Source organism: Pseudorca crassidens, chromosome 7 (genome assembly GCF_039906515.1).
Source record: "Pseudorca crassidens isolate mPseCra1 chromosome 7, mPseCra1.hap1, whole genome shotgun sequence".
NCBI classification, from domain to species: domain Eukaryota; kingdom Metazoa; phylum Chordata; class Mammalia; order Artiodactyla; family Delphinidae; genus Pseudorca; species Pseudorca crassidens.
In genome coordinates, this window is record NC_090302.1 from 93413952 (window position 1) to 93486040 (window position 72089).

The 72089-nt window shown below is 39.2% G+C and overlaps 1 non-coding gene and 1 pseudogene across 1 annotated transcript; one reads left to right on the top strand and one right to left on the bottom strand.

Annotated features, from left to right (window-relative positions):
- The first annotated feature begins 34624 nt into the window (after positions 1–34624).
- On the top strand, positions 34625–34734 carry LOC137228462 (U6atac minor spliceosomal RNA; annotated as a pseudogene).
- A 5582-nt stretch (positions 34735–40316) lies between these two features.
- LOC137228486 (U6 spliceosomal RNA) lies at positions 40317–40421 on the bottom strand. Its single transcript, XR_010945276.1, has one exon. It is a non-coding gene; the product is annotated as a U6 spliceosomal RNA (small nuclear RNA).
- Between the last annotated feature and the right edge of the window lie 31668 nt (positions 40422–72089).

The window sequence follows — 72089 nt, forward strand, 5'->3', positions numbered from 1 at the left end:
TCTCCCTCTGTGGCCCTGCATGACATGGTATGTCCCCCCCACCGCTTGGGAACTGTAACAAACTATTTTTTCAGCAGCAGTGATCTCCTGATCTGTTGGCCTCACTATATCTCCAGTTTTCTATTAACATATGTTTTTGAAACATGGGTGTAGTGACCATTGTTCTCACACAGATTTTAAGTTTCAGCCTGAGAAGGGCTCACAGTTATAGATCTTGTATTTCACAAACATCAGCTCATTGCTTGAAGCTTCAAGTGGCAGAATTTCTCAACTGAGTAGGAAGCCATCTTTGTTGCTGTTCTTTCCATGTCTCCATAACCCAAAAGATACATATCAGCCCAGAGTTTGGATAAGGAGTTGCTTATCATTCTTGAAAGAATAAGGGGAGAGGAGGCAAAGTTTTTATCAGAGACTTTGGGTGTCTCTGATGCAAGTTATGATAATGATGGAGAGTCGTTATCATAACTCTAACCTCATGAGGAGGCTATCTTGTGAATGGGACAGCTGCCCGCAGTGTCCCATGGATGGACCACTTCAGAAGTGGAAGTGAGGCAGGCAGCCATGCCTACCCAGGAACTCACCAGCATGGATGCTTTTGCCTGCAGGGACAAAACCCTCTGGCCCTACGCAATTCAAAAGTAACTGCCACTCAATCCCCCTGGCACGGCGCTTTTGCTTGACTTGCCCCGGTTTGGAAAGACAAGATTTAAAAGGATAAAGTTCAAATATGAGGCAGCCAGTCCTGTCAACTTTATCTCTGCACATTATTTGAGTCAACAACAATCATGAACTTGTATGAACTGCCAGGAACACAGCCCAAATGAGGTTCCCCTTTCTCGATCACATTTATTTATTTTGTTAGCACCGCCACTACATTTTGCATTTTTATTACCCAGTCTGCAAACGACACCAAAATTCAAACACAGCAAACTTCCAAAATACATTTGAGAAGCTGTTGACTTGGGAGCGACACCCAAAATCAACAAATCAAATGGAGATAAATTGGCCCCAGTTTGCTTGCTTGTGGCTGTGTTATGGACTCAGAGAGACAGGATGGATTTTATGGATCTTGGAAAATAGTCTTGTGTCACTTTAATTAACTGGAGCATGATGGTGAAACGCAAGCATGAAATGGGGAATTTTTCCACTTCTGGCTTTCCTGGAAGCTCTGTTAGGACAGCCACGAGTCAGCTCTATGGGAACAGTGGGTCCTCACTGCCCATCAAAACAACCCCTCTGTTAAAGTTTCAGAGAATTAATGATGATCTGTAAAACTCACCTGAAAACTGCGTGACATACCATGCCCTATTATATTTATCCTTTAAGAAAAGGAATCTAGTTACAAAAGGCATTTGAGGGCAACTTAGAACCTTTGCATGTGACATCTCTCTACTAACACATGTTATGCATACCTCTCCCTGCGTGGTCTCCCAGCAAAGACAAGGTGAGGACAGTTTGCTCTCAAAGTCTTCTTGCCGTTCTTTGTGGATTCACTCTCCTTAGCCTCTCTCCCAGGCCGCCCAATTGCCTCTTGTGAAGAAATGGCTGATTGCCTATCCAGCATCCGTTGTTTCTTTCTGCCTTAGCAGGAGTCTAATTTTTTTCCTGGGTGTTAGTTTCCAAGCTACAAAGTGAGACTTCTAATCCTGATTGCTGCCGGGAGTGGTCAAGCAACCCAATTCTAGACAATGAGATGAATATGGACATAGTGGGTAGGGTTTCAAAGGAAAGTCTTTTAAAGAAATTGATCCTATTGGTGTTTTGTGCCTTCTACTCCCTTCATTTTTTTCCTTTTTGAACCTGGAATGCAGATATATTGGTTGGAGATGCAGCAGTCATTTAGGATGATGAGAAAAACTTGGGGGTGAAGGCCATGTCCCAGGACGAGGGAATCTTGAGGGTGAGTTCTGAAGATGGCAGAGGGTAAAGCCAGCAAGAGAATGGGGCACTGAGACATCATGGAATCATTGTACCAGACCTGGATGGACTTCCTAAGAATTTCAAGTTATTTGGGTGGAATTAAGCCCCTAATAAATAACTTAAGCCACAGTTTGATATTAACTGAGTGCCCTCATAGGCACCTCCCAATCCACCCACACACATACAGACAAAGACACTGGTTCCTAGATGGAACCTATGCTTCAGACTTTTGTTCACTCAATTTTTTCTCCCTTTATTATGAAAAGTGACCCTTTCCCTTGGGTGGCAACTTACTCTTAAGTAAGAAACTGTTTTCAATAGAGTAGTACTTCTTGGTGACTTCTAAATAACACAAGCTTTTGTACCCATCACCTTCCACTTTATCATCTGTTCCCATAGATGTCCCTTCTCACAATGTCTCCTTGACAACACCATGCACATTTTTCAAGACTCAGCATAGACTTATCCTCTTCTGAAAAGCTCCCTGACCTCCCCAGGCAGCACCTGGGACTCCTTTTCTGTGCTTTCAAAGTGCCTCCAGCAAAGTGTGGCACTGGGGTAATTGGCTGTTACCTGTTTTCCACATGTGAATTCAGAAAGGTCAGGAATGGTGTCCACCCAACCAGCCTCTACCCAGTTCCTGGCTCTCTAACAAATGTTTGTTGAATGAATGACTGATTGTAGAATGCATTTCAAATTTAGCTGGATGGATAACTGAATCACTTGGCTGTACACCTGAAACTAACACAATATTGTAAATCAATTATACTTCAATAATTTTTTTTTTAATGTAGCTGGATGGATATTTTGGGACATTATAGGGTATTTGAAAAGGAAGCCTATCCTGCCCTGGCCCAATGCCTCCTCCTCTTTGAAAGGGGGATCACAGAAAACAGCAACACCATCTCCAGCTGAATGCATGAGTCACCTAGAGTGAGACCAGCAGAAAAACAGTGCAGTCAACCCACAGAACCGTGAGAAATAGCATTATTGTCTTAAGCCTCTAAATTCTGGCATGGTTTGTTACACAGAGCAGATATTTGCTACGAGATTCTTTCTCCCTGATTCCTTATTCCTCTATTAATGAGGCAACCTGAACACTTCCTTGCACCTTAAGAGAGCACAGAGACTAAAGACCTGAATGGGACATCAGTATTGGCCTCAAAACAGTATTTGCAGAATGATTTTGGGGCACGGGCTCAGCCTTCCTCTGCAGGCGGGTAGAATGACCAGCTTCTGTGGCCTCAGTCTCCTCTACTCACAAGCAGCCTGAGTTGGCACAGTGAGTTTTCGAAGTGCACTTTTAGGAACAGTGGGGTTTCCAACAAAGTGCCTTGCGGGCAAGGCCAAGAGCATCCCTGTAACTGGGTCTGGGAGACCCTCCCCTTCTATCAGAGAAGCTATTCTTGCATGGGTTTCATATATTAGGTTTTGCATAAAAACTTATCTGAAGAAAGCATTCAGTTGCTTTAAGCATGTGAAAAATCACTGAACTAGATTTTTTCAGGGCCTGTGGGGACCTAATCTTGAGTAAGCAGGAAATCCGCAGCTCTAGGAGGAGGCTGCTCTCATTTGGTGTCTTTCCGCAAACTTCCAGAAGCTCGTGTCCAAAGCCTCCACATGTTCACATGGAACTGGAGAACATGTAGGCATGAGATGGGTACTCAGCGCGAAAACATAACTGGCCTGGAGGCTTTGCACAGAGCCACCAGCATGACAGTTCACTTAGAGACTGTCATTTACGTTCGTCCTCAGTGCAGGACGAACAGCCTTCATGTTCCCTTCATGCATCCCGGGGTCCATCCTGCCGGGAATGGAATGTCATCTCTGAGCCCCTGCAGTGACCATACTCTGCCTGTGGGAAGGGGCAGCCCGGAGAATTTGCTTTCAAGAAGGAGTTAACCCACACATCCATCAGCGGGGGAGGGCTTGGAGTGAGCATCCGCTGCAGAAAAAAGTGGGGAATTTTAAACAGCTATTTCAAAGGGCTGTGTATTTCTAATAAGGTGGGTTTATCTGGTCTGCATCTCACCCGGCCTCTCAGTGTGCAGATGTCCAACAGATGTGCTCACTCTAGAGGGGGCTGGGAAAACCTTACATATGATTGACAGTAGGGCCCAGACAGACCCTCCCCAGGTGTCCAGCACCAGCCCACCTTCCTCCCTCATGGCCCGCCTCTCACACAGGCCACCTGCTGTCCCTCCTACCTGTGCCCTGGCCCCAGGTGGACAGAGGAGGAAGGTTGGTGCCACTGCCAGCCTCCTTTCTCCCTCGGCCTCCTTCCTCCTTGGCTGTCTCAGAAAAGGGCACGTGGGAGGATGACTGACCTCAGCAGAGGTCTGAGGACCCAGGGAGGCAGCCATGGTCCGTGTTCTGCCAGAGGCCTTATATGCAGTATTGCATAGAATTCAAACCACAGCCCTATGAGATGGAGGCTAATTATCTCCAGGCTACACATGAGACAAGTGCACCTGAAGAGTTTAGTGAAGTAATCCAGACCACACGGCTACACTATGACCACAAGGCTTCCTGTGAGTCCCTGACAGAAGTACAGGCTGTGAGTGGTGCTTCTGGGCCTCAGAGGTGGGTGTTCATCCACCTTGAATTCCGCCAAACATCATACATTTCTACAGCTTCTCCTCAAAAATACTAGAAACCCATCTAGTATACAGCAGTATAAAATGACACTTCTGAGAGCTATCAACTTCCTATTTTATTAAAAAAAGAAATAAAATATCAAGGAAGCAACCCTAAGTCTGCTTTCTGCATCTCTGGTGAAGCAGCTGCCTCTTCAGTGATGAGAACAGGCGGGGATTTTCTGGTGGCTGTCTGCAGCTCCAGCACATGGGCCGGCCACTACAGTGCCCACCTGCTGTCTGTGGGCCACAGCATACCTGTGCCCTGACCTTTCCTATCTAATTTCTCAGAAATGTGGCTTCTGTGAAGCACAAGTGCAGCTTGGGAAGCCAATCTGGCAGGTGGCATTTCAGAGTGACTGTGGACACCAACTTCAGACTGGCAGCCAACGCGAGGGTGGACGCCCACTGCTTCAGCAGGTCAGGAAGGCAGAGCTGTGAGGACACCACAGAGCCCCGGCCGGGGTCCTCCTTTTCCTGGAGCTGCCAGCCTCACCTGTGGTCTCTCATTTTAGCAGAATGTTGTCTTCATCTAAAAGAATCGGTTCAAAGAAAAAACTATTTTTTCTTGCTTTCCTTTTTCTCTCTGCCTTCAGGGAAATTGCTTTTGTTTGCTTGTGGCCACCAAGTTCTCAGTATGGACCAGGCTCTTAAGTTCCTTTGGAGGGTTGCCTGTGGCTGCCTGAGCCATCCCAGGGCAGACTCGTGGCCTGCAGGTCTGTGATCTGCGCCCATGGTGCCTGAGATGGGAGCTGTATGGAGAGCTACAGGAAGTCCCCTGGAACAGTGACTCATGCTGCCAGTGTCATAAAGCACAAAGCAGGGATGTTTAGTATGAAAGACACATTGCTTTTTCTAAGTAAATCACTCCAAAACAATTGCTTTATCCAAGTGAGGCAGAGGATATTCCAAATGGGGTAATAAAGAGAGGGGAAAAGGAAGAGGACAAGGATAAGCCCACACTAAATCCTGCCCAGTCTAGGTCCCAGGATCCACTCTCTGTGGTCCCTTAACCAAGTGGTAGCCTGTCCCCTGGACCATATTTTGAGTCTCTTGGTCTTTTTCTTTTCTTTTCTCGTTCCATTTGTTGGATTTTCTGAATTTGCATTGCTCATTGAATGTTTCCAATTCTTCCTAGGGCCACGTTGCTGCTAACAAGAAATAGAATCCATCTAAGTATATGTTTTACAGTCAGGACTCAGGCAGCACAATTATAAAATGTCATTCTCTTTGTCTCTTTTAAGGCACAGACCTTGAGAAGGTATCCAATGGAGGTATGCCTTCCCCTGGCCCTGGATGAACATTCCAGCAGACCTCATACTTCTTTTAACCTCTTGATGGAAGTGTTCTGATTATTCTCAAGTTTTCAAAAGTCTGAGGGTCACTTTAAGTCTGCTGGCCAGTCTGCAGCCTGAGGTTTCTGTTCTGCTTGACCTCCTCCCCCACTCACTACTGAGGCTTAGTGCCCCCACACTAAGGCTTGGAGGAGAGAAAATGAGAGGAAGCCTACCCAGTGGGCCTGGGAAGCACCTCCATGTGGTTCTCTCAGGGGTGTTCTCCTGGCTTCTCTAGGCTCACTGCTCCCTGGGGCTTCTCTCACCTGCAGCCCTTTCCCCTGTAGTTGGGTTCACTTTCTTCTGTTAGTCGTTTACTCAGGAAGCTGGAGGTCAGCCCAGCTTCTCCTCACTGAACGGAGGGAGCTAAGCTGGTCTTCAGTGCTGGCTGCCTCCTGCATAAGGCCCACATGCAGCATCAGTGGTTCTACCCCTTGCTCTTACACAGGAACAAGACACTTTCCGTGGGCAGGGCACACTCTCCAAGACCTCCTGTGGAGCCCCTCTGTTGACTAGAGGTCAAAGGGGAAATGCCCTCCACCCCTGATAGGGGGCTGGGATTTACATAACTACCCACCCCACCCCCCCAAATTATCCTCCTTACAAATGATCTCTCACACATGAGGTCTAGATGTGTTTGAATGTGTCCTATAGTGGCAAGACCAATTTTTAACTGGTTCCTTTGTATGCTTTGCACCTGCTTGAAATGCAGCCATTAGGGTGTGATGACAGCAATATGGTAGAATAGGACATTACAGTCCATATTGCCTCATAGGAACATTGAGATAAATGACTATCCATACACGAAAATGCCTTCATGAGAGATCTGGATTCCAGGTGAGAGATTACAGCACCTGGTGGAACACAGAAATGAGAAAAGACACACTGAAGAGGGTAGGAAGGACAGCTTCATTCTACCTGAGTTACATCTCCCCCAAGCCTATGCAGTGTAGGGCCAAGAGAGAGGCCCTCCACTCTAGAGCTCTCCCATGAGGGAGAGAGAGTGAGGTGGGCTTCTGACTTCACCATAGACTCAATTGTAAATATTATGCAACTAATGTCAGAGTAGCTAAACATATAAAACAAGTATTAACAGACTGAAGGGAGACACAGACAGCAATACAATTCTAGTAGGGGACTTCAATATTCCATTTTCAACAATGGACAGGTCTTTCAGACAGAAAATCAATAAAGAAACAGTGGACATGAACAACAATATTGAATAAATTGACCTAATGATATATACAAAACATGCCATCCAAGAGCACCAGAAGACACATTCTTCTCAAGCACACATAGCATATTCTCCAGGATTGATCATATGTTCGATCAGAAAACAAGTCTAAGCGAATTATAAAAGATCAAAATCCTGTCAAGTATCTTTTCCTACCACAATGGTATGAAACTAGAAATCAATAACAGGAGGAAAATCAAAAAATTCGAAAACATGTGGAAATTAAACAACACATAATTGAAGAATTAATGGATCAAAGAAGAAATCAAAAGGGAAATGAAAATATATCTTAAGGCAAGTGAAAAATAGAAACACAACATGCCAAAACTTATGGGATACAGCAAAAGCAGTTCTAAGAGGGAAGACTATGGTGATAAAAGCATGCATTAAGAAAAAGAAAGAGCTCAAACAAACACCTCACTACACCTCACCTCACTTTGAATAAACTTGATTCAAAGGTAAGATTTCACCTCCTTCCCCCAGAAGGCCCATATGGGCAGGGTGGGCAATCTGCAGCCTGAGCCTTGTCCTGTGTTTGACCTCCTCTCCCACTCACTACTGAGGTTTAATGTCCCCACAGTAAGGCTTAAAGGAGAGACAATGGGAGGTAACCTGACCGGGGGGCCTGGAAACTGTCTCCATCTGGTTTTCTCAGGGATGTTCTCCTGGCCTCTCTAGGCTCACTCCTCCTTGGAACAAATTAATAAGTGTGATACAACACATGAATAGAAAGAAGGACTAAAATCACATGATCATCTCAATAGATGCAGAAAAAGCATTTTATAAAGTTCAGCATCTCTTCATAATAAAAACTCTCAACAAAATACATATAGAAGCAATATACCTCAATATAATAAAAAAACATCTATCATAAGCCCAGAGCTATACTCAGTGGTGAAAATCTGAAAGCTCTTCCTCTAAGATCAGGAACAAGACAAGAATGCCCACTCTCACCACTTCTTTTCAACATAGAAGTTGAACATAAGTCCTTTTCAGAGCAATTAGGCAAAAAAAGAAATAAAAGGCATCCAAATTGTAAAGAAGGAAGTAAAATTGTCAAGGATGATATGATCTTATAAATAGAAAAACCCTAACAACTCCACTGTAAAACAGTTAGAAAAAATCAACAAGGTCAGGGATGTTACAGGATATAAAATAAAAAATTAACTCATTTAAAGTGATGAAAGAGAAGAACTTACAACCAAGATTACTGTAGCCAGAAAGGATCTCATTCAGATTCAATGGAGAAATTAAAACCTTTACAGACAAGCAAAAGCTAAGAGAATTCAGCACCACAACCAGCTTTACAACAAATGCTAAAGGAAATTCTCTAGGCAGGAAACACAAGAGAAGGAAAAGACCCACAAAAAGAAACACAAAACTATTAAGAAAATGGCAAGAGAAACATACATATCAATAATTACCTTAAATGTAAATGAATTAAATGCTCCAAACAAAAGACATAGACTGCTGAATGGATACAAAAACAAGATCCATATATATGCTGTCTACAAGAGACCCACTTCAGACCTAGGGACACATACAGGCTGAAAGTGAGGGGATGGAAAAAGATATTCCATGCAAATGGAAATCAAAAGGAAACTGGACTAGCAATTCTCATATCAGACAAAATAGACTTTAAAAAAACGACTATTACAAGAGACAAAGAAGGACACTACATAATGATCAAGGGATCAATCAAAGAAGAAGATATAACAATTGTAAATATTTATGTACCCAACATAGGAGCACCTCAATACCTAAGGTGAATGCTAACAGCCATAAAAGGAGAAAAGAGCAGTAAAGCAATAATAGTAGGAGACTTTAACACCCCACTTTCACCAATGCACAGAACATCCAAAATGAAAATAAATAAGGAAACACGAGCTTTAAATGACACATAAAACATGATGGACTTCATTGATATTTATAGGACATTCTATCCAAAAAAAAAACAGAATACACTTTCTTCCCAAGTGCTCATGAACATTCTCCAGAATAGATCATATCTTGGGTCAAGAGTCAAGCCTTGGTAAATTTAAGAAAATTGAAATCATATCACATATCTTTTCCGATGACAGTGCTATGAGACTAGATATCAATTACAGGAAAAAATCTGTAAAAAATACAAACACATAGAGACCAAACAATACACTACTAAATAACCAAGAGATCGCTGAAGAAATCAAAGAGGAAATCAAAAAAACACCTAGAAACAAATAACAATGAAAACACGACAATCCAAAACTTATGGGATGCAGCAAAAGCAGTTCTAAGAGGGAAGTTTACAGCAATACAATCATACCTCAAGAAACAAGAAAAATCTCAAATAAACAACCTAACCTTACACCTAAAGCAATTAGAGAAAGAAGAACAAAAAAACCCCCAAAGTTTGTAGAAGGAAAGAAATCATAAAGATCGGATCAGAAATAAATGAAAAAGAAATGAAGGAAACAATAGCAAAGATCAATAAAACTAAAATGTGGTTCTTTGAGAAGATAAACAAAATTGATAAACCATTTGCCAGACTCACAAAAAAAAAGGGGGGGGAGAAGACTCAAATCAACAGAATTAGAAATGAAAAAGAAGTAACAACTGACACTGCAGAAATAGAAAGACTCATGAGGGGTTACTACAAGTAACTATATGCCAATAAAATGGACAACCTGGAAGAAATGGACAAATTCTTAGAAAAGCACAACCTTCAGAGATTGAACCACGAAGAAAGAGAAAATATAAACAGACCAATCACAAGCACTGAAACTGAGATTAAAAATCCTGCAAAAAAAAAAACCCAGGACCACTTGGCTTCACAGGCGAATTCTATCAAACATTTAGCGAAGAGCTAACACCTATTCTTCTCATACTCATCCAAAATATAGCAGATGGAGGAACACTCCCAAACTCATTCTATGAGGTCACCATCACCCTGATACCCAAACCAGACAAAGATGTCACAAAAAAAGCAAATACAGGCTAATATCACTGATGGACATAGATGCAAAAATCCTCAGCAAAATACTAGCAAACAGAATCCAACAGCACATTAAAAGGATCATACACCATGGTCAAGTGGGGTTTATCCCAGGAATGCAAGGATTCTTCAATATATGCAAATCAATCAATGTTATACACCATATGAACAAATTGAAGGAGAAAAAACATATGATAATCTCAATAGATGCAGAAAAAGCTTTTGACAAAATTCAACACCCATTTATGATTAAAAAAAACTCTCTAGAAAGTAGGCACAGAGGGAATTTACCTCAACATAATAAAGGCTGCATATGACAAACCCACAACCAACATCCTTCTTAATGGTAAAAAATGAAACCATTTCCTCTAAAATCAGGAATAAGACAAGGATGCCCACTCTCACCACTATTATTCAACATAGTTTAGGAAGTTTTAGCCACAGCAATCAGAGATGAAAAAGAAATAACAGGAATCCAAGTCAGAAAGAAGAAGTAAAGCTGTCACCAGTTGCAGATGACATGATACTATACATAATCTGAGGGATGCTACCAGAAAATTACTAGAGCTAATCAAAGAATTTGGTAAAGTAGCAGGATACAAAATTAGTGCACAGAAATCTCTTGCATTCCTATACACTAAGGATGAAAAATCTGAAAGAGAAATTAAGGAAACACTCCCATTTACCACTACAACAAAAATAATAAAATACCTAAGAATAAACCTACCTAAGGAGACAAAAGACCTGTATGCAGAAAACTATGACACTGATGAAAGAAATTAAAGATGATACAAACAGATGGAGAGATATGACATATTCTTGGATTGGAAGAATCAGTACTGTGAAAATGACTATACTACCCAAAGAAATCTACAGATTCAATGCAATATCTATCAAACTACCAATGGCATTTTTCACAGAACTAGAACAAAAAATTTCACAATTTGTATGGAAACACAAAAGACCCTGAATAGTGAAAGCAATCTTAAGAAAGAAAAACAAAACTGGAGGAATCAGGCTCTCTGACTTCAGACTATACTACAAAACTACAGTAATCAAGACAGTATGGTACTGGCACAAAAACTGAAGTATAGATCAATGGAACAGGATAGAAAGCCCAGAGATAAAGTCAGGCACATATGGTCACCTTATTTTTGATAAAGGAGGCAACAATATACAATGGAGAAAAGACAGCCTCTTCAATAAGTGGTGCTGGGAAAACTGGACAGCTACATATGAAAGAATGAAATTAGAACACTTCCTAACACCATACACAAAAATAAACTCAAAATGGATTAAAGACCTAAATGTAAGGTCAGACACTATAAAACTCTTAGAGGAAAACATAGGATGAACACTCTTTGACACAAATCACAGCAAGATCCTTTTTGACCCACCTCCTAGAGTAATGGAAATAAAAACAAAAATAAACAAATGGGACCTAATGAGACGTAAAACTTTTGCACAGCAAAGGGAACCATAAACAAGACAAGAAGACAACCCTCAGAATGGGAGAAAATATTTGCAAATGAAGCAAGTGACAAAGATTAATCTCCAAAATATACAAGCAGCTCATGCAGTTCAATATCAAAAAACAAACAACCCAATCCAAAAATGGGCAGAAGATCTAGATAGACATTTCTCCAAAGAAGATATACAGATTGCCAACAAAAACATGAAAGGATGCTCAACATCCCTAATCATTAGAGAAATGTAAGTCAAAATTACAATGAGGTATCCACCCTCACACCGGTCAGAATGGCCATCATCAAAAAATCTACAAACAATAAATGCTGGAGAGGATGTGGAGAACAGGGAACCCTCTTGCACTTTTGGTGGGAATGTAAATTGATACAGCTACTATGGAGAATAGTATGGAGGTTCCTTAAAAACTAAAAATAGAACTACCATATGACCCAGCAACCCCACTACTGGGCATATACCCTGAGAAGACCATAATTCAAAAAGAGTCATATACCACAATGTTTACTACAGCACTGTTTACAATAGCCAGGACATGGAAGCAACCTAGGTGTCCATCAACAGATGAATGGATAAAGAAGATATGGCACATATATACAATGTAATATTACTGAGCCATACAAAGAAATGAAATTGAGTTTTTGTAGTGATGTGGATGGACCTAGAGTGTGTCATACAGAGTGAAGTAGGTCAGAAGGAGAAAAACAAATACCATCTAATACCATATGCTAACAGATATATATGGAATCTAAAAAAAAAAAGGTTCTGATGAACCTAGGGACAGGACAGGAATAAAGACTTAGATGTAGAGAATGGACTTGAGGACACAGGGAGGGGGAAGGATAAGCTTGGATGAAGTGAGAGAGTAGCATTGACATATATACACTACCAAATATAAAATAGATAGCTAGTGGGAAGAAGCTACATAACACAGGGAGATCAACTTGATGCTTTGTGACCACCTAGAGGGGTGGGATACGGAGGGTGGGTGGGAGACACAAGAGGGAGGGGACATGGGGATATATGTATACATATAGCTGATTCACTTCGTTGTACAGCTGAAACTAACACAACATTGTAAAGCAATTATACTCCAATAAAGATGTTAAAAAAATTAAAAACAAATAGAGATTCAGACATAGAGAACAAATGTATGGATACCAAGGGGAAACAGTGGGCAGGGGGTGAGGAATTGGGAGATTGGGATTGACACATATACACTATTGATACTATGTATAAGATAGGCAACTAATGAGAACATACTGTATGGCACAGGGAACTCTACTTAATGCACTGTGGTGACTTTAATGGGAAGGAAATCCATAAAGAGGGAATATATGTATATGTATAGTTGATTCATTTTGCTGTACAGTAGAAACTAACACAACATTGTAAAGCAACTATACTCCAATAAGAATTAATTCAAAATAATTAACTCAAAATGGATTAAAAATAAACATAAGACATGAAACCATAAAACTCCTGGAAGAAAACACAGGGGAAAATCTCCTGGATATTGGTCTTGGTAATGAATTTTTGGATATGACACCAAAAACACAGGCAACAACAGCAGAAATAAATAAGTGGGACTATATCAAAGTAAAGCTTCTGAACATTAAAGGAAACAAGCAACAAAATAAAAAGGCTATGTACAGAACAGTGAGAAAATATTTGCAAACTATATATCTGCTAAGGGGTTAATATCCAAACTATATAAGGGTTCCTACAGCTCAATAGTAATATAACAAATAATCCAATTTAAAAATGGGCAAAGGACCTAAATGGACACTTTTCCAAAGAAGACATACAAATGGCCAAAAAGTACACGAAAAGATGCTCAACATCACTAATCATCAGGGAAATGCAAATCAAAATCACACTGACATAGTACATCATACCTATTAGGATGACTATATTTAAAAAATAAAGTGTTGGTGAAGATGTGGAGAAAAGGGAACACTTGTACACTGTTGGTAGGAATGAAAATGGTGCAACTATACCTCACTAAAGTGGTTTTAAAAGAAAAAGAAATGTAGGCATTAACATCCTTTCTTTTTGGACTGCAGCTTCATGTTAACACTGTGTTACACTTATTTTCCTCTCTCTATATCTGGAAAGGAATTATTTCAATTGAAAGTATTAGATATACAAAGCAATGAGATTTATAATTCTCTTTATCAAAATAAGGAGAGTGTGTAAACCTCTAGAAACATGATCAGAGAGATTTTCCCACTCCAAGTCCAGCCTTGAGCCAAGTGCATCCCCAGGACCCTGATCACGGTCAGAGTGCCCACTTTTCCTCGCTACCTTAGTTGTTCTATTTAAACAGCCTCTGCTCTAGGACATTTTCTGGTGATCTAATAAACACATTCTCATAAAGAAGGCATCAGCTTTTAGATTTAGATGAAAAATATAGAAACCTAATTACATTATAAAGGAATTTGCAAATGTATGGTCCAAAGCCCCCTTCCTGCAAGCTTGGGGAAAGTCTGAACACATCTCTGTAGTTTGTTCCCTGCAAATGTGGTTTTAATCCAGAGCAGTGAATTCTGCACACTCATGTCTCAGGGCTACTCCTAATAATAGACTGTTCCCTCCCCACACCCATGCTGGAAACAGAATGTGTCATATCTCAGAATGCTTCATCATGATGCAATTTGCCTGTCAGGGCTCCATCCCAGCAGCAGCTGCAGCTGATTATGGCTCAGCTCCGGGCTGCGTTTTATTTATGATCCACCTCCTCCCTTTCAAAATCCATCAGTACACACTGATGGAAGTAAAACTAGAGACTCCTGGCAAGGCTGGAGCTTGGGAAATGAACTTTCCTCTCCTTCTTTTCCAGACAGCAATGTTCAGGAAAGCCATGCAGAGGGGCCAATGTGCAGTAAGAAGGCTGGAGAGGCCCCCTGTGTGTGTTTCTGCTTGTAAGCTGATGCTGAGAAACAATATTCTCTTAGACTTTCAGTGCTTTTCTTCCTTAAATTATTTTCCTCTTCTCCTGCTTGCCACCATGCTTGACCCCCAAATCTCAGTAGCATTTCAGGTCTAGCACTTACCTTCAACCATTTCTATTTCTGCTTGGGGGTGCTGGTTGGCAAATAGCATGTCCTTCGGAGTCAGATTGTCACTGCCTCCTTCTTAATATCCATCTCAGTCTCTTCTAACTGGTAAGTGTCATCCTCAGCCATTCATGCCCACCCCTCCCCATTTATTCTCAGGTCTGTCATCTTGGGGGTGTCATCCAAGACCACTCTCCCTCAGTGTGTCTGGACCACAGCTGGCCCGTGTTCAGCCTTTTTGGTTGCTTCTTGGACAAGTCATCACCTTGACTTCTCCACATGACATTTCCCTAAGATAACACTGTGTTCTTGATCTATCTCTTGAAATCCATATTCATTTTCAAGAGCTTTTGGGAAAGACATTATTAGCTCGGGAGTTCTCTGTGGCGGCTGAGAAAGCATTTCCCAGTGAAGGCTCTGTCTCAAGCACTCGGGCTCACATATGTTCGGAAGGCGTGTGCTGGGTGTGCACACATGGGTGGAAGGAGAGCCCAGCAGATCATTACTAAATTAAAGGAATATAGCGAGAGGAAAATTAAGAAGAAATGAGAGCACTCAGATGCCAGAGAGAAAAAGGGAAGAATAATTTGATGATGCTCTCCAGCTGCTGTGGGCTTGAACTTGAGAAGGCTCCAAGCCAGTTGACTAGAACTAAAGATCCTACTTTCTCCTAAACTGCTTATTAGAACCAACTACATAATTTGTGGGCCCAGTGCAAAATGAGGGAGTGGGGCCTCTTGCTCCAAATTAATAAGAATTTCAAGATGGCGACAGCAGAGCATTCAGCCAGGTATGGCCCTTCTGTGTGCGGGGCCTATGCAACCACCGGGTGGCTCACCAGTGAGGTTGCCCTGCTGCTTATCTGCGCTTGGTGCTAAAATGGTCATCACCATTTTAGCCTGAGGAGGAAGGGTGTCCACCTGCCCTTTAAGCACCAGAGGCCTGTGGGAGGGAGTGGAGGGGACGCCTCCTACCTTCACCTCATCAGCATCTGCCTTGCAGAGCATCTTGAGGCTGTCCTGTTTAACCTGGCTCCTGGCCCAAAGAGCTCAATTTCCTGTACTCAGACCTGGAAGGAATCCTGACGAATCCTCACAGAGAGGCCTTCCAGCAGACCCTTGGACATCCCCCGCTCTGGGAATGGCATTCTAAGGAAATTGGTAGCACCTGGCCATTGTTAGCTCTCTGCTAGCGAGAACTCCTGTGGGCTGCCTGCTAGGCTGTGGCTGAGCTCTAAGCAGGTTCCCAAGCCAGGTGTTGCACTTGGTGACTGAAGCAGAGTCTGCTCTTCCTTCCTTCATGCTATTTCAGCTCTGTCGGGTGAGGAAGGGAAGCACACACCTCAAAGGGAAGGCTGGGCCTGCCATTTGCACCCGTTATTGACAGAGTGACAGCTGTGCAAGATGGCAGCAGGTATGCACAGATGTGCAGAGCAGAACAGGAGTGTGCTAGAAAACAGCTTCCACAGTGGTTTCTTTTACCTTAAATTTTACCTGGAGAAAAAAAAGTCCTTGAGAGCAGCTAATACATTTTATTGAAGTAATGAAACAAGGGGCTGCTTAGCACACAAGAGCAGAATCATATTTGAAAACTACAGTAATTTAAAACAGTGACATAGACTAAGGAATGGATAGATGAATAGAATAGGACATAAATTCCAGGAACAGATCCAAATATATACAAAGGAATTTAACATAGGAGAAGAAAAGCATTTTAAAAACTTTTTTTTTTATTTAAGAAGGGGAATTGGGAAAATTTGCTAACCATTTGGAAAAAATATTGAAGACCTTATACCATATGGATAAACTGCAGATGAATGAAAGACTTATTTTTAATAAACATAAAAGTAATGAAAGAAAAGACAGATGAGTCTGCAGATATATTTCAGATGAAGGGGCACTCTAAACAGAACATCCAAGGCAGAGACAATGAAGTTAAAGAATAATGGTTCTGACTTCTCTCTTCCCACTCAAAACACAGTAAATGAGTAAATTAAATGTCTAGATTAAACACATATAAACCAGATAGGCAAATGTAAAAAATGAATGATATTTATCACTCTGTATGAAAAGCATACATACTCTAAACATATATAGATTAGAAAGCTGAACACCCAGACACTTTTGGAATTGGGCAAATAAATGAAACATTTCATAAGCAAAAATGCAGATTAGAACAATAAGTTATGTATTATATATGCAAAAGGGGCTAAGAGAGTTGATCTTAAATGTTCTCACTACAAAAAAGAAATAGTAATTGTGTGACATAATGCAAGTGTTAGCTAAGGCTACTGCTACCATGGTAATCATTGTGTAATATATGTGTACAAATCAACACTTTGTACACCTTAAACTTACACAATGTTATATGTCAATTATATCTCAATAAACTTGGGAAAAAAAGAAAAAACACCAATGAGTTATCTTCCTCTTCTTAACCTGGCAAAGATATTATATGTTAGTAATATCTGGACAAACATCTATCAATAGTAGAATAGATAAATAATGGAGGGATAAGTTAAAGTCCAAAAATAAGAGATTTGTTGAAAAAGCTTTGATACATCTGCAGTGATGGAACCCCCAGAGGTCATTAAAAATGACATAATACAGAAAGATGTTGAAGATATCAGATGACTTTAATTAAATTATCTTTGTGTATCCTGTGGCTGCCAAAGTGTTGCAGTCTCTGCTGTAGTGTTTAAAACTTGGGTGTTTCTATTCAGTGAATTAATCCCCTACCCCTAACATTACTGTGAGGTTGATCTCCGTAGGGTTGACCAGTTGTGCAATTCATCAAGACAAACAAGAAGGATCTGATTTTGGATTTAATATTGTCATTTCATATGCATTAAGAACCAAGAAGTGCCCAGCCCAGTGCTGGTCCTGTGGAGATGGCTAATATGGAGAGCAGGTTTTCCTCCTTCCCTCCCTCCCTTCCTCCTTTCTTCCTTCCTGCCTGCTCTGTTTTTCTGCCTTTCTTTTTTTTTTTCTGCTTACCTTATGTCCTTCTCTGATCCTTTTTTTCTCTTTTATGTCCTCCATGTAATCAGCTTTACCCTGCACTCGACATGCACCACATCCAGAGTTACAGAGATGGATGGATACCAGCCAAGCCCCCAGGGCATCTCAGTATATGGGGGAAGCACATCTGAGCTAGAGAGAAGCCTTAGCACAAGGATATCTGAAGGTTTGTGTTGCCCAGGAGCCCTCACACATCACTTGTGTCCCCAGACATAGGTAGATTCACAGAGCAAGCCAAGCGTGCCAGCAAAGGGTGTGCACATGACAGAGTCCCACATGCCACACAGCCCATGTTATGTTTGGGTCATAGTGAGGAGTTTGGTGTAAATGGAACATTCAGTGTGAGCGGGAATCTGAAACGACTTGCCACCCTCCAGCTAACAAGGGGAGAAATTTGTTTGGTGTTAAGCTAAGGACAGGCATCCCAGCAAAGCCCACCAGGCTCCGCAGACTCATCTGTGACCCCACAGGCTCTCAGATGTTCTCTGGCCTTTGCTTAGTGACCTACAATGCCCTCAACCTTATGGCCTTCACGGCACACTGCTGGCCTGACGGGTTTGCTGGCATCTCTTCCCTCCCCGCCCTTTGGACTTGCTCTCACCCACGTTCAGAGGCTGTTTTGTTCACACGACACCACAGGATCTGTCTCAGACGCAGCATGAGGGTCATTAGAAAAAGGCTAGAATGGTCTCAAGCTGCAGCTACGGTGTTTTGTTACTCTAGCACTTCATTCATGCTGATGAAGTCCAAACCCTCAGCCTGGGATGGCAAGGGCCCCTGTCCCCGCACTGGCCAGGTCTCCAGGACCATTTCTTACCTCTTACATCTCCCCTCCACTCCTTGGGCCTGGCATGCCAAGCCCTAGGCTGCTTCCCCCTCCCACGCCCCCAGCAAAGCTTCCCCCTGACCATGCGGTGTTCCCATTGTCTGGGACACAACTGCTCCAGTTCCTTCATGGCCTTCCAAACTCTGCCTTAGAAGGTGGGGGCGGGATCAGCTCAGAGAAGGCCTCCAACAATCTTGCACCCTGGTATTCATCCTCAAAGTGTGGGCTGAACCTAATAACTTGCTTCTAATTAACAGAAGATGGAAAAGATGATGGGCCCTCACTTCTATGACTTGATTGCAAAGACTGTGACCCAGTCTTGCACATTTCGATGAAGCAAGCTGCCACGTTGCAGAGGCCCATGTGACAAAGAATTAAGGTTCTTGGTCCAACAGCCTGCAAGGAACTGGATCCTGCCAACAACCATGTGACCTTGGAAGCTGCTCCTTCCCCAGGCGAGCATTAAGATGAACATGGCCCAGCTTGGCTGCAGCTGACAGGACATCCTAAAGCAGAAGATTCAGCTAAGATGCACCTGTGCTCCTGACAGTACAGAAACCATGAGGTAATGTGTGTTGTTTTAAACTTCTAAGTTTTGGGGTAGTTTGTTATTCAGCAATAGATAACCGATACAGAAGGCACCTGCTGTGGAAGCCCACCTCCTATCCCTGTCACCAGACGTCCTCTCAGTCAAGCTCAATGTCCCTCTTTGTCCTCCCAGAGCACTCTCTGTGTGCCTTTATCATCATATCCGATCCCAATTCTGTAATCATCTCTTTATAGAGCTCATCATGTAATGCTCCTTTGTGTCCCAAACTCCTAGCATGTTTCCTACTCATGAGTAAGGACCAACAGATGTTTCCTAAATGAGTGTGAAAAAGTTGGGCCTAAGGTGATGTGAGGTCACAGGAGACTTTTTAAATTAAAATTTTCATTTTGTGATAAACATTTATTCACACGTTGTTGTAAGAAATAACAGAAAGATCCTGTGTACCCTTTACTCAGTTTCTCCCAGTGGTAACATCTTGCAAAACTATAGTGGGATATTAGAACAGGAAATTGACCTTGATACACTCCACACTTATTCAGATCTCCCCAATACACATCATATGACCCATTTGTATGTGTATATCTGTGTGTATCTAGTACTATGCAATTTTATCCTAAGTAAGATCATGTATCTACTACCACAGTCAAAATAATAAACATCTCCATCTCCACAAAATCTCACATGTGGTCCTTTTATAACCACACCCACTTTCCTCCCACTACCATCCCTGACTCCTGGCACCACCAATCTGTCCTCTGTCCCTATAATTCTGTCCTTCAAGAATGCTATACAAATGGAATTACAGGGTCTGTAACTTTCTAGGACTGTCTTTTTCAGTCAGCATAATTCCCTTGCAATCCATGCAAGTTGTTTGAATTTTTATTACTGAGTGATGTTCCATTTACTACTTTATTTCTTTTTATTGCTGAGTGATGCTCTATGGTAAAGAGATACCAGTTTAACTATTCACCCACTGAAGGACATTTTGGTTCTTCCCATATTATGGCTATTACAAATAAAGCTGCTATGAAAAGAAAAAGAAATGTCATGAAGAACCTAGGGGTAAGACAGGAATAAAGACACAGACCTACTGGAGAACGGACTTGAGGATATGGGGAGGGGGAAGGGTGAGCTGTGACAAAGCGAGAGAGAGGCATGGACATATATACACTACAAAACGTAAGGTAGATAGCTAGTGGGAAGCAGCCGCATAGCACAGGGATATCAGCTCAGTGCTTTATGACCGCCTGGAGGGGTGGGATAGGGAGGGTGGGAGAGAGGAAGATGCAAGAGGGAAGAGATATGGGAACATCTGTATATGTATAACTGATTCACTTTGTTATAAAGCAGAAACTAACACACCATTGTAAAGCAATTATACCCCAATAAAGATGTTAAAAAAAAAAAAAGAAAATCTGTTTATAGGTTTTTGTGAGAACACGTCTTCATTTCTATTAAATAAAAGTCTATGTATTCAACTGCTAGATCATCTGATAAATGCAGGTTTAATTTTACAAGAAAATGCCAATCTGTTTTCCAGAGGGGCTGTCTCATTTTCCATTCTCACCAGAAACATCTGAGTGATTCAGCTTCTCTGCATCCTCAACATTTGGAATTGTCACTTTTTATTTTCACCATTGTGATAGGTACATGGCGATGTCCCACTGTGATTTCATTTTGCATTTCCTTGATGGCTAATGATGTTGGCCATCTCATTGGCCTATTTGCCATCCGTGTATCTTCGTCAGTAAAATGTCTATTCAGATCTCATGGCCATTGTCTAATTGGATAGCTTGTTCTTTTCACTGTGGAGTTTTGAGAGTTCTATATATTTTCTAGATTTAGTCCTTTGATAGATTTGTGTCTTCTCCCAATCTGTGTAAAGTTTATGTTAAGGTTGACTTTTTGGTCTGTGGATATCCAGTTGTTCCAGGCCATTGGTTGGACAGGCTGTCCTTCCTCAACTGAATCCTTCTGCACATTTGTCAACAATCATTTTGGCCTATACATCAGTCTGGATCCAAAGAAGAGATAGAAACCAAGCAGTATGTTAAACGGGAGAAGTTTAATACAAGAATTATTAACTGTAATAAAATAATAAGTATAGGATATACAGAAATCTATATGGTATAGGGTTTCTCCTAAGGCTGAAGGAGAAACCCGAAGGAGAAACCCAAAGAAGGACAACATTGGGAGGAGTTCAGACTTCCTTGAAGAAGGTGTGGTTTGGCCACCAAACTGCAGAGGAGCTCATTGGGTTAGCCAGACTGGAGTTGCTGGGTAATTCAGGCAACCCACCCCACCCCCAGAGTGCTATGGACAGGGAGCAGGTAGTCAACACCAAGTGGGACAGGCTGGCATGGGGTCTGTAGGCTGGAGGAGGAGGACTTTAGGGCAGGCAGACTGCGCGTGCAGTGGGACAGCCACCTCTGCGTACCTCCTACAGACCCCAGGGGCTGCATGGACTCCAGGGGCTGTGTGGGCCTTGCAGAAGGAGCCCTGGAACACAGGTGGCTGCAGGCAAGCTGCCCACAGGCTCTCATGTCTGTGTGGAGAAGGCTGCCCTTTAAAGAATGGCCCAGATCAGTTCTTCAGACAGAAAAGCAATGACCGAGAAGGAATCCTGGGGCACCAGGAAGGAAGGAAAAACACTGGAGAGAGCAGAAATATGGGTAAGTACAATAGATTACCCTTCTCACCAGTTCATTAAGTCATATTTGACGACTGGAACAAAACTGATAATACGCCAACCCCAACACTCACTCCAGCCATGCTCACCACATCTCAGCTGCCACGGGGCTCCTGCTGCATTTGAAGGCAGAGGGGCTCTGAAGCCACCTGTGTCCCCATGTGTGGTAGGACACTGCATCTGCAGGACTTTGAGATTGGTGAGATGATTGAGGGTCTCTTTGGAGGGGGTCACCTTCTGGGGTGGCCCTGAGTGTGGGAACAGCAGGGTGACCATCAGAGCGGAGGCTGCCAAGGCCAGGCCTCCAGGGAGCGAGGGCCACTGGGGGCCAGACCCCCAAATCCGGGCCAGACCCCAGATCCTGGCTGTTGCAGGGGATGGACACAACACTAGTCCCCAGGCGTGGGCCCACCTTCACCCCTCTGGCCACTAGGACAGGAAGATCAGAGCAGCAGATACTAGTGGGTGCTGCAGGGCCAGGAAACCTGAGGAATCCTCTCCCTGCCTCTTCCTTTAAGCCATTGAAGGCAGAAGTGGAGAGAGGGAATATCAGATTCAGGGCACTGGACCCCCAGTGCTCTCACCAGTATGGAAGGCCCAGCTCTAAGGGGCTCTTCCCCGCTTATACGTGAGTGGAGATTCTCCAGGAAGACCGTGCTCTTTGGAAATAGGGGTTGTGTGTCAAAAACCTTGCAACATGTACGTAATTAAAATAATACAATTACAAAACAACAAGACAACAAAACAAACCAGGCATTTTTCAGGAACACATGGAAGGTCTCTAGGAGGAAAGTTATGAGCTGAAACAGGCTAGCCACACTCACCTGCTGACCTACTAAAAAACGGGTTTAATCTCTAGCAAAAATGCCAACTGGGGCTCCAATTAACCCCTTGTACTCTTTCTCTATGCCTTGTTAGACAAACAGTAAGAGGAGAAAGGATTGTGCAAGCACTGGCTAGGTTATATGCTGTGGCTAATTTTGTTTGTTTTTCAGAAAAGTATATGTTGGCAAAATAAGGATTTGGGAACTGCAATCTAAGAAGGAAATAACTGGTTCCGCCACTGCCAAGGTCTGCCCGGAGTGGGGCGTGGATCCTAGTGTGTGGGCCCGAAGGTGGGGCTGAGAGGCTCAGGAGGTCCTCTGGAACGCTGGCCTTGGGACATCCAAAGCACTTCAAAGTGGAGAGCCTTATCTGAAAACTCTCCGTGTTTCTCTTTCTGGGGGAGGGTCTTCTAAAAGGAGCAGGCCAGGGACTGGAGAATGCAACAAAAGTCTTTAAGGAGGAAGGCTGGAAAGAAAAACAAACAAAAAAACACTTCAGGGGCATAATTGTAAAAATGCACTTCCTCTTCATTTGCCCAGGAAACATTTCCTAAGCTCCTCTGGTTGCAGGCTCCGTGCAGGCCTGGGGACAAGGGCACAAGGTCAGCCCGAGGCTGCGGTGGGAGGGCACAGAGAAAGCACAGTCGGACAAGTGAACTTCGGGGATCTCAGAGCAGCCTCTAGGGCTGTGACCAAGATGCCCAGCTAGCTAGGGAGCACAGGAAAAGAGACCCGAACGTCCTGGGAGCAAAGAGGAGGCCGTGGGCGCCTCGAGGCTTTGGCAGCGCCAAGGAGGGGTTCCTCAGTGGAGATGGACCTGCTGGGGTGCCACCCATGGGCGGCGCTGACGCAGGGAGGCATGGCCAAGCACGGGGGTGTTCAGAGTGTGCACGTGGTGGCCACAGACAAGCTCAGAGGTGACGGGACATCAGCAGCACTCATGGAGTCCTCCCCAAATACTCCTGTTCAGCAAGTGGGTGACCTACATTTCCTTTGGCAGGAAGCTGCGTGAGGGTCTGAGGGAGGGGCGAGTGCAGGGCCCACAGGCTGTCGGGAGAAGCGATGGGTCCTGGAAGAGAAGGGAGGAGTCGGAGTTGTGTAGATTCCTCTTCTGCGGATAGCGGGCGTGGGCCTGGGACAGTGCGAGGATCTGAGGGCACAGCGATGACGCGTGCAGCGCAGCCCACGTGGGATCTGCGCCTGGCAGAGGAGTGGGCAGGAGGGGCAGCCGAGGTGTCACCCTGAGCAATGGGAGTCCTAGTGCAAGTGACGCTTGCCAGGGTGGGTGAAGGGAGAAGAGCAAGGCGGCAAGGATGGGACTCCGGCCGCATCCTGTGGGCGTAGTAGGTAGTCCCGGATGCTGGGAAAGCAGTGGCTTAGGCGCGGGGTGCAGAAGGCGATGGGCAAGCGGAGGCTTCCGGGAAGCACGGCTGTGACTGGGAGGGGAGATGGGGGGCTGGGTGACAAATGGAATTGAGGTCCGCAAATGCGTGGCTTGTGGGTGGAGGCCCAAAGGCATAGGCAAAGTGATGGTTTTAGAGAAACAGGAAGGGAGCTGGCAAATGAGGGGTGTTCACAGCTCAGTAGAAAGACAAGCCCATCAGGAGCAAGGGCACATTCTCCAGAGGCAGTCGGGACTTGAGGGGCATCATTCTGAATTTCTTGCTGAGATGGAGGTTAAGTCGGGTAATCGTGTGCAGTTGTACAGGTTGGGAAGTGCACAAGGTGCCTCATCATGGCAAAACCCCATCATTCTTGAGGTAGGTGATCTGGATTTACATCGTTTTATGACACGGAGGACCTCCTCCTGATCAGCATATAGTCATGTATGGGCCAGGAACCTAGGATGTCTGCTGAGTGGGAATGAAAGGGGCAGATGGGGATTTGAAGGAAGAGGTAAAATGTGGAACTAACAGGGAAGAAATGGAGAAAGGAAAAGCCTTCAGCAAGCAGTGAACGTTTTCTCCCTCTTTCTCTTTGCCCAAGTGGTTTCAGGGATTGCCCGTGACTGTTAGCATCCTAGAATATTACCACAGAGGCTGTGTTCAAGGACAACTTCCCCAGGGACAGAAAGTAACAAACAAGAAAACTTCGGTCTGGACCTCTGCAGTCATAAATGTGCTGTTTTAATAAAACCTGACAAGCCTGCCTACTTTTTTTTATGAAGTATTTAATTCCCTAAGTATTTCAAAATACTCAGCAAAATTATTTCCTTTTACCCGTGTCAGATTGTTTTTATTTTTTAAGTACTGATGAAACACAGATAGTGGCAACTTTTATTTAATCCAAGTCCAGAAGGACTCACTGCCAGCCCTCATCCACCAGCGCATGCAGGACTTAGGGCTGTTTAGCAGCGTGTTCACCAGCTTGACTCAATGCCAACCACCTTCCCCTCACAAAATGACACAGTGCAGCCCTCAGGCTCTGCTGAAACAGGAGCTTACAGGGGCAAATTTTGAGCTGATGTGGGTGAAAGAAACAGCCAATACACATGCTGCTGGCTTCTGCTGAAATCCATGGCCTGTCAAGGAATTATGTCCTCATAGGCTCTGTGCACCAGCTCAAATCCAGGCTTCTTAGTACAGTGATAATAGGTCACTCCTGGAGCCCATTCAATTGAGGTAATGCTTTTTGAGTCTACAACACAGCCTGGCATGGAGGTTAATAAATATTAGCAATCATTATTACTTATTTTTCTTTGGCATTCTCCAATGTGTCTTACAATTATTATGACAAAGAAAAAAAAAAGCTTTACAAAACGTAACACTGCTGGGGAATGACATTGGGGTCTGTTGTCCTGAAATCTAGCTCTAGTCCTGGTTCCCAGGCAGATGTTGAATCTCTGTGCACCTATGAGGTGGTCTAATAGCACCTCCACCACTAGAGAGGCTGTCAGGAGGATGAATCCAGACAGTAAATGCAAAAGCCCTTATACCCCATTAGGCCACACACATGCAAGGAATAGGGGTACAAATCCCATCTGGAGTGTAGAATTGGAATTGACCCAAGATGATTAGCTTACCTTCCTCTAGTTCCAATAAAAGTGTCACGTAATGAGACACAAGAGCGTACGGTCACAATGAGAACTAGGAGAACAGGAGCACTCCAAGCACTGGACAACCCTGGACCTGCATGGGTCCCTCTAGGCACACTCAGGATATCCTCCAAGTAGAATTCCTTCAACTATGACTCTGCAAACAGGGACTCTGTTATCGCCTCTCTCTAGTGTGCTCAGAACATTGTGATGAGCTCACCATGGGATTGGCTGCTAGGAGACCAGCTTGTTCTTTCCTGTTATCACTGATGTCCTGAGACATCTCCCCTCCAGCACTAATGGATGACCATGGGAGAAGGACTCATGGGTCCTGGGCCACTTCTATGCCTGGGTCTCCTCCCCTGGGTCAGGAAACAAGCAACATCAAGAATTTATTCCCCTTGTGGAAATAAATGGTACAATATGGGGAATTATAATGCAGCAATGCATACCCCGATTCTGCCCTAACCAGCTGTGGAGGGCACCCTGGGAGCTCACACTCTGGCCTGACCCTCAGAGAAGGCATACACTGTTCTCCTGTCTTCATTCTCATCTGCATGCCCTGGTCAAACCTAATCTCCATTTCTGCTCCCTACAATTTCTTTTCCCCTGGCCTCTGACCCATTGGGCTGTGCAAATGCCCCCCAGGCTCTTTTCTTCCACTGTCCCTGCAGAGAACGCACCTCCTGCCCTCTCTCCATGAGTCTTCTCTACCTGCCTCTCCCTCTGAAACCTCTCTGGAAAAACCTGCAGCGTTGCTACTGTGCTCATTCATTCCTGTGCAGCCATGTGGTGTGGGACCCACCTTGAGGGCTGTAGGGCTGGTGCAAAGAATGGGGAGTCAGACCTGGGCTGTGAATCCCAACCCACTTGGCAGTTATGTGCCTTGATAGTGGTCTAAAACTCTCATTTTTTGAGAGCTCCTTAAAATTTTGACGACGTGCTTTTGTCTTCATGTCATCGTGGCTCAGGAAGGGACTTTGTAGTCTTGTAGACCCTAGGAACGGCATGGCTGAGTTCACACCCAGGCCTCCAGGCCAGAGCCAGTGCCAAGTCACTTCTGGACAAACTGGGTGACTTCTGTATTGGCTCTTCCTGTATGAAGTGTGGTGGTTGCCACTACTTAGAATTGTCATGAAGAGCAAGTATACATCTCTGCCCACTGGATCATGGGGTGGTTGGGAAATACATGTTTTGTCTGCTGAAGAACAGGATGTCTTCCTGGCACCCAGAACCCAGCCTGATAACTAAAATAGGTGCCAACGAATATATTTTTTTGACTGATAATATAAGCAGAGCCCTAACACAGTACCTGACAAAAGATGGACATTCCAGAAACTACAGTCATAGGAGGAGGCATTTATATACATGCTTAGCCAAGTTGTTCACCATCTATCTGTGGGCAAAAAATTTTGCCTGCCTTTTCAGTAAACAAAGAATGTTGCCTGCCATTCCAGTAAACAATGAATTACGCCCACCATCAAGCCGTCAGCCACTGCAACCACCCCTGACAGTGCACCCTGAGGGGATTCAGGATGGAGGCAAACTGGGTACTGGCCCCAGATAGTTAAAATGCATATCAAAGGAATAATTTCTATGAGCCTAGACTCTTGCATCTTCCCATATAGAAAAGCACAAAAATCATTCATTTGAGATCTCTGTTTTTAGTGTTTAGCAGCAACCTTTTGATGTTTGACTACATGTTTGTTTGTTTGTTTTTTCAGCAAAAACTCCTATATATCCTGACTCCTTCTTTACCTCTTTGGAATAGTCCCTCAGAGCTATCTGAGAGGCTGCCTACCCGGGCTATAGTCTTCAGTAATGTTCTCGAATAAAACATAATTCTCAACTTTTGGTTGTGCATTTTTTTTTCTGGTGGACATATCTTCAACTCATTCCCACAGTCTGTGGTCAAGTACCCCAGAGCCCAGCGTGAAGACAGGTTCACACTTGTCACTCACACTAGTCTGTGCTGCTGAGGAAGGTGGTAGCCACATAGAAGGCAAAAGAGGTACACCAACCCTCACCAAAAGACAAAGGGCTTGGTTCTCTTGCTCTGCCCATTGTACAGATGAGGAACCTAGGGCCCTGACTGCTTAAGTTGCCCACAGACATGAGAATTAAATGAACCCACAGAATGTTTCCATTGTCTAACACACAGTAAGCACTAAATAAAAGTTTTGATCTTGTTTATTTGGAAGGATTATTTGTCCTTACCCACTGGTCTACAGGGCCACCAAGGAGGCGAAGTCACCGAGTGCCCCGACACCCCATAGTGGACACAACGCCAGGCACCCACAGTCCCAGTCTGGAATTTCTCTCTTCCACACTAAGCAATGACCCCCAACCCCCAAACATCTTGAAAGTGGTAGTACTTGCATCGAAGCAGAAAACAAAGAACATCTGGAGGTTCTTCCTCCTTTCCAAGCACAACACAAGCTTCAATTTCTTTCCTTTTTTTAAAATTTAATAAGAGAAAAAATATCCCCCCTAAATTCCTAGGGGAAATCCAGAGACAATTATTCCCATCATATTTTGAGGAAGTCTTGAATCCTTCTCTGGTAGATATTGGATTCTCAGAAGGCAACTGACCTTCTGCAAAAGCCATTAGAATAACGTCATCTGAATGAGGTTTCCAGAATGAAATACTGCAGCCCCACCAGGCAGAAAAACAAACTCAGCCATCAGAGCCCACAAACAGGGCCTCACCAAGCATGGACACACAAATGTACCATAAATGTGCAGCCAAGGCTTCTCCAAGCTTTCCAGGAGGGTCCACGGGTCCAGAATGCCATGCATTTCCACCCCAGCGAGCCAAGGTGAAGCTCAAAGGGATGTTTCATTTCCTGAATGGGCCACCTCCTTTCTGGTAGGAGAGAAAGTCCATGCTGGGATACATTACCAGGGCTGCTTCTGTACCACAAGAAAACTTGTTCCTTAATAATGACATGGGAATGAACTCACATTTGCAGATGATTCTGGATGATTTACTCTATTTACAGTTGTGGGAAATGAGACTTGGAGAAATAAGTAACTTGCCCAAGTCCACCTAACTAATAGGCAGAACCAGAAGAAGAACCCGAGTCCACCTCAGAGCCCATGCCCCCCATCCACAGCCATGTGGGGGCCACTTTAGCACAACTCCCTGTCACAAGCCCCCTCTAATCCATCACACATTTACAGAACGTCGCAGGGATATTCACATCTGATCTTTCACTCCCTCCCCTAGACCCTTTGGGTGCTTGCTGACTAAATAAATCTCATGTGGCTCACAACTTCCAAGACCAGATCCACACAAACCCTCCCAGAGCAGGAAGGGGAGGGATGGTCCACATCCCATATGTCTAAATATTTTAAAGCCCTGGTCCCAGACCAGGCCTCAGTCCAAAGGAAACCCCAACCCAGGAACTCATGCACATGCATGTGGACATGCCAGTCTGTACCTCTAATTTCTGTGCACACGCATATGCTCAGCTACCCCTCAGGCCCAAGGGTGCACATTGGAGGGGTGGTCAGCCCTCGGGATGTTTGGACAGAGAATTCTGGATGTTTAGAGTACCCCATACATGATCTAGAAGGAGGAGTGCAGGTCCCAGGTGGACACATCCTCTTGGCCTGGTGGAGGCATCTCTGCAGGAAGGAACCAGGCAGAGCAGGACCTGCATGGGCCCTCTAAGGACCAGCGCTGGCTATGGACCCCTCGTGCTGGGCTGAGGGCCTCACTGTCCAGGCCCATGTCTCCTGTCCAGCCATGTCTTCTGCTGCATGCAACCAGCCTTTATAAGCCACTTACAGATCTAAAGAGTAACATCTGCTTCATGTCCCCATGAACACATTTGCCATGATCCACCTGCCTACGATTCCCCTCACCGTTTCACCTGCTGATCCCCCAACCTCCAAAACTCCAGTAGGGTTTTACCATACTGTCTCACAATTATTTTACAGTCTGTCTTCCAGACCAGACGAAGCATGAGGCCCAACACAGAGTTGGTGTTTAATCAATGTATTGCCTCAATGGATGTCTTTGCTTTGCCCACATCCCAGAAAAAAAGAAAGATATCAGCTTCTGTTTGAGCCACAGATGCCTAGGAAAAAGAAGGACTAGAGCAATGTGTGCTTAGATTGTCTTCTTCCAAGCAGACCTCAAGCCAAGGGGACCCCAGCTCAATACCATGTTTTTGTAATCTGCGAGAAATGTGTGAATTTCATTTAGCATCATACAACAAATAAATACTGGGCACTTACTACATGTCAGACCCTGTCTGGACACTGGAGATACAATGGTGTAGACTATCAAGACAAACACTTGTATCTGGAGCTTACACTTAGTGGGAGCAGACGATAAAACACCAATTATCCATATCTGTGTGAGCACAAATCACACGTTGACATGTGCAATCCAGGGATCAAATTACAGTTGGATAGAGTAAGCTTGAGTGGCTGCTTTGTCCTGGAAGACCAGGAAGCGGAGGTGACATCTACACTGAGCCCCAAATGCTGAGCAGGAGACAGTCACGTGCACAAGAGTAAAGGTTCAGAGGTGGAAGGAGGGGCCAGCAGTAAGTGCTGGTGATAAGAGCTCAGCTTCTCCAAACAAATCCACCTGTGAGGTCACAACTTGATGAGAACAAGGGGAGCAGGGAAGAGAGAAGTTTAAGGAAGAGGTCAAGGGTTAGCTTCTGCTGATATGAAAGTGGGTAAGGAGATTGTACCTTATTCTACATCTGACCAGAGCTGGTGCAGGCATTGAGTGGGGAAGCCATAGCCAGTGAGTTATGTTTCCAAATGATCATCCTACCTGATACATAGACAATGAACTGTGAGACACCAAAGGTCACCACAAGGTGACTCAGTAGTTCAGGGACTTGTCCAGGATGGTTGAAACGAAGATACTCAGATAGAGAGAGTTGGGTTAGGTTTTAAGAATCTCCTCAACAGGACTCAGTGATGGATCTTAAGGAAGGGATGAGGTGTCAAAGGTAACATGCAGATGTTCGATTTGAACACCTAGCTAAACAGTTACGAGCCAGTGCAGGCAGGGTCCAGTTCCTGGAAGGTTGGATTGAGAAAATGCAGGATAGCCAGGCCAGAAGTGGAGGCAAAACTGCACTTTCTGAAATCTCATTTGTAATTTTGTCTTTTGGAACTAAAACTCATTTTTCTATTGACATGATAAAAGGTAGTAAGGACCCAGACCAACCCATAAATGCCAATTTAATCCACAATGCACTGACCATAGGACTAATGAGTCCACTGCCAAGGGACTGGTGCTTCCAAGGAAGAACATCTAGAGTTCCAGTGTGGAGTCCTGGGAACGTAGTATTAAAGAAAACCAGAGCCAGACAGATGTGAAAGAAGTGAAAGCAGATTTTATTCAGAAATTACTGCAATAAAAGAAAAGAGGCCTCAGTTTAGAACTGGGCTCAATTCCAGGTACATAATGGACAAATGGGGACTTATAGCCACAGAGCAGGGTGGTGGACAGTGGATGGAAAATTACTAAGAGGAAGAATCACAGGTAAGGGAAGATTCTGGCTAAACCAAATTGACAGGAATGCTGATGCCATGCCAGGGTGATCAGATATCACCTGGAGGATGGAGAAGGATGAGGGAATTTGATCAGATATTGAGGGTGTTCAGATATTGAGGGTGGGAGGTTCTGTCTAAACTGACTTAGCAGGAGTTTTGCTAAAATTGGGCAATGCAAAGGCAGACACAGAAGTTCAAAGCTGAATTCTACTTGGGAAGGGTGTTCAGAGGAGCCTGGCTGAAGTTTAGTCAAGGAGAGTCTTTTTCAATAGCTCACTCTTGTGCAGAGCCCCCGTTCCCTCTGAGGCCTGGATACAGCAGGAGGGTGAGACTGGGACTCCAGAAGGCTGGTGGGGAGAGGCTGCTGCAAGAACTCAGCAAAAGGAAGTGACTGACTTGGCCAGGAGAATGCAGGTGATGTGCCTGGGCCTAAGGATGGGGTCTGAGGGAAGGAAAATACACAGGTGATTTTTTTCCTTACCCACTGTAAGATGATGTTCCCCCTTTGCAGACATGAAATACTAAAAGGTGAAAATTGTACAGAGATTTTTTTAATGGTGTCAGTGCAAAGTGATCTAATCTTTTGGAGAAAAAATCGTAACATTTTTCAATATTCACAAAAATGTTAGTACACTGTGATCTAGTAAATTTATAGTTTACTAGAAATCTACACCAAGGAAATAGTGTAAAGAAAAGAAGAGTAGCAGTCATTTACTAATTTCTTTTTTGTTTTGTTTTGTTTTTCTCTCTTTCATTTTTTTTAATAGAGGTATAATTGATATATAACATTCTATTGGTTTTAGAATGTATGACCTAAGGTGTATGACCTAATGATGTGATATGTGTATGCATTGTGAAATGATTACCACGATAAGTCTAGTTACCATTCGCCAACATACAAAGTTAACTTTTAGGATTCACTCTCTTGCCAACTTTCAAGTATGCTCTGCAATATTATTGATTATAGTCAACATGCTGTAAATTACATCACCCTGACTTATTTATTTTATAACTGGGAGTTTGTACCTCTTGACCCCCTTCACCCTTTCCTTCCATTCCTCAAACCCCCTTCCCTCTGGCAACCACCTACTCATTTCTTTATTCAACAAATTTTTATTAAACCAGGCTCTGGTCTATGCTCCAGAGAGATGGCAGAGAACAACAACAATTTTCTGATTTATTGAGATTCTATTCCCATGCAGGATAAGCAAATATGTAAATAAATAAGTAACCTGTACACTATGTTAGGTGGTGATAAGATTTTTGGAGAAAGTAAAGAAGGACTTCCCATTCAGTAAGATGGAATAGCCACATCCATCTTCCCTCTTAAAATTAAAAACCCTGGACAAAACACAATAGCAAGCATTGGGAGATTCTGAAAGGCGGAAAAAGAAAATAAACTGCCTAGGGACCACAGGGCTTGAGGTGTGCCATGGCAGCAAGTTCCCTGGGTTTTCTTATTGCAGACTTTATATCCCACACAGAGAATTATAGAAGCCTCCAATCTGGACTGCCAACAGACACAGACAAAAAAGCTCCAAGAAAAACCTGTTCTTCTGGAACATGCATTTACCATTTAACTAAGCAATTATACTCTTGGACATTTGTCCCAGAGAAATGAAAACTTACATTCACACAGAAACCTCAAACAAATGGTCAGTGCAGCTTTATTGTTAATGGTAAAAAACTAAAAACAACCTAGATGTCTGTCAATGAGTTAAATAAACTCTAGGACACCCATACATTGGGCTCTAAGTCAGCAGTAAAAGGAACAAACTATTGATACAATTAGGATAAGTGTCCAAGGAATTATGTTGAAATAAATAGCCAATTCAAAAAGATAGCCTGCTATATGATTCCATTTATATAACATTCTTGAAATGACAAAATTATAGAAATGGAGAACAGATTAGTGGTTTTTAGGGGTCAGAGATGGGGTGAAATGAGGTGGGGTGAAATGAGATGGGGAGATGAGTGTGGCTATAAAAATGTGACACGGGGGACTCTTAGGGTGATGGAAATAATTCTGTACCTTGTCTGTGTTAATGTCAATATTCTGGTTGTGACATTGTACTGCAGTTGTGCAAATTTTTACCATTGGGGGAAACTGGGTAAATAGTATATGGAATTTCCCCATATTATTTCTTACAACTTATTGTGAGTTTACAATTGCCTCAAAATGAAAAGTTTAAAAAAGGAAAGGGGGATAGTGAATGTTAGGACAAAGTGGAGACAAAATGCCTCATGGAGCAAGTGACACTTGAGCAAAACCACGAAGGAGGAGAGGGATCCAACCTGGAAATTATTTGGGGAAGAGCATCCCAAGAAGAGGAAAAAAAAGAGTAAATTCTTGTTTATCAAAAAATAAAGAGGGGATAGTATCTGCAGAATGGTGGGCTAGGAAGCTCCAAGCTCTCATTCTTCCAAGAAATATTAAAAACACAACTAGAGACTGTCTGAAACAACTTGATACAAGCTCTGGAAAATAGTCAACGCTTTACACACTATGAAAACACCCAATCAAGAAAAAAAAAACACGCTTATTCACACCTGCCCCACCCCCTTCTCAGCATGGCAGTGGCCTTGGTTTTGAGAAGGTGGAAGCTCAGTTTCCAGTCCCCTTCTTCCATCAGAACTGGAGGGAGCAGAGCAGATGTTATTTGCCATCTACTGTGTATAACTCTTCTAACCAGTCTGGGGATACTTGAAGGACTGCTGTCAGGTGCTCATTTGTTTTGCATAACTCAGAATCCAGGCAGGAAAAGCATCAGGAGTTGCTCATAAAACTACAAGATGGACGTACAATATACTACCTAAGGCATATAGAAGAAGCTGGAGTGAGACTTTTTGGGAAATTAAAGTATTCAAAAGCAGTCATATGTATGGCAGAATTTAGAAAGCCATTCACATGCACAGGACTTTTCTCAGAAAAGTCCTGAGAAAACCTTAAGCTTTCACGTGGATTGATCCTTAAGCTAAGCGATATAGGCATGCAAAGACTGGAAGAGGTGGCTGTTGTTCTCTCTCTCTCTCCCTCTGTGTGTGTGTATTTCTCTCTCTCTCTGTTTTTTCTTGTTGTTGTTTCTTAGTTTCAATTCCTGTCATTAAAGGAAATCTCTGTCAAACATTAGTTGAGCATGAGTTAAAGGAACAGAGAGTTCAGTGATCACACACATCAAGGAATAGTTTTTGCATAATAGTTTGAAAAATTCTCAAAACAGACTAACATAACCTTCAACAATACAAATATCAAACCTTGGAGAAAGAAGATAATGTGATTTCCAAAGTTACTGCATTATAACTGTCACATGGCAAGCTTTGAAAAAAGAAATTACAAGGCATAATATGAAACAGGAAAGCACTGCTCATTCTAATGAACAAATTAGGTTGAAAGAAATCATTCCTGAGTAAGCCCAAAACATCAAACTTACTACACAAAGACTTTAAAACAAATGTTTTAAGTATGCTCAAAGTGCTAAGGAAAAACACAAACAAAGAACTGAAGGAAATCAGCTGTTATCTGAAAGGAGAAAATGTTAGTTTTCCCTTGATGCATGGAAGAGGCCTTCAGGCCTGACAGTTAAGACACTGCCATCTACTTGGTGACATCTAAATATGGTTAAAAAATAATTTTAAAAAGAATGAAAGGGGGCTTCCCTGGTGGCGCAGTGGTTGAGAGTCCGCCTGCCGATGCAGGGGACACGGGTTTGTGCCCCGGTCCGGGAAGATCCCACATGCCACAGAGCAGCTGGGCCCGTGAGCCATGGCCGCCGAGCCTGCATGTCCAGAACCTGTGCTCTGCAACAGGAGAGGCCACAACAGTGAGAGGCCCGCATACTGCAAAAAAAAAAAAAAAAAAAAAAAAAGAATGGAAGGAAATCAGGAAAATGATGTATAAACAAAATGAGAAAACCAACAAAAGATGGAAATTATAAAAAGGAACTGAACAGAAATTATGGAGCTAAAAAGTACAGTAACTAAAATAAAAAAATTAACTAGAGGGGTTCAAAATCAGATTTGAATAGACAGAAGAAAGGTTTAGTGAACTTGAAGATAGACAATTAAAATTATCAAGTCTCAAGAACAAATAAATAAGTAAATAAATAAATAAAGAATGAAGAAAACTGATGACGGTACTTATAGGACAACATCAAGCAGACCAAAATATGTATTATGAGATTTCCAGTGGGGGGTAGACAAAAATGAACAAAAAAATAGACAGAAAAATGACAGAAAACATTAACAAAATGTGATAGTAAGTTCTTACCTATTAATAATTACTTTAAATGTAAACTGATTAAACTCACCAATCAAAAAACACAGAGTACCCAAATGGATTTAAAAAAAAAAAATACACAGGATCCAACCATATTTGTCTACAAGAGACTCATCTTACATTTAAAGACACACATAAGCTGAAAATGAATAGATGGAAACAAGTATTTCATGCAAATAGTAACACAAAGGAAGGAGGAGTAACTATACTAATAATAGATAAAATAAACTTTAAGTCTAAAAGTGTCATAAGACACAAAGAAGGTCATTACATAATACCAAAGGAGTAAATTCAAGAGGGAGATATAACATTTATAAATATACACACTCAACATCAGAAGGCTTAATAATATAAAGCAAATATTGATATATCTAAAGACAGAAAGAGACTTCAATACCCCACTTTCAATAATAGATAAATTATTCAGACAGAAGATCAGTAAGGAATCAGTGAATTTGAATCCTATAGACCAAATGAACCTAACAGACATTTACAGAACTTTCCACCCAACAGCAGAAGAATACACATTATTCTAAAGCACATTTATAACATTCTCCCGTAGAGATCACATGGTAGGCCGCAAAACAAGCATTAACATATTTAAGATCATATCAAGTACATTTTTTACCACAATGTGATTTCTTAATTTATTCGTTCTTTGAGTGTGTTGTTTAATTTCCACATATCTGTGAATTTTCCCATTTTCCTTATGTTACTGATTTCTACTTTCATTCTGTTGAGATCAAAAAAATAGTATGAATTCAATCTTCAAAAATTTTCTTCAACTTTATAGTGGTACAAATGACAGATTAAAATGTATATAATTAAGGTGTACAATTGATGTTTTTATATACATATATGTTGTTACCACAATGAAATTTATTAACTTATCCATCACATCACATAGTTACCTTTTCCTGATGAGAATACTTAAATCTACCCTCTTACCAAATTTCAAGTATACAATACAGTAGTGTTAACTATTGTCACCATACTGTACATTAGACCTCCAGAACTTATTCACCTTGCATAACTGAAAATTTGTAATCTTTGACCAACATTACCCCACTTCCCTTTCCCCCCAAGACCCTGGAAACCACTATTCTACCCTCTGATTTTATGAGTTTGACTGTTTTATTTGACTATAGATTCCATGTATAAGTGGCATCATGCAGTATATTTCTTTCTGTGGCTTGCTAGTTCACTTAGCATAATGTTTTCTAGCTCTATTCTTGTTGGGACAATTGACATGATTTCTTCCCTTTTAGGCTTAATAATTCATATATGTATATACACACACACACACACACACACACATTCTTTATCCATTCATCCATTGGTCAACATTTAGTTTGTCTCCATATCTTGGCTATTGCGAATAATGTTGCAGTAACATGTAGGGCAGATATCTCTTGTATCAGGTGATTCTAATTTCCATTCCTTTGGCTATATACCCAGAAATGGGATTTCTGGATCATATGCAATCCTATTTTTAACTTTTTGAGGAACCCCATATTGTTTTCCATAATGGCTGAACCAATTTCCATTTCCCACCAATAGTGTATAAAGGTTCCCTTTCTCCCACATTCTCACCAATGCTTGTTAATCTTTCATCTTTTGATAATGACATTTCTAACAGGTGTAAGATGATATCATATTGTGGTTTTGATTTGTATTTCTTTGACGATTAGTGATGTTGAACATCATTTTATATACATCTTGGCCATTTGCATGTCTTCCTGAGAAACTGGTTGATATTCTAGTCCATTGCTCTTTTTTAAAATTGGGTTATTTGGGATTTTTTTTTTTTTTTTTTTTGCTTTTGAATTGAAGGAGTTCCTTATATGTTTTGGATATTAACCCCTTATCATATATATAGCTTTCAAATATTTTCTCCCATTCCATAGGTTGCCTTTTCACTCCATTGTTTCCTTTTCTGTGCAAAAGCTTTTTAGTTTGATGTAATCTCACATGTCTATTTTTACTTTTTTTTCCTGTGCTTTTGACGTCATATCCAAAAAAATCATTGCTCAGGCTAATGTCAAGATTTTTCCCCATGTTCTCTTCTAGTAGTTCTATGGTTTCAAGTTTTATGTTTGTCTTTAATCAATTATGAGTTGATTTTTGTGTATGGTATGAAATAAGGGTCCAATTTCATTCTTCTGCATGTGAATACCCAGTTTTCCCAACACCATTTATTGAAGAGATTATTCGTTCCCCATTTTGTGTTCTTAGTACCCTTTTTGAATATCAGATATTAACAAAACTAAGATAATTTTTGAAAAGACAAACAAAATCAACAAACCCTTAGCTGAAATAAGAAAAAAAGAGAAAACACTCAAATAAATATAATTAGAAATGAAAGAGGAGATATTACAATATCCATTATTTCAAGTGGGATATTGAAATCCCTTACTATTATTGTATTGCTGTCTATTCCTCACTTCAGATCTCTTAATATTTGCTTTATATATTTAAGTACTCTGATACTGGGTGTATATATATTTATAATTGTTACGTCTTCCTAATGAAGTGACCCTTTATCATTATGTAATGACTTTTTTTGTCTGTTGTGATAGTTTTTAACTCAAAGTCTATTTTATCTGATGTAGGTATAGCTATCTATAATTTCTTTGTGTTATCGTTGGCATAAAGCATCTTTTTCCACTCATTTACTTTCAGCCTTGTGTGTCCTTAACTCTAAAATGTATCTCTGATAGATAACATATTGGTTAGATCTTGTTTTTTTTTAAATCCATTTAGCCACTCTGTCATTTGATTGGGAAATTTAATCCATTTATATTTAAAATAATTATTGGTAAATAAGGACTTACTATTTCCATTTTGTTAATTTTTTTGTCTGTTTTTGCACCTCTTTTGTTCCTCCCTTGTTTTCTTTTCTTGGCATTTTACATTATTTTACATCCTCCATTCTTCAGTCTTGTCACTTGATCACCACAAGATGACTGTCACAGCTCTAATTATCACAATCTCACATAAACATCTCCAAAGGTTGAAAAAATAAGATTTGGAAAAGGAGCTCTTCTTGCATTCCTCTCCTGTTTCATCAGGGAGGAAAAAATTTTCTAGAAATCCTCCAATAGATTTCTCCTTGGATTCCACTTTCCAGAACTGTGTCACATGGACATCTTTAGCTGTAAAGAAAGCTAGGAAAGTTAATACCTGTTATTTTCAGATAAATTAATATCTGACATTTCCAATGTGAACTATGGGAAGTGTCCAGAAAAGAAAGCAGTTGCTCTTACATATCTGTGAGTTCCTAACCCACAGATATAATCAGTCACAGATGAAAAATATTCACCAAAAAGAAGTTCCAGAAAGTTCCTGAAAGCAAAACTTGAATTTGCTGCATGCTGACAATTATTTACATTGTATTTACCAGTTACATGGCATTTACGTTGTTTTAGGTACTATAAATAATCTAGAGATAATTCAAAGCATATAGAAGGATATATGTAGGTTATACGCAAATTGTATGTCATTTTATATAAGGGACTTGAGCATCCTCGGATTTTGGTATCTGTGGGGGGTTCTAGAAGCAATCCCTCATGGATACCAAGGGACAACTGTAGTAACTGAGTCTAACAGACCAACCCAGTATTTGGCAATATTCATTAAGATAGATTTGAGACAGGGGTTTGCAGAATTTTAGGACTTCCCCCTAAGACTTTCCCAAGTTTCCTCAGTGTAATAAGTAAAAACTAAGACATTGGTTTCCAGATGATACTTTGAATTTAAGAACCATGGCCAGAAGCATAACCATGTATGAGTTATGAGTCTAATATTAGAGTAGAAAGGAGTGGGAAGCAATATCAGCCCCAATTTTCCAGAAGTAGAAAAAATTTTAATTAAAATAAGACAAATTCTCAAGCTTATATGGAATCAAAGTTTATAAAATGTAAAATATTAGTAATGGTTTTATGCATTAGACAACATAAAATTTAAAAAATTATGTCTATATGAAATTAGTTTAAGTCTTATAATCACTTTGAAACACATCATACTTTCAACACAGTACCTCTATGTTGGTATAGCTGGTATTTTCGCCACTTACATTTATGAACTCGTTTTTCCTATCGACACTCATTCACAACTATGCATGTTACTAAACAAATTTAATATCTTTGTAATTGATTAACTATTTGTTTAGTTAATGTACATTCTCAGAAAGACCTCCACAGTAACAACTTTGATCTGCAGAATTGACTTTGTAAATGAGGGTTAGATTCTAAAAACTAATCATGGTCCTAGCCAGAGAAATTAGCCAAGGAAAGAAATAAAAGACATCCAAATCAGAAAGTGAGAAGTAGAATTATCTCTGTTTGCAGATGATAGGATCTTATGTGTAGAAAACTTTAAAGACTGCACAAAAAATCTGTTAAAACTAATAACTGAATTCTGTAAAGTCACAGGATACATAATTAACATTCAAAAAACAGTTGCAGTTCTGTACATTAAAAATGAACTATCAGAAAAAGAAATTAAAAAAAATATTGGAGTAGAGTTGATTTACATTTTTTGTTGCTTTTTCCTGTACAGCAAAGTGAATCAGTTATACATATACATATATCCACTCTTTTTTAGATTCTTTTCCTATATAGGTCATTACAGCATATTGAGTAAAGTTCCCTGTGCTATACAGTAGGTACTCATTAGCTATCTATTTTATATGTAGTAGTGTGTATATGTCAATTCCAATCTCCCAATTTATTCCTTCTTCCCCTCTCCCCCTAATAACCATAGGATTGTTTTCTACATCTGTAACTCTATTTCTGTTTTATAAATAAGTTCATTTGTACCATTTTTTTTAGATTCCACATATAAGTGATATCACATGACATTTGTTCTTCTCTGTCTGACTTACTTCACTCAGTATGACAATCTCTAGGTTCATCCATGTCACTGCAAAAAAATATGGAATGCTTCATGAATTTGCATGTCATCCTTGCTCAGGGGTCATACTAATCCTCTCTGTATTGTTCCAATTTTAGTATATGTGCAGACAAAGTGAGCATCAGAAAAGGAAATTAAAGAAACAATCCCATCTATGATAGCATCAAAAAGAATGGAGTATGTGAAAGACTTGTATACTGACATCTACATCACTAATGAATGAAGTCAGTGAAGACACATACAAATGGAAAGATATCCTGTATTCATTGAATGGAAGAATTAATATTGTTAAAATGTACATACTACCCAAAATAACTTAGAGTCAATGTAATACCTATCAAAATCACAACGGTATTTTTGCAAAAACAGGAAAGAATATCCTAAAATTCATATTGAACCAAAAAGGACTTCAAATGTTGCAAAAGAAAAGCAAAGCTAGAGGTAATACACTTCCTGATTTCAATGTCTTACAAGTCTATGGCAATTTAAAAATGTGGTATTGACATAAAGATAGACATATAGACCAATAGAAAAGGATAGAAAACCCAGAAATAACCCCTCCCCCATGTATATATAGTCAACTGATCTTTGACAAGGGTGCCAAAAATACAGAATGGGGACAAGGTAGTCTTTTCAACAAATGATGGTGGGAAAACTGGATATCAACTTGCAAAATAATGAAATTATACTCTTACTTTCCACCATACACAAAAATAAACTCAAAATGGATTAAACACTAAAATGTAAGACTGAAACTATAAAACTCTTAGGGAAAACATAAGTGAAAACTTGATGACATTGGTCTTGACAATGATTTCGTGCATATGACACCAAAAACACAAGCAACTGAAGAAAAAATGAGTAAGTGGGACTGAAATCTAAAAGCTTCTGTACAGCAAAGGAAATATTTAACATAGTGGAGAGGGAACAGAGTGTAAGCAACCTACAGAATGGGAGAAATTATTTGCAAACCACAGACCTGATAAGGAGTTAATATTCAAAATGTATAAGGAGCTCCTTCAGCTCAACAGAAAAAAATTCCCAAATAACTGAATTCAAAAAGGAACAAAGGACTTGAATATCAGTTTCTCCAAGGAGACATATAATAGCTAACAGGTATACAAAATGATTGCTCAACATCACTAATCATCTGATAAGGAGTTAATATTCAAAATGTATAAGGAGCTCCTTCAGCTCAACAGAAAAAAATTCCCAAATAACTGAATTCAAAAAGGAACAAAGGACTTGAATATCAGTTTCTCCAAGGAGACATGTAATAGCTAACAGGTATACAAAATGATTGCTCAACATCACTAATCATCAGGGAAATGGAAATTTAAATCACAATTAGATATTACCTCACACTATTAAGATGTTAGTATGGCTATTATTTTTATTGTGTTGGCAAGGATGTGAAGAAATTGAAACTCTTGTACATGGTTAGTGGGAAATGGTATGTACAGCCACTATGGAAAACAGCATGGAGGTTTCTCAAAAAATTAAAAATAGAAATACCATATAAACCAGCACTCCTACTTCTGGGTTTTTATCCGAAAGAACTTATATCAGGATCTCAAAGAGGTATTTGAACTCCCATATTTATTGCAGCATTACTCACAATAGCCAAAATGTGGAAACAACCTAAATTTCCATTAATGGATGAGTTGATATAGAAAATGTGGTATGTGTGTGTATATATATATATATAGAGAGAGAGAGAGAGAAATATTATTCAACCTTTAAAAAGGAGGAAATCCTGCCATATGCAACAACATAGATGAACTTTGAGAACAATATAAGTTAAACAAGTCAATCACAGAATGACAAATACTGCATGATACCACTTATATGAGGTGTATAAAATAGTTAAACACAGAGAAGCAGAGAGTAGAATAGTGGTGGCCAGGAATTGGGGGTAGGGAAATATTGGGAATTGTTATTCAATGGATATAAAGTTTGAGTTAGTTGATATGATAAGTTTAGAGAGCTGCCACATAGCATTTTGCTTAAAGTTAACATTAGCGTATGTTAATTTGTTAAGAGGGTAGATCTCCTGTCAAGTGGACACTTGATATTCACAGAAGTAGAAGAAGAAGAAGAGAAAGAAGAAGAAGAAGAAGAAGAACAAGAACAAGAAGAACAAGAAAAAAGAAGAAGAAGAAGAAGAAGAAGAAGAAGAAGAAGAAGAAGAAGAAGAAGAAGAAGAAGAAGAGGAGGAGGAGGAGGAAGAAGGAGGAGAAGAAGAAGAAGAAGAAGAAGAAGAAGAAGAAGAAGAAGAAGAAGAAGAAGAAGAAGAAGAAGAAGAAGAAGAAGAAGAAGAAGAAGAAGAAGGAAAAGGAGGAGGAGAAGGGAGAGGAGAGGGAGGGGGAGGAGGGGAGGGAGAGGAGAGGAGGGGGAGGGGGAGGGAAGAAGGGGAGGAGGGGGAAGGGGAGGAGGGGAAGGAGAAGAGGCTGAGCAAATTCCAACATAATAAATCCAAAGAAACTAATATCAAGATAAATTCTAGTCTAACCTCTGAAAACTAAAGCAAAGAAAAAAAAAGTTGAAACCAGTGAAAGAGAATGACATATTGCCTATAGGGGAAAAACCATTTGAATGACAGATAATTTCTCATCAGAAAACATGGAGACCACAGAGAAATAGCTCAACATTTTCAAGTCCAGGCGGCAGTGGGGGGTGAGAGGTAGAATGCTGCCAACCCAGAATTTTATATCTAGAAAAATATTTTTTTTAAGAATGGAGGGGAAATCAAGACATTCTCAGATGAAGAAAAAGTAAGCAATTGTGTTGCCAGCCAACATAACCTAAAAGAATGGCTAAAGAAGGTTCTTTCAACAGAAAGTAAATAATAAAATAAGGAATCTTGAAGTATTAGAAAGAAAGATCAATGAAAAAAGTAAGAAATATGGGTAAATACCACAAACTTTCCTCCTCCTCTTAAGTTTTCTAAATTATGTTTGATGGTTGGAGTAAAAACTACAACACTCTGATATTGTTCTCAATACACGTGGAGGAAATTTTTAGGACAAGTGTATTCTAAATAGGGAAATACTAGAAATGTGTAAAATAAAAGAAAGTTTTTATCCTTTACTTGAACTAGTAAAATTTTGAAGACATCAGACTATGAAAACATGTGTATGTATAATGAAATACCTAAAGCTACCACACAAAAAGCTATACAAAGAGATACACTCAAAAGAAACATGGTAGTTATATCAAAATGAAAGTCTAAAAATATTCAAGTAACCCACAGGAAGGCAGAAAAATGAAAAGAAAGAAATGAAAATGAGAGAACAAACAAAACAAAAAATAATAGCTAACTTAAGCCCAAACATATTGATAATTACATTAAATGCAAGTGCTCTAAATACACAAATTAAAGGTGGAGATTGGTAGAGTATATAAAATTCATGACACCCAAAATATTCTGTCTATAAGAAAATCACTTCAAATATATTGATATGGGTAGGTTGAAAGTAAAATGATGGAAAATATATGCCATACTGCATGGAAACATATCAAAAGAAGGGAAGAATTGCTGTAATAACATCAGATGAAGGAAACCTCAGCACAAAGAAAATTACCAGAGACAAACATTACATAATGTTAAAAGGGTCAACTTACGAAAAAGACATAGCAATCCTAAATATGTATGCATCAAATAAGAGAGTTTCAAAATCTGTGAAGAACAACTGGTAGAAATAAAGGAGGAACAGACAAATCCACACTTACAATTGGAGACTTCAACACTTCTCTCTCAAAATCGGTAGGACAACTAGGAAAATAGTTGGCACATATATAGAAGAACTTGATATCATCAACTAAAGACTCTATTCAACATTTTAATCATTTTTCAGTGAACACTTCATTGGCATTAAGTTGTTGGCATTCACGTTGTTGTGAAAACATCCATCTCCAGAGCTTTTTCATCATCCCATCCTGAAACTCTTGTATCCATTAAGTAAAAACTCCCCACTCCCCCCTACTTTCTGTCTCCAAAAAAAAAGAAACTCCATATACATTACCAGTCACTACTCATTTTTCCTCAACTTTCCAGTCCTAGGCTTTCTGTCTCTATAGAAATGCCTATTCTGGATATTTTATGTAAGTGGAATCATACACTATATAGCCTTCTGTGACTGACTTCTTTCACTTAAAATAATGTTTTCAAGGTTCATCTATGTTGCAGCAGGTAGCAATATTTTATTCATATTCTGATTATTTATTGAAAATGTGTAAAAATATAATTAATATTTGAATATTGATCTTGTATCCTGACACCTTGATGAACCCATTTATTGGCTCTAATGTTGTTTAATGGATTTCTTAGAGTTTTCTGCATACAAGATCATGTCATCTGCAAATATAGTTTCCAATCTGGATTTTTCTTGCCTAAATGTCCTGGCTAGAAACTCCGAGAAAACGTTAAATAGAATGGGTGGGAACAGAAATCCTTGTCTTGTTCCTGATATTACAGGGAACGTATTCAGTCTTTTACCATTAAGTATGATGTTAACTGTGTGATTTTCAATGATACCTTTTAACAGATTGAGGAAGTTACCTTTTATTCCTAATTTGTTGAGAGTTTTCATCATGTTGAGTATTGGATTTGTCATATTATTTTCTGTATCTATTGAGATGATCCTGTGGGGGTTTTATTTGTTTGTTTATTGTATTAATATGGTATGTTACATTAGCTGATTTTTTAATGTTAAACCAACTTTACATTCCTGGGATAAATTCCAGTGGGCTGTAGTGCATAAGCCTTTTATATATTGCTAGATTTAATTTGCTAATATTTTGTTGAAGGTTTTTGCATGTATATTCATGAGGAATACTAACCTGTAGTTTTCTGATGATGTCTTTGTCAGGTTTTGGTATCAGGGTAATATGGCTTCATAGAATTAGCTCCCTCCACCTCTGTTTTCAGAAAGAATTTGTGAAAAGTTGATATTCTTCTTTAAATTCTTGGTAGAATTCACCAGTGAAGCTATCTGGGCCTGGGCTTTTCTTTGTGAGAAGTTTTTAGATTATTAACCCAAATCTTTACTTCTTATAGGTCGCTTCAGATTGCATATTTCTTCTTGAGTCAGTTTCTATAATTCGTGTCATTCTCGGAATTTGCCCACTTATTTTAGTCTAAGTTGTCTAATTTGTGGGAATACAGTTGCCTATCACATTTCCTTATAATACATTTTATTTCTATAAGATCATTCCTTATTTTAGCAATTTGCATGTTTCCTATTTCTTTCTTGGTCAGTCTTGTTAAAGGTCTGTCAATTCTATTGATCTTTTTGAAGAACTAACTTTTGGTTTTTAAAATTTTCACTATTGTTTTCCTTTTCTCTATTTCATTAATTCCCACTTATACCTGTATTTCCTTCTTTTTGCCTGTTTTAGGTTTATTTTGCTCTTCTTTTTTCAGTGTCTTATGGTGGTTGTTAAGTTATTGATTTGAGATCTTCTTATTTTCATGTGGGCTTTTACAGCAATAAATTTCCCTATAAGCACTACTTTAGATGCATCCTATAACTTTGGGCATGTTTTTCCTTCACTTTCATTTATCTCAAAGTGTTTTTAACATTTTTCTTGTGATTTCTTCTTTGACCATTGTTTATTTAGGATGTGTTGCTTAATTTTCATGTTTGTGAATTTCTTAAATTCTTTCCTGTTATTGCATTCTAATTTCATCTCATTTTGGGCATAGGACTTTCTTTGTATGATTAATACTTTTACACTTATTGAGATGTGTATTTATGGCCTTGCATATGATCTATCCTAGATAATGTTCCTTGTATACTTGAAAAGATTATATATTGATATGATTGAATTTATGTCTGTTTGTTTACATTATGACTTCTATGTGTTTCATGTTTTCATTAGGAAAAAGTCTAATCCACCTTAATTGCTTTCTTTCCATTAAGTTAAAATTTTTAGAGTACGATTTTAATTACTTTAATGATTTTTTCACTATATATATATTTTTTTTTTTTTTTTAAGTATTTTTATTTATTTATTTTTGGCCGCACTGCATGGCATGGGGGATCTCAGTTCCCTGACCAGGGACTGAACCCATGCCCCCTGCAGTGCAAGTGTGGAGTCTTAACCACTGGACCAGCAGGGAATTCCCTCAATATATGGTTTTAATTTATATTATTAATGGTTCTTCTGGGGATTACAATACACATCTTATCATAACCTACTTCAGATTTATATTAACTTAATTCTAGTGAAATATAGAAACCTTATTCTTGTGTACCTTTCTTCCTTCTTTTCTCATTTTGTGCTATCATTGTTATACACACTACATCTATATACAATGTTATAATTAATACAGCATATATGTCTTCTAAAGAAGCTCTGAGAAGAAAAGATGGCAAGAATGTATTTAAAGAGTTTGCTATATTAACCTTATTTGCCATTTCTGGGTCTCTTATTTTGTTCTTGTGGATTTGAATTACTCTCTGGCTTCATTTCCTTGACTCCAATAGAGCTGCTTCCATTCATTTCTTTTGTGCTGTAATTTTTTAAAATATATTACATTTCTATATACTATATGCCCAATAATGCAATTATACAAACATTGCTTTTCATCAAATGTTGAAAGTTTTCAGTCATTATTTCTTTGAACATTTTTTTATTCTCCTTTCTTTCTCTCCTCTGATACATACATATTGGTGTGCTTAATGGGGTTCCATATTTCTCTGAGACTCTTTATTTCTCTTCCTTTTTTGTTCCCTCTCTTTTACAGATTACTTAATATCTATCAGTATATCTTCAAGTTCATTGATTCTTCTGCCATTTCAAATTTATTATTGAGTCCCTCTAGTGAATTTTTCATGTTCGTTCCAGAATTTACATTTAATTTTTTTCTAGTTCCTATCTCTCTATCTGATTTTGTGATCTCCTTTTTCTTTATTTGATGAGATAAAATTATCATACCGTTCTTTAATTCTTTTTTTTAAACATCTTTAGGGAGTATAAATGCTTTGTAACGTTGTGTTAGTTTCTGCTGTACAACAAAGTGAATCAGCTATATGTATACATATATCCTCATAGAGCCTCCCTCTTAAGCCTCCCTCCCACCCTCCCTATCCCACCACTCTAGGTGTCACAAAGCACCAAGTTGATCTCCCTGTGCTACGCAGCTGCTTCACACTAGCTAACTATTTTACATTTGGTAGTGTATCTATGTCAATGCTATTCTCTCACTTCATCCAATCTTCCACTTCCCCTTCCCCATGACCTCAAGTCCATTCTCTATGTCTGTGTCTTTATTCCTGTCCTGCTCCTAGGTTCATCAGAACAATTTTCATTTTTTAAGATTCCATATATATGTGTTAGCATACGGTATTTGTTTTTCTCTTTCTGACTTACTTCACTCTGTATGACAAGTCTAAGTCCATCCACCTCACTGCATAACTCAATTTCATTTCTTTCTATGGCTGAGTAATATTCCATTGAATATATATACCACATCTTCGTCATCCATTCATCTGTTGACGGACACTTATGTTGCCTCCATGTCCTGGCTATTGTAAATAGTGCTGCAATGAACATTGTGGTACATGTCTCTATTTTTATTAATTAATTTATTTATTTATATTTTTGGCTGCATTGGGTCTTCATTGCTGCATGCAGGCTTTAGTTGTGGCGAGTAGGGGCTACTCTTGGTTGCGGTGCACAGCCTTCTCATTGCAGTGGCTTCTCTTGTTGTGGATCATTAGCTCCCGGTGAGCAGGCTTCAGTAGTTGTGGCACATGGGCTCAGCAGTTTTGGCTCTTGGGCTCTAGAGTGCAGGCTCAGTAGTTGCGGCTCATGGGCTTAGTTGCTCTGTGGCAAGTGGCATCTTCCTGGACCAGGGCTCGAACCCATGTCCCCTGCATTGGCAGACAGATTCGTCACCACTGCGCCACCAGGGAAGCCCTCTTTTTGAATTATGGTTTTCTTAGGGTATATAGCCAGTAGTGGTGTTGCTGGCTTATATGGTAGTTCTGTTTTTAGTTTGTTAAGGGACCTCCATACTGTTCTCCATAGTAGCTGTATCAATTTACTTTCCCACCAATAGTGCAAGAGGGTTACTTTTTCTCCACACCATCTCCAGCATTTATTGTTTGTAGAATTTTTGATGATGGGCATTCTGACTGGTGTGAGGTGATACCTCATTGTGGTTTTCATGTGCATTTTTCTAATGATTAGTGACGCCGAGCATCATTTCATGTGTTGTTAGTAATCTGTATGTCTTCTTTGGAGAAATGTCTATTTAGGTTTTCTGCCCATTTTTTGATTTTTTTTTTTTTTTTTTTGATAATGAGCTGCATTAGCTGCTTGTATATTTTGGAGATTAATCCTTTGTCAGTTGCTTCTTTTGCAAATTTTCCCTCCCATTCTGAGGGGTGTCTTTTCATCATATTTATGGTTTCCTTTGTTGTGCAAAAGCTTTTAAGTTTCCCATTTATTTTTTATAAAATAAAATGGGACCTTTTACTTTTAAGGTCCCATTTGTTTATTTTCATTTTTATGTCCATTTCTCTAGGAGATGAGTCAAAAAGAATCTTGCTGTGATTTATGTCATAGAGTGTTCTGCCTATGTTTTCCTCTAAGAGTTTTATAGTGTACGACCTTACATTTAGGCCTTTAATCCATTTTGAGTTTATTTTTGTGTATGATGTTAGGAATTGTTTTAATTTCATTCTTTTATATGTAGCTGTTCAGTTTTCCCAGCACCACTTATTGAAGAGGCTGTCTTTTCTCCACTGTATATTCATGCCTTTTTATCAAAGATAAGGTGACCATATGTGCGTGGGTTTATCTCTGGGCTTTCTATCCTGCTCCATTGATCTATATTTCTGTTTTTGTGCCAGTACCATATTGTCTTGATTACTGTAGATTTGTAGTATAATCTGAATTCAGGGAGCCTGATTCCTCCAGCTTCGTTTTTCTCTCCCAAGATTGCTTTGGCTATGCAGGGTCTTTTGTGTTTCCATACAAATTGTGAATTTTTTTGTTCTAGTTCTGTGAAAAATGCCATTGGTAGTTTGATAGGGATTGCTTTGAATCTGTAGATTGCTTTGGGTAGTAGAGTCATTTTCAAAATGTTGATTCTTCCAATCCAAGAACATGGTATATCTCTCCATCTGTTTGTATCATCTTTAATTTCTTTCATCAGTGTCTTATAGTTTTCTGCATACAAGTCTTTTGTCTCCTTAGGTAGGTTTATTCCTAGGTATTTTACTCTTTTTGTTGCAGTGGTAAATGGGAGTATTTCCTTAATTTCTCTTTCAGATATTTCATCCTTAGTGTATAGGAATGCAAGAGATTTCTGTGCATTCATTTTGTATCCTGCTACTTTACCAAATTCATTGATTAGCTCTAATAGTTTTCTGGTAGCATCTTTAGGATTCTCGATGTATAGTGTCATGTCCTCTGCAAAGAGTGACAGTTTTACTTCTTCTTTTCTGGTTTGGATTCCTTTTATTTCTTTTTCTTCTCTGATTGCTGTGGCTAAAACTTCCAAAACTATGTTGAATAATAATGGTGAGAGTGGGCAACTTGTCTTGTTCCTGATCTTAGAGGGAGTAGTTTCAGTTTTTCACCACTGAGAACGTTTGTTGGCTGTGGATTTGCTATATATGGACTTTATTATGTTGAGGTAAGTTCCCTCTATGCCTACTTTCTGGAGGGTTTTTATCATAAATGGGTGTTGACTTTTGTTGAAAGCTTTTTCTGTATCTATTGAGATTATCATATAGCATTTCTCCTTCAATTTGTTAATATGATGTATCCCATTGATTGATTTGCATATATGGAAGTATCCTTTCATTCCGGGGATAAACCCCACTTGATCATGGTGTATGATCCTTTTAATGTGCTGTTGGATTCTGTTTGCTAGTATTTTGTTAAGGATTTTTGCATCTATGTTCATCAGTGATAATGGCTTGTAGTTATCTTTTTTTGTGACATCTTTGTCTGGTTTTGGGACTTCTGACCTTTATGATTTCTTTCCTTCTGCTAACTTTGTTTTTTTTGTTGTTGTTGTTCTTTCTCTAATTGCTTTATGAGTAAGGTTAGGTTGTATATTTGAGATTTTTCTTGTTTCTTGAGGTAGGATTGTATTGCTATAAACTTCCCTCTTACAACTACTTTTGCTGCATCCCATAGGTTTTGGGTTCTCATAGTTTCATTGTCATTTGTTTCTAGGTATTTTTTGATTTCCTCTTTGATTTCTTCAGTGATCTCTTGGTTATTTAGTAGCATATTGTTTAGCGTCCATGGGTTTGTATTTTTTACAGTTTTCTTTTTCCTGTAATTGATATCTAGTCTCATAGTGTTGTGGTTGGAAAAGATACTTGATACAATTTCATATTTCTTAAGTTTACCAAGGCTTGATCTGTGACCCAAGATCTGATCTACTCTGGAGAATGTTCCATGAGCACTTGAGAAGAAAGTGTATTCTCTAGTTTTTGGGTGGAATGTCCTATAAATATCAATGAAGTCCATCACATTTAATGTGTCATTTAAAGCTTGTGTTTCTTTATTTATTTTCATTTTGGATGATCTGTACCTTGGTGAAAGTGGGGTGTTAAAGTCCTCTACCATTATTGTGTTACTGTTGATTTCCCCTTCTATGACTGTTAGCATTTGCCTTAGGTATTGAGGTGCTCCTATGTTGGGTGCATAAATATTTACAATTGTTATATATTCTTATTGGATTGATCCCTTGATCATTATGTAGTGTCTTTCTTTGTCACTTGTAATATTCTTTATTTAAAGTCTGTTTTGTCTGGTATGAGAATTCGTAGTCCAGCTTTGTTTTGATTTCCATTTGCATGGAATATCTTTTTCCATCCCCTCAATTTCAGCCTGTATGTGTCCCTAGGTCTGAAGTGGGTCACTTGTAGACAGCATATATATGGGTCTTGTCTTTGTATCCATTCAACCAGTCTATGTCTTTTGGTTGGAGCATTTAATCCATTTGCATTTAAGGTAATTACCAATATGTATGTTCCTATTACTATTTTGTTAATTGTTTTGGGTTTGTTTTTGTAGGTCTTTTCCTTCTCTTGTATTTCCTGCCTAGAGAAGTTCCTTTAGCATTTGTTGTAAAGCTGGTTTGGTGGTTCTGAATTCTCTTAGCTTTTGCTTGTCTGTAAAGGTTTTAATTTCTCTGTCAAATCTGAATGAGATCCTTGCTGGGTAGAGTAATCTTGGTTGTAGAATTTTCTCCTTCATCACTTTAAATATGTCCTGCCCCTCCCTTCTGGCTTGCAGAGTTTCTGCTGGAATAACAGCTGTTAATCTTACGGAGATTCCCTTGTATGCTATTTGTTGCCTTTCCCTTGCTGCTCTTAATATTTTTTCTTTGTTTTAATTTTTGATAATTTGATTAATATGTGTCTTGGTGTGTTTCTCCTTGAATTTATCCTGTATGGGACTCTCTGTGCTTCCTGGACTTGACTGACTATTTCCTTTCCCATGTTAGGGAAGTTTTCATCTATAATCTCTTCAAGTATTTTCTCAGACCCTTTCTTTTTCTATTCTTCTTCTGGGACCCTTGTAATGCGAATGTTGGTGCATTTAATGTTCTCCCAGTGGTCATGAGAGTGTCCTTCATTCTTTTCATTCTTTTTTCTTTTTTCTGCTCTGCAGAGTTATTTCCACTATTTTATCTTCCAGGTAACTTATCCTTTCTTCTGCCTCAGTTATTCTGCTATGGATTCCTTCTAGAGAATTTTTAATTTCATTTATTGTGTTGTTCATCATTGTTTGTTTGCTCTTTAGTTCCTCTAGGTCCTTGTTAAACGTTTCTTGTATTTTCTCCATTCTATTTCCAGATTTTGGTTCATCTTTACTATCATTACTCTGAAATATTTTTCAGGTAGGCTGCCTATTTCCTCTTCATTTGTTTGGTCTGGTGGGTTTTTACCTTGCTCCTTCATCTGCTGCATATTTCTCTGTCTTCTCATTTTTTTTTTAACTTACTGTCTTTGGGGTCTCCTCTTTGTAGCCTGCAGGTTCATAGTCCCCATTGTTATTAGTGTCTTCCCCCAGTGGGTGAGGTTGGTTCAGTGGTTTGTGTAGGCTTCCTGGTGGAGGGGACTTGTGCCTGTGTCAGGTGGGTGGGGCTGGATCTTGTCCTTCTCGTAGGCAGGGCTGTATCCAGTGGGGCATTTTTGGGTGTCTGTGAACTTAGCATGACTTTAGGCAGCCTCTCTACTAATGGGTGAGGTTGTCTTCCTTTCTTTCTAGTTGCTTGGCATGGGAATCCAGCACTGGAGCTTGCTGGCCATTGGCTGGAGCTAGTCTGATTGTTCAGACAGAGATCTATGGGAGAGCTCTCACTGATTGATATTACGTGGGGCCAGGAGGTCTCTGGTGGTCCAATGTCCTGAACTAGGCTCTCCCACCTTGAGGCTCTGGCCTGACACCAGGCCAGAGCACCAAGACTCTGCCAGCCACACAGCTTGAAAGAAAAAGAAAGAAAGAAAAAAAAAGTGATAGAACTCAAACCAAATGGTGAAAGCAGATCTAAAAAGACAAAATCACCCAAAGAAACATACAAATACACACTCACAAAAAGAGAAAAAAGGAAAAATAATTTTAATTAAAAATGATAAAACATAAAAAAAATTTAAAAAAAGAAGAGAGCAATCAAACCACTAAACAAATCCACCAATGATAACAAGCACTAAAAACTAAACTAAGATAAACATAAAACCCAGAAACAAATCAGGCACAGAAAGCAAACCCCAAGTCTACAGTTGCTTCCAAAATCTACTGCCTCAATTTTGGGACCAGTTGTTGTGTATTCAGGTATTCCACAGACGAAGTGTTTGTCAAGTTGATTGTGCGGATTTAATCTGCTGCTCCTGAGGCTGCATGGAGAAATTTCCCTTTCTCTTTTTTTTCGCACATTTCCTGGGGTTCAGCTTTGGTTCTGGCCCCAACTCTGTGCTTAGGCCACCCTCAGGCGTCTGCTCCTCTCCCAGAGAGGAGGGCGTTAAAGCAGCGCCTGACTAGGGCTGTCTTGCTTACTCATGCCAGGAAGAGGAAGGGATATTGTAGACATAATTGGAATGTGGGGCGAGCCTGTGGCAGCAGAGGCCAGTGTAACATTGCAACAGCTTGAGTCACGCCATGTGTTCTCCCAGGGAAGTTGTCCCTGGATCTTGGGACCTTGGCAGTAGAAGGCTGCACAGGCTCCCAGGGGGATGTGGATAGTGACCTGTGCTTGCACACAGGATTCTTGATGTTAGCAGTGGCACGATTAGCATTTCATGCCCGTCTTTGGGGTCTGAGCTGATAGCCATGGCTCATTCCCATCTCTGGAGCTTGCTTAGGCAGTGCTCTGCCTTCTCTGAGCACACAGAGCAGGAATCCCCTCTCCTCGCACATCCCAAAATGACGTTCTCTTGTCTCTTTGGTAGGTCCAGACTTTTTCCCTGACTTCCTCCTAGCTAACCGTGGTGCACTAGCTCCCTTCAGGGTGTCTTCATGCAGCCAACCCCAGTCCTCTCCCTGGGGTCCTCCGAGGCCTGAGCCTCAGCTCCCAGCCCCCACCCACTCTGATGGGTGAGCAGACAAGCATCTCAGGTTGATGAGTGCAGGTCGGCACCGATCCTCTGTTTGGGAATCTCTCTACTTTGCCCTCTGAACCCCTGTTGCTGCACTCTCCTCCATGGCTCTGAAGCTTCTCCTCCTGCACACTCTCTATACCTGCCAGTGAAGGGTGTCCCTAGATTGTGGAAACTTTTCTTCCTTCACAGCTCCCTCCCAGAAGTGCAGGTCCCATCCCTATTCTTTTGTGTCTGTTTTTTCTTTTGTCCTACCTGGGTATGTGGGGATTTTCTTGCCTTTTGGGAAGTCTCAGGTCTTCTGCCAGTGTTCAGTAGGTGTTCTGTAGGATTTGTTCCACAATTAGATGTATTTTTAATGCATTTGTGGGGAGGAAGGTGATCTCCACATCTTACTCCTCCGCCATCTTGAAGGTCTCCTCTTTAATTTTTTATGCATGGCTTTCTTTAGTCTTTAAAGGTAATTGTGGGGCTTCCCTGGTGGCACAGTGGTTGAGAGTCTGCCTGCCGATGCAGGGGACATGGGTTCATGCCCTTGTCTGGGAAGATCCCACATGCCGTGGAGCGGCTGGGCCGTGAGCCATGGCCACTGAGCCTACATGTCCGGAGCCTGTGCTCCACAACGGGAGAGGCCACAACAGTGAGAGGCCCGCATACTACCAAAAAAAAAAAAAAAAAAAAAAGGTAATTGTGTAATTATAAAAGGCAGTATAGATGCATACATCTTCTGTTTTTCTCTACTGTCTTATTTAAGAAACAACTGCATAAGACAATATGTAATGAAGTGTAAATACATGTTACAACATAAATGAACCTTGAAAACATTAAGCTAAGTGAAGGAAGCAAGTTACAAATGACCACATAGTGTATGATTCCATCTATATGAAAAAACTAGAATAGGCAAATCCATATAATTTGTCTGCTAAATTTGACATGTGGGCCCTCTCAGAGGCACTTTCTGTTGTCTGATTTTTTTCCTTTGTATTCATGTTTTCCTGTTTCTTTGCATGTCTTAAATTTTTTAGTGAAAATCTAAAATGAAGATAATATATTTTCACAATTTTGGATACGAACACCCCTACCCCCACCCCAGTTTACCAGGTTTTGTTGTTTCTATTTGCTTGCTTATTTGTTTAATGATCTGGCTGGAGTATTTTACTGTAATGTATTTCCACTCTGATATCACTTCTCCAGGGCACCATCTTGGACACATGCACAGTCACTCTGGATGACAGCAGTTTTAACAGGGATCTCTTGACTGTCTCTTTCATCTTTTAAAAATTTTCTTTCTCTATTAATATCACATCAGTTATCATACTCCACTAAATTGTAAGCTGATTGTTCTATTATTTTCAAGAATATTTAGAGGAATAAATCTACTGTCTAATTGATTTAAATTCAGGCCCCTCACAGGAGTAATTTTTGAGGTCATACTTTAAAGTTTGTTCTTATTAGCTGTCTCTTTCCTGTTATTCTCTGTAACTTAGCTGACCTATGGTTTAGCTTGTTGCTCTCAAGAAGCTACCAGCCTCCTCTTCATTATTTACTGTCAAAATCTCCATTGTTTTTGAGCATTCTCTCAGGCTTACACTTACTCCATACTCTCTACCAAAGAAGTCAGTTTCTTTGAGGAGAGTGTTGGAACTCTGTTTTTATAGCATGACTCTCCTTCTGAGCAAAATCTCTGAGCAACAGGCCTGGAACTGGGGCCAGGGACAAAGATCCTCTTCTCTCAGAATGATACCCCTGGTTTGTAGGCAAGGCACTGGTTGGGGGATATAGCCTCTGGTCTTCTCCACTTGACCTTACCTGCATGGAAATTCTGCCTCATGAGCGACCTGCTCTGAGGATGATAAGGGTCTCAGTATTCTATGGCTGCATGCCTGGTGTAGAGGTTTTATCCTGTAAGTGGAGGAAGGGCTGGGGAATGAGGCTACTGACCGCTCAGTGGCACTTGTTTTGAATTTAGTCTCTGAAACACAAAGCTGGAGGGGGATGAGTAAAGCTGGTATCCTGTCCCTCCCAGGGAAATACCACAGTCTTTGACTGGGGACAGCAGTAGAGGTATCCCTGTTTTCCTAGCATGCTGATCTAGGAGTGGGGAAAGAAAGAACTGTGGCTCAAGTGCCACAGACTCTTGTCAAAATCTGATAGGTTTTCTTGAATAAATATTTCTTCATTTTCTGTATGCTTTTTGGACAATTTCCAAAACACTTTAGATAGTTGAGGTTTCTTTTCTGATTTTATTTTTATTTTTTTAAGTCCTTTTCTTATTGAAGTATAGTTGATTTACAATGTTGTGTTAATTTCTGCTGTACAGCAAAGTGACTCAGTTATACGCATATATACATTCTTTTTTATATTCTTTTCCATTATGGTTTATCCCAGGATATTGAATATAGTTCCCTGTGCTATACAGTAGGACCTTGTTGTTTACCCATTCTATATATAATAGTTTACATCTGCTAACCCCAAACTCCCACTCCATCTCTCCGCACGCCCCTCCCCCTTAATAATCACAAGTCTGTTCTCTGTGTCTGTGAGTCTGCTTCTATTTCATAGATAAGTTCATTTGTCATCCTCCCAGAAAAAAGGCCAGATGACTGCCATTGTGTTCCCTTTGATAAGAAAGTACAAAATAAATTAAGGCAAGTAATTGGTGTGAAAATATCTTTAAAAAATCCATGCTTAGGAAATAGTTTGAGAGGTGCAAGGAGAATAGGGTACTATGGAGTATTCCTTGAAAAGATTTCACAGAGGCAGAAATGTCATTTTGATTTCTGATGGGCTGCCAGCCTGTAGAGCAGCAGCTATGCGTAGTCTTTATCCATTCATCTGTTGATAGACATTTAGATTGTTTCCGTGTCTAGGCTATTGTAAATAGTGCTACTATGAACATAGGGGAAGCAACAGTTTTGAGTTGCTTAAGCTCACTTAAATGTGCTGGAAGACAAGGAAAAGGAGTTATCCCAGAAGATAAGAAAAGACAGAGAGAAATGAAAAAGAGAAGCCAAAGACCTAGAGGATAAATCCAATGGTCCACCTACTAGGAACTGGAGTTCTAGATGAAAAGAGCAGAAAAAGATTAAGGAGAAGAAATTATCCAAGAAATAATACAAGGAAATTTCTCAGAATTGAAGGATATTCAGCTGCAGATTGAACATACCTTCTAAAAGTCCAGCACAATAAATTTAAAAAAACAAAGAGAGGTACATAATTATGGAATTTCAAGTCACAAAACCATAAAGAAAATTTCTGAAGTCAAAAATAGACTTATTGTGGTGGTGATCATTTATAATATCTACAAATATCTAATCATTATGTTGTACACCTTAAACTATAATGCTATGTCAATTATACCTCAATAATAAATAAATACTTTTAAAAAATTCAGAAAAACATACCATTTTCAAGGAAAATGGTTAAGAATGGCATTGGCCTGGATGCTGAAAATAATAGAGAAACACCTTCAAAATTCTGAGGCAGAATAATTTTGAACATATAGTTCTAATACCACACCAAATATTACATGTGTAATGACAGAATCAAGACATTGTAAACATGCAAGGACTTAAAAAGCTTATTTTCCCTGTGATCATTCTTTGGAAAATACTTGAGTTTATCTAAAATGAGGCACTAAATCATGTCAAAGAGCATCATTGGAGTTGGAAAACTCGTAGTGTCTCCACTAGGAAGGGTGATGTGAGGAAATTCCAGGACAGCATCTGCTTAGTGGTCCTAGGAAACAACCAACCTAAACTGCAGGAGAATGGAAGGAATTCCAGGAAGAAACTGAAACACTGAGGTTTGGGAATGGGAGGGAGAAGTGAAGGCCATTAAAGGGAAGGCATCATTAGATAAAAAGGCAGATCTAAAAGACACTGGAGGAAACCAGACTCAAAGAAAGTAAAACTGTGGTATACCATAGTTCCAAAAGCACAATAATGTGTCTCTTAACTAAAAGTAGTGCTACTGCAACACTTAAGGGTAGATGAAGGGAGGTAGACAGTAGCATTAGAGAGCTAACTTCTCAATTATCAGAAGTTAAATAATATCTAAAATTGAAGGAATCAAAAAACAACTTAAGCATATTATTTAGAGTAATGGAGATAATGACTCAAAGAAACAAATAAAAAAGTTAAAATGGTTGCCACTGAGAAATATGATGGATTTATTTTGGCGGGATTTGTTTTGCAAGGCTTTTGGTATGACAATAATTTAACCATGTATCATTTTGATAAAACATCATCTTAAATTTACTTTATCGTGTTTGTAATTTAGCTTAGATCTTTACTATCTATTATTTTACTTCAGAAATGAATATAATACCAAGTTTACCCAGGTCAACCATTCATGAACTGCATGGGCATACAGAGACTTGTGCAATTTGCCTGTACCTCATCCAGTAAAACTTTGTTTTATTTTCCAAATGCAATTATTCCTCTCTAAGTGGCTCCCTGACCTTTCCCATTTTGTCACTGTCCCTCTACATTAATCCCAAACTTAGCTTTGTTCCTTCCTTTTGTGGTCTCTTAGCCAAAGCCCTTAGCCCCTGTGCCCCTAGCCTGTGGGGCAGTGACCTGATGCTTCTCCCTATAGATTACAGATAGTAAACTTTCCTCAAGAACATGGCCTTCTTCTGAAACAAGTAGGAAGGAAATAAGGCAAATCAAAACAAGAAGGAAATCATTCACTTTGGGAAATTTCAAACTTCAGGAAGTTTTCTAAAGCCTAAATATCCTCCACAATTCACTTTTATTCATTCGTTTGTTTGTTCAACATTCGTTTGTTTGTTCAATAGCACTGTGCCTGCTCTGTGACTTGTGCTTTGGTAGCATTGGGGCAACTTCACGGGCTCTTTTCTCTGCTTCCCACTTTACAGGGGCTCATGGAGAAACTCACCCAAGTCCCTTCAAGGCAGCCACTTGTCCAGGTCACATCTTCTGCCACAAGCACACCCCTTTGCTGAGAGGATCTTTTGCTTTAAGACTTCAAACTTCCAAATTTCCAATGTTGTTTACCTCATATTCAAAACTTATGAAGTTCACAGTAGAAAACAAGTGAAGACACTCCTACTAGTAATAAGTTTCTTTCCAATTGTCCATTACAAATGAAAAAGACAAATTACTGAAAAGCTTCAAATTTCATACAAGCAGCCAGCCAGTAGGCAGTTTAGAAAGAATGAAAGGAACAAAACCATCACCATAAATATTGAGCACAATCACTGATTTTAACAATCTATAACTAGAGTTTAAAATCGATTTTACTTTTTTTAAATTAAATACTTACTAAAAGGTTATTACCCTGAATATTTAAGTTACTGTTACTATTTCTTTCCTTTTTGAGCAAAGACCAAGTTTTTAATTGCATTTGGTGCTCCTGGAATCTTCTCACTGATTCTTTTGAAAATGTACAGCCAAGTGGACACCACAACCCAAACAGTCTCCAGAATTTCAAAATTTACATACAGGAAATGTAATGAGTCAACTCGAAATTTACATAAGCCTTGAAATCTTGGGAAGAATGACCTAAAAACAGCAAAACAATGCAGTAGATGTTTGGGTTTATAATATTTACAATCTGAGCATTTACAACCACACATTACATAGTTTCTACCAGTGAACACGACAAACGCCATGCCCAGCACTGTTTAAGCAAGTGCACAGAGTTACTGACCAAGGGCACCATTGCCCTGTTCAAAGGGAAAGAATGTGGCAAAATTAGGTCACATTTTCTGCAGAAAGAGCATCCAGAATACTTTCATCATCACCATCCTTTGAACATATCATCCATAGGAAGGAAAGTCTAACCAATGATATTTGGGGCTAAACAATAGCATTCAGCATGCCATTCATTCCAGAGGAGTTTCTCCATGCCAGCCTGTGTCTTCAATGACAGTCTCTAAGAGCTATGTAAGAAGGACAAAGATTACATCTCGTCTTTTACATTTGAAAGAATTTTCCATGGCTTGGAGTGTGTCATGCTTGTGAAAAGCAAGGAAACAGAGTAGAAACCCCAGATTCCTTTTCTTTAATTTACTCGTTCATTAAACAAAATAATTATTGAATATATCACATGTGCCAGGTTGACGCTCAGAGCTGGTGAACAATGCACAATCATGGTCTCACGTTGTTTCCTGTCTAGGACTCTTCCCAATCACTTACTTATGCTTCTTGATCCACAAAATGTGTAAGTATACCAGTAAGGAAATGGCAACCACTAAAGAAATGTTTTAAGCACTGGTCCTTGTGAATTACATTTTAAAAGGGAGACAATGGAAGTTCAAGTGTTCAGAGCACCAGACCTTCAATTCATTGTTTGACTAAAACCTTAAGATCGTTTTCAAAAGCCAACGGTTTACTAGCAAGTTAGAAGATAAATTTTCGTTTCTTATTTCATTGGAAAGTTATAGAAGGGGAAAAGAAGTATTCTAGAATTTACCATCTGTTTTGACTGACTTACAGATAACTTATAATCTCAACTCCTGGGAAACCATATGGCAGCATCACACAAAAAAATGTAGGAACACTTAGATCCTTGTCTTAGGGTTAAGGCAAAGGCTTCTAAAAGGAACTCCAAAGATACTCCCAAGATTGACAGTGTAGAGAGTCTCTTGGGGGAAACTTTTGAAAGACGAGCAGCAACTGCAAATAGAATTATCTTCCTAGAACACTCAGGAAGATGGTTGCTCCTCAGAATGATGAAAACTAATGACCTGCTGAGTGGGAGAGAAACCAACTTTATTTAGACCAACAACTAGTTTCTTTCTTCTTGTTTTTGTCCTAGAGAAGTTTGTCTGAGTTGTCAAAGCTGAAAACAGTAAACTCCTCAAGGACAGAAATTGTGTTTTAGTCAACCCTCCTCCCCTCCCCCCACAATCCCTACCATGTAGCAAGTGCTCAAAAATTAAAGGAAGACAAGAAACTCTTTACTCTTTGGCAGGGAAAAAGTTACAATTATTGTATGTATAAACTTTTCCCTTCCCCACCCTCTATGGGACAGTGTGTTTCTCCTCATCTGCCGGTCTCTGTTTGGCAGAGAAATGAAGTGAGCAGATGAGCTGAATTAAAGAAGATGAGGAAGAACAGGGGCTCCTGCAAAGAAATGGAGAAATGGCTTGGAGACAGCTGGGGGAGAATGAGACGCAGTGAGTTGAAGGAGGAGGTCGAGAAGGAACAGTCACTATTCCTATGCAGGTGGAGGCTGGGCCACGTGTGGTTGGAGGGAAGGGATAAAGAAATGGAGCCTTGAGATGGAAGTGTCAAAAGAGGATTTCTGGGTGCTTCTCTGTCGTCTGTGCATTTGCTGCTCTCTCAGGAAAAGCCCGGGTTGAAGACCCACATTTTGCAGCAGGGCTCTGGAGTTGGGTGAGTGGGCTCTTGGCAGGGGCTGTTGGATGCTCAGGGAGACTGTCCTAAAAATAAGAACAGATTTAACAGATGCAGATCTGTTGCATCTGCCCAGGTTTGTGTGGGTTACAGATGGCATCTTACAATGCCTCACATTTGCCATCCCCAGGTGTGTGACCCTGTCATGGGCAAAGCTTATGCACTGCCAGCGAATAATTAGCGTCCACGAAAAAAATCTAGAGTCCAATAATAATGTGTCTATTTAGCTCCATGAGTCCGGTGATGCTTCTTTAGGTACATGAGAAAATAACCCATCACTTATGGAATACAATGATGACATTTCATTCAGAATTGACTTACTCTTAGCAAATAATCTAAGAAGCCCATTTGTTGACCTGCCTTAATGGAAAAGGCCACCTGAGACAGCTCCAGGACAGACACCTGAGACATAGCCAGGAATTCACTTTGCAAAAAATGTGATAGGATCATTTTAAATGCCAGATCCCTGCTTTGACAAATACAGTAATCTTGAGCTGTTTGTCCATTAATATTGATTATTATTTATTTAGCGTCTAAACAAGATCAAATTCCAGCAAATTCAACAAGCCCTTCTAAATTCAACAAGCTCTTCTAAAGACCATAGGTACTGCATTTCACAATGCGTTTTTTTTCACATTGAAAACCAAAGGGAAAACATATTCTAACTTCCCTAAATGTGTGAAGAGTTCTCTTGTTTCTCTACACATTTAGGGGGCTAAGCCTCTGGATCTGAGTCAGATCTCTCAGATTATGTTGCTAATGAGCTAAGGCTGCAGGAGTTCTCTTCCCAGAAAAATCTTGGCTTTGCTGCTGAGCACCAGCCCATTACTAATGTGCTGCTCCTTGTCTCAAAGAGATTTTCCCCTACCTCAGAGCCAGTTTTCATTCCCAGGCAGTGGGACCACACAGCTGCTGCCGGATATCCAGAGTCGTTCACAAAAGCATTCCTGTGTCTGCGGTCCCTGAGCAAGCAGTTATAAAATGCTGTGTCTTTCTTTTCCCAGAAATAAATTAGTGTCCTCTGCCTGACGAGGAAGCGCTGGTGGTTTTCTCAGTTTGCAAAAAAGAAGTTTGCAATCACCAATCTCCAGTGAAGTCATCAACAGGTTGTATGCAAATAAAGAATTATTTTCAAGCACAAAACACCCTTCTCTAGAAATACGTAGACAGCTTGCATTCAATTTTATTTCAAAATGCTACTGAAAGTTTCATACCTAAGGGAAATTGTAAGTTACTTACTAGCTCCTGAAAGCAACGTATTTACCACAATGGTGTGTGTGTCTGTGTTTGTACAATTATGCCAGTACTGCATTTCTGTAGGATAAATTCCTAAGAAATGGAGTTGGATCAAAGGCCATTCATATTTAAAATTTTGAAAATTATTGCTAAATGGCTGCCCAAAGAAGGTGATATCAATTTACATTCCCTTCGAAAAGATTACCCACATCCTTGCCAGCACTGGATAATGTCAATCTTTTAATCTGATGGATACGAAATGGTACCTTGTACCTTGTTTAGATCTGCATCTGTTAAATTAGTGGTGAAGTTGAGCCTCTATTCATATGTTTACTCTCATTGCTGTTTCTTACTCTGTGAACTACTGGTTCAAATCCTTTGCAGTCCATGTTCTAAAGGGTTGTTTATCTTTTTCTTATTGATTCGTATGAGCCTCTTATATATTAAGGAATTTTCTCTTTGTTATGTATGTAATGCTAGTAATTTTTACTTCATGGTGGCATGGTATTTGTGTTTTTCCTTTGTTACTATGAGGAAAGCTTTTATGGAGCCAAACGTATCAGTCTTTTCCTTTGTGATGTCAAATATGTTGGAATTTACAGCATATTTAGAAAGTATTTTCATAATTTGGAAAGCTCTGTAAAATGCACCTGTTTGGTTTACAGTACTTTTGTGGCTTAATTTTTTACACTTAATTTTTTATTTATCCTAAATGTATTTTGGAATAAGGTAGGTAGTAAGCATATTTGTGATTCCAAATGACAAGCTATCTTTCCACACACAAACGCACTTTTATTTGAAATGCCAACTTTTATACACAGAGTTATCGCATGCATTTGGATCTGTTTCTGAGCTTTCAGATGTAGTGCTGTGCAGGAGCAGAACTAGCGCCTCCTTCTATTAGCCTATCCCTGTGCAATGCTGTATCATCACATATGATCATTATTAATGTATTGTTATTAACAGATACAGCTCGGCTCACATCATTCATTTTTCCCTAGTCCCACATATCCCTTAATACATTTTACTATCACCATCATCGTTATTATTTTCTCCAAAACATTTGGGGTTACATAGTTGTCATCATGATTTTCCAGTCATGGAGTCACATTAATTCGTTATATTCATCTTATCTTTTCCCTTTCACTTTAGTATGATTTCTCCTCTTATTTAATTGCTTTGGCAAAGCCTTTAGAACAACACTAAAGAACAGAGGTCTGAGTGAGTGTCCTTGTCTAATCCTGACTTTAAAAGGAAGACTTTTGGTTTATATTGCTAAATAGCAGTTGATAATTTAGGTTTGAAAATTGCTTTACTTGGATTCATATGCCAACTCTATTTCTGACCACAATATGTGGCTCAGGGCAAATTTCCTGACATTTCTAAACCTAAAGATTTCTATCTATTAAATGAGGATAGTAATACTGCCAAACTCTGTTTTCATTTTTTTTCTGTTCTCTTTGTCAAGTATTAAAACCACTGTTATGTCAGTTTCATTGTATAAATTTGGAAGCCTCTTGTCTTCCTATAGGCTCCAAACAATATAAATATCATCAGAATCATATTTTCTTTGAAAGCAGGAAAGCACTTTGGGCTTGGCAATGTAGGCAATAACACTTTAAGAATTTTCACAATTTATTCTGCTTTTGTTGATCTCTTTAGATTTTGTTTTGTATCCAGTGTAATTTCTCCTCCTTAATTTCAGCTTTTATCTGAGCCTTCTCTCTTTTTTTTTCTTAGTGAGTCTAGCTGAAGTCTTGTCTATTTTGTTCATCTCTTATCCAGTCAAATTTTATAATTTATATTTTCCTAGAAAATTATCTATTTAATCAAGATTTCAAATTTATTGGCACAAATCAGTAAATATATTCTGTTATATATCTTTATTTTTTTCTGAACCTGTAGTTATGTTCCTATACACAGTGCTAATTTTCTGTGTTTATGTTTTTCCTCCTTTTTTTATTAATAGGCCTGGGTAGTTGCAGCAACCTTTCCTTGGCATTTAAAATGAACAAGCTCTGAGATTTGTCAGCTCTATCATTTTTTATTTTATTTTATTTTTCTGTATTTACTTCTTCTTTTGGTTTTTCATTGATTCATTTTTGGTTATTGTTTATTTTTCTTATTTCTGGAGGCTAATTTTTTATTAATTTATGTCATTATTTCTCATTAAGCAATGTAAAGGTTCACATCTATGAATTTTAACTTGGGGAATGGCTCTGCTGGTATCTCACAGACTTTTAAAAACAGTTTTTTTGAGATATAGTAAAGTACTGACATACAATATAAAAACTGTATATATTTAAAGTATACAGCTTAAGTTTTGACATATACACTTATGGAACCATCACCACAATTAAGATAATGAAGAAAAATTTTTTAAAGTAGCACTAAACATACTGCAAAAAGAACACTTGTTTACAGTATAAGAGCTGGAATAAGATGAGAGAACAGCACTTTGTTGAACCTCAGCTGGGAATGTGCATATCCGGAGGCTCAACTATTTCACAGTTCCTCCTCGACTATTGATTAGGCAGTTGTTAGTAAATTTTAGCAAGTAGGAAAATTCACAAAAATGGTATCCACAAATTATGAGGATCAATTGTATTGCTGGATTGATTTTCTAAAATTTTATTTAGAATTTTTGTGTTTATAATCATGAGGTATATTTGTCTGTAGTTTCTTTAGAATGTCTTTATCAGATTTTGGTATTGGGAAATGATAACCCCATCATGAGTTAAGAAGTATACCTTCTTCCTCCTCAATTTTCTGGAAGAAATTGTGTACGATTTGCATTCTTTCTTTCTTAAATATTTGGTAGAATTCACCATTAAAGTCATTCTGACCTAGAGTTATTTTTGTGGGAGGGATTTGTGTGTGTACATGTGTGTGAAGGAGCACCATATTATTTATTAACTTTAAAAAAATACATTTTAGTTTTTAACAGTTTTAGATTTACAGAAATCTTGCAAAGATAGTACCAAGAGTTCCCATAAACCTTCCACCCAGTTTCCCCTATTATAACATCTTATATTAGTATGGTACATTTTTTATAATTAATGAACAAATATTGATGTTATTAATAAGTAAAGTTCATACTTTACTCATATTTCCTTAGTTTTTACCTAATGTACTTTTTTTTTTTTTCTGTTCCAGGATCTCATCCAGGATATGAAGAAGGATTTTGATTACAAAATAAATTTCTGTAGTAGATACAGGGCTATTCAGATTATCAGTTTCTTCTTGAGTGATCTTTGGTAGTTTGTGTCTATCAATAAATTTGTGCATTTCATCTAAGTTGTTGAATTTATTGGCATAAAGTTGTTCATAGCATTCCCTTCCAATTCATTTATTACCTTTTGATTCTGTGCTAATATGACATCTCTCATTCGTAATATCAGTAATTTGTGTCTTCTCTCTTTCTTGGTAAATGTGATTGAAGATGTATCAATTTTATTGACTTCCTCAAAGAAAGAGCTTTTAGTTTTGTTGATTTTCTCTTTTGTTTTCCATTTAGTTGATTTCTTCTCTGATCTTTATTGTTTCCTTTCTTCTGCTTACTCTTTGTTTCCTTTGCTCTACTTTCTCTAATTTCTTATTTGAGACCTTTGTTTTTTCTAATATAGATATTTAGTACTATAAATGTCCTCCTAACTACTGCCTTAGTATCATTTCATAAATTTTAATATGTTGTGTTTTATATTCATTTAGTTTAAAACACTGCCTAATTTCTCTTTTGCTTTTTTCTTTGAATCATGGGTTATTTAAGAGTGTGACATTTAGTTTGGTGATTTTCCAGATGTTTTTCTTTTATTGATTTAATTTAATTCCACTGGGATCTGAGAACATATTTTGCATGACTTGAATCTTTTAGACTTATTCAGACTTGATTATAGTCCATAATATCATTATCTTGGTAAACATTTTGTGTGCACTTGTAGAATATAAACATATTCTACATAAACATAAACAGCAGTGTATGTATGTAAAATAGTCTATGAATGTCAATTAGGTCGTTAGTTGATTGTGTTGTCAAGTCTTCTATATACTGTTGGCCAAAAGGTTTCATTCATGTTTTTCCATAACATCTTATGGAAAAACCTGAATGAAACCTTTTGGCCAACCCAATACTACTGATTTTCAGCCTACTTATTCTATCAGTTGTTGAGAGAAGGTATTGAAACTCCAACTATAATTATGAATTTGTCTATTTCTCTTTGCTGTTCTTTCAATTTTTAACTCATTTGTTTTGAAACTCTGCTATTAGGTGCACATATGTATAAGATTATCATGTCCTCCTAATGAAATTGCCTCTTTATCATTCTGAAATGGTCTTGATATCCTTGACAATATTTTTTGCTCTGAAATCTACTTTTTCTGATATTAATGTAGTTACGCCAGTTTCCTTTTGATTAGTGTTGATGTGATATCTTTTCATTTCTTTTAGCTTTAATATATTTGTGTTATATTTAAAGTGAATTTCTTGGAAGCATCATATACATGTAGTTGAGTACATGTATATGATGAATCGCTCTTTTTAACCCATTCTGACAGCCTTCAATTTTTGTATTTTTTGGCTGCTTTGGGTCTTCTTTGCTGTGTGGGCTTTCTGTAGTTGCAGCGAGCAGAAACTACTCTTCGTTGCAGAGCATGGGCTTCTTGGCGCATGGTCTCAGGACTTGTGATGCACAGGCTTAGTTGCTCTGTGGCATGTGGGATCTTCCCAGACTGGGGATTGAACCCATGTCCCCTGCATTGGCAGGCAGATTCTTTACCACTGCACCACCAGGGAAGTCCCAATTTTGTCTTTTAATTGTAGTGTTTAGATCCTTTATATTTAATGGAGATGGGATAGTTAGATTTAAACATATTATTTTGTTATTTGCTCTCTGTTATATCTGTCCTTTGTTTCCATTTTCCTCTTTTTTCTAACTTCATTTGCATTAATTATTTTTGGTGATTCTGTTTTATCTTCTTTGTCAGTTTATTAACTATAATGTTTTGTTTTGTTATTTTAGTGGTTGCTTTAAGCTTTATAATGTGCATATTTAATTTATCACCAACTACCTTCAAGAGATATTATACCACTTAACATACAGTATAAGAACTTTAAGTAGTATACTTCTATTTCTCTTCTCTTTCTTTCATAATATTACCAAACATTTTACTTTTACAAAATATAAACCCTACATTACATTGTTATTATTTTCATTCAAACAGACAATTATATTTACAAGCATTTAGATAATAAGAAAAATATGTTGTAAATTTACTCATGTAGTTATCATTTCTGGTGCTTTTCATTATGTAGATCCATACTTCTATCTGGGTTGTACAAGTTCTTAATATATTCTTGATACTAGAGTCTTTTCACGATATATTATTTGCAATTATTTTCTCCCATTCTGTTGTTGTCTTTTCACTTTCTTGGTAATGTTCTATAATACACAGAAGTTTTTAATTTTGATGAAGCTCAGTTTATCTATTTTACTTTTGTTCCATAAGCTTTTATTCTCATATCTAAGAATCCATAGCCAAATCCAAGGTAATGAAGACTTATCCTTATATTTTTCTTCTAAGATTTTTATAAATTTAGCTCTTACATTTGGTTGATAGTCCACTCTGAGTTCATTTCTATGTATGGTGTGAATTAGTGGTCTAAGTTTATTGTTTTGTATGAAACAATTCCAGCTGTCCCAGTTACATTTGTTGAAGAGATTATTCTTTCTCCCAAGGAATGATCTTGGCACCCTCTCTTTGCTGTGTCATTAATTTCTTATTTCTTTTTGTTTTAAGTGTAGAATGTGATCTGTAGCAATTTTATTTTTGTGATCTGTTTAAAAATTTTTTGTGGCTTCTTTGTGGTCAATTTTTATAGATGTTTAATGAGTTCAGTGTTGAATGGGTGCTTAAAAGAAGACATATTTTTCTGTAAGATACAGAAATTTATGTATATATAGTACACACACTTATATCACATATAATACAGATTATTAATAGCATTTCAAAAATTCTCTATATTCCTTATTTTGGCAGGTATTTGTACTTTGTGATGTCCTGAAAGAAATAGGTTACCATTTCCTTTTATACTTTTATTTTTGTGCATTTCTTTTTGTATTTTGAGTAGGTTTTTTCTTTTGTGTTTTGTTGATACATTATCTGGTCCATGAAAGCCCCTGATATTTTAATCTTTATTGTGAATATATCCTGCATCATTAAAAATGAGTTAATTTATAAATTTTAATGTCTTTTATTTTAAATTCAAATATTCATGCCAATAGCATGATTTATCTTTTCTTTCATCTTTATTGGAGTATAATTGCTTTACAATGGTGTGTTAGTTTCTGCTTTACAATGGTGTGTTAGTTTCTGCTTTACAATGGTGTGTTAGTTTCTGCTTCATAACAAAGTGAATCAGTTATACATATACATATGTTCCCATTTCTCTTCCCTCTTGCGTCTCCCTCCCTCCCACACTCCCTATCCAACCCATCCAGGCGGTCACAAAGCACCGAGCTGATCTCCCTGTGCTATGCGGCTGCTTCCCACTAGCTATCTACCTTACGTTTGTTAGTGTATATATGCCCATGCCTCTCTCATGCTTTGTCAGAGCTTACCCTTCCCCCTCCCCATATCCTCAAGTCCATTCGCTAGAAGGTCTGTGTCTTTATTCCTGTCTTACCCCTAGGTTTTTCATGACATATTTTTTAATTCCATATATATGTGTTAGCATATGGTATTTGTGTTTCTCTTTCTGACTTACTTCACTCTGTATGACAGACTCTAGGTCTATCCACCTCATTACAAGTACCTCAATTTTGTTTCTTTTAATGGCTGAGTGATATTCCATTGTATATATGTGCCACATCTTCTTTATCCATTCATCCGATAATGGACATGTACATTGTTTCCATCTCCAGGCTATTGTAAATAGAGCTGCAATAAACATTTTGGTACATGACTCTTTTTGAATTATGGTTTTCTCAGGGTATATGCCCAGTAGTGGGATTGCTGGGTCATATGGTAGTTCTATTTGTAGTTTTTGAAGGAACCTCCATACTGTTCTCCAGAGTGGCTGTATCAATTTACATTCCCACCAACAGTGCAAGAGGGTTCCCTTTTCTCCACACCCTCTCCAGCATTTATTGTTTCTAGATTTTTTGATGATGGCCATTCTGACTGGTGTGAGATGATATCTCATTGTAGTTTTCATTTGCATTTCTCTAATGATTAATGATGTTGAGCATTCTTTCATGTGTTTGCTGGCAGTCTGTATATCTTCTTTGGAGAAATGTCTATTTAGGTCTTCTGCCCACTTTTGGATTGGGTTATTTGTTTTTTTGTTATTGAGCTGCATGAGCTGCTTATAAATTTTGGAGATTAATCCTTTGTAAGTTGCTTCATTTGCAAATATTTTCTCCCATTCTGAGGGTTGTCTTTTCATCTTGTTTATGGTTTCCTTTGCTGTGCAAAAGCTTTGAAGTTTCATTAGGTTACACTTGTTTATTTTTGTTTTTATTTCCATTTCTCTAGGAGGTGGGTCAAAAAGGATCTTGCTGTGATTTATGTCATAGAGTGTTCTGCCTATGTTTTCCTCTAAGAGTTTGATAGTTTCTGGCCTTACATTTAGGTCTTTAATCCATTTTGAGCTTATTTTTGTGTATGGTGTTAGGGAGTGATCTAATCTGATACTTTTACATGTACCTGTCCAGTTTTCCCAGCACCACTTATTGAAGAGACTGTCCTTTCTCCACTGTACATTCCTGCCTCCTTTATCAAAGATAAGGTGGCAATATGTGCATGAGTTTATCTCTGGGCTTTCTATCCTGTTCCATTGATCTATCTTTCTGTTTTTGTGCCAGTACCATACTGTCTTGATTACTGTAGCTTTGTAGTATAGTCTGAAGTCAGGGAGCCTGATTCCTCCAGCTCCGTTTTTCATTCTCAAGATTGCTTTTGCTATTCAGGGTCTTTTGTGTTTCCATACAAATTGTGAAATTTTTTGTTCTAGTTCTGTGAAAAATGCCAGTGGTAGTTTGATAGAGATTGCATTGAATCTATAGATTGCTTTGGGTAGTAGAGTCATTTTCACAATGTTGATTCTTCCAATCCAAGAACATGGTATATCTTTCCATCTATTTGTATCATCTTTAATTTCTTTCATCAGTGTCTTATAATTTTCTGCATACAGGTCTTTTTTCTCCTTAGGTAGGTTTATTCCTAGATATTTTATTCTATTTGTTGCAGTGGTAAATGGCAGTGTTTTCTTGATTTCACTTTCAGATTTTTCATCATTAGTGTATAGGAATGCAAGAGATTTCTGTGCATTAATTTTCTATCCTGCTACTTTACCAAATTCTTTGATTAGCTCTAGTAATTTTCTGGTAGCATCCCTCGGATTATGTATAGTATCATGTCATCTGTAAATGGTGACAGCTTTACTTCTTGTTTCTGATATGGATTCCTGTTATTTCTTTTTCATCTCTGATTCCTGTGGCTAAAACTTCCAAAACTATGTTGAATAAGAGTGGTGAGAGTGGGCAACCTTGTCTTGTTCCTGATCTTAGTGGAAATGCTTTCAGTTTTTCACCACTGAGGACAATGTTGGCTGTGGGTTTGTCATATATGGCCTTTATTATGTTGAGGAAAGTTCCCTCTATGCCTACTTTCTGCAGGGTTTTTATCATAAATGGGTGTTGAATTTTGTCAAAAGCTTTCTCTGCATCTATTGAAATGATCATATGGTTTTTCTCCTTCAATTTGTTAATATGGTGTATCGCATTGATTGATTTGCATATATTGAAGAATCCTTGCATTCCTGGATAAACCCCACTTGATCATGGTGTATGATCCTTTTAATGTGCTGTTGGATTCTGTTTGCTAGTATTTTGTTGAGGATTTTTGCATCTATGTTCATCAGTGATATTGGCCTGTAGTTTTCTTTCTTTGTGACATCCTTGTCTGGTTTTGGATATCAGGGTGATGGTGGCCTCATAGAATGAGTTTGGGAGTGTTCCTCTCTCTGCTGTATTTTGGAAGAGTTTGAGAAGGACAGGTGATTAGCTCTTCTCTAAATGTTTGATAGAATTTGCCTGTGAAGCCATCTCGTCCTGGACTTTTGTTTTTTGGAAGATTTTTAATCACAGTTTCAATTTCAGTGCTTGTGATTGGTCTGTTCATATTTTCTATTTCTTCCTGATTCAGTTTTGGCAGGTTGTGCATTTCTAAGAATTTGTCCATTTCTTCCAGGTTGTCCATTTTATTGGCATAGAGTTGCTTGTAGTAATCTCTCATGATCTTTTTTATTTCTGCAGTGTCAGTTGTTACTTCTCCTTTTTCATTTCTAATTCTATTGATTTGAGTCTTCTCCCTTTTTTTTCTTGATGAGTCTGGCTAATGGTTTATCAATTTTGTTTATCTTCTCAAAGAACCAGCTTTTAGCTTTATTGATCTTTGCTATCGTTTCCTTCATTTCTTTTTCATTTATTTCTGATCTGATTTTTATGATTTCTTTCCTTCTGCTAACTTTGGGGTTTTTTCTTCTTCTTTCTCTAATTGCTTTAGGTGCAAGGTTAGGTTGTTTATTCGAG